Source organism: Camellia sinensis, chromosome 1 (assembly GCF_055761805.1).
Source record: "Camellia sinensis isolate YWXY chromosome 1, ASM5576180v1, whole genome shotgun sequence".
Lineage (NCBI taxonomy): Eukaryota > Viridiplantae > Streptophyta > Magnoliopsida > Ericales > Theaceae > Camellia > Camellia sinensis.
In genome coordinates, this window is record NC_138961.1 from 46429271 (window position 1) to 46501359 (window position 72089).

The following is a 72089-nucleotide window of genomic DNA, read 5'->3' on the forward strand; positions in this document are numbered from 1 at the left end:
AAAAAAGAAGGGAATAGTGGGAGCGGAAAAGAAGATAACGAAAGGGAAGGTTATTTTTGCAGTTTCATAATTTTTCCAACTTTTGATAATTACTTTCAGTCTTTCCATGTGCAGTAGTGATATTAATTTTGATTCTCTATTGTTTTGCAATTAAGTCTTCAGATTTATTGGCCAAGGAAATATTAGCTAACTCAAAATAAGCATAAGACCCTTTCGTCAAAATAGGTGAAAATATTAAAATGAATTTTAAAATCGAACAATTTTTTTTATGAATTTGTGAACAATGTCCCCCCCCCCCCCCCCCCCCATCCCCCAAGGGCATAAAAAAAAATCATAAATTAAAAAATTAAAAATTAAAAAAAACAAAACAAAACAAAACAAAACAAAAAATAAAAAGGACTTAACTATGCATTGATGCAATGTGAAAGGGAAAAATTAACAAAAGCTATTCATTAAAATTTTCAACATTATTTTGACCAAAACAATTTACAACTTATGGGGTTTCACAAAATGAAATAAGAATACAATAATTACACTTGCATACAAATTGTCAAGGCAGAGCACCAAATAGTTTTGTGGAACCTTTGATTGAATTTCACTTCCCAAATGGGCCAAGCAAGCTGCATCAACAAATCCAATCAATTCAAACCAGTGCGAGGAATGCGCTTGGAGCTCAGTGTCAGAGAATTTGCTTAGAAAGTTGAAGGTTCGACCCATGCCACTTGTGCTTCCTATACCCCTTCCCCACAACCCTAAGATTAGATTATATATTTAAAAAAAAAAAAAAAAAAAAAAAGCCCAACATGGACACTTCTATTCATATGTTCCACCACTTGCGCTTTTCCATTGTCTTGGCAAGTTCACTAGCCAATGATGCGAAGTTTTCTGCGCCGCTTTGTAGCTCTTCAGTACGCCTGCTTAGTTTCTGGTAGAAATAGTGAGAGAAACCATGGTCAGGGGAAAATTGTTAGCTCTGTGAAGGAGTTCAGGCACTCTACCAGTTTACAAGACAAAAAGAACCTAAAAAGTTCTTTTCTCGCTAATAATAATAAATAAACCTAAAAAGTCATTTTATATTTGTTTACCAGTGTCATTATCTTCTAACAGCCAAATGACCAATTAATCCACATTATTCTCATCGGAACCTATGATTTATGACTAACATAATAACAAAATGGTTGCATATAGATAGATCATCTAGCACCTCAGATAACTGGGGTTCAGGTAATACAATTATGTGTTGGACTTTGGGCATAGGATAATAGCCCGTTAATTTGGGTCAAAATTCCAATACACGGCACATATTGGTCTATCTTTCAATGACCACAGGCAAAACCAAAGTCATCACGCTGCATTATTTCGTTCCAAATTCCAAAATATATAATTATAACTGTTACTGCTAGTTGTTTAATGGTTTACTCATGAACTTCCCACAAATTAAAGGAATCAAAGTGGGAAGGCCAGAGTTCTTGCCTCTCCAACAAACTTGACCAGCATTCAAGAAAGGAGGAAAAAAAAAAAAAAAAAAAAGCCATATAAAGAGAATATCTTAAGACATAAGATGACAGCTTTAGCCTACCTCAAGTTTTTCCCCACGCTCTAAAAGTTTATCTTTTGCTTGAGCAGCAGCTGCAGAGGCATCCTGAAAACAGAGACCATGTAAGCCAACATGTTTCGTATATCATAAAACATTCACTAATAATTTTTGCATGAAATTACCCCATCCTTTCTATATTTAGCCCTAATTTCCTCAGCTGTTCTCAATCTTGGTTTCGTATCTGTACTACCACCATCAAATAGCTTTTCCCTCTCCTTTTCCTTGTCTGCACAACCAAATCAAAATGCTAAGTCCATTTTAACCTTGAAATACAAACACAATAAGACCAACAAAGAAATTTAGTATTAACCTTTTCTTTCAATCTTGATCTTTTGAGACGTAAATGGAAGAGGTGCAGGTTCATCAATGTCAATATCATCTATACCAAAATAAATATAAAAAGTCAATGGAAGGGAGGAAAAATGGGAACAAAAAAACGGAGGGAGAGAGAACTAGAGAACCTATGCCAAGTTCAAGAACATCTAGGTCATCTGTGATGCTTGTAGAAGGGTCTGAGAATGGGAACCGAGAAAATATGCTCTCTAAATGTGCCACAATAGTTTTATGACCTTCAAGATCCGCATGGTTCTCCTCTGCCTTACCACCTTTGAAGCCCTTTATGATACCACCGAGAATTCGAGGGGCAGTACTCTGTAGTAACAGAAGATAGAACAACTCTTTTAACATTTCAAGAAAAAGGAAAAAAAATAGAGATCCTGAGATCATGTACAACAACCTGTTTCCTCTGATTTTGAGATGAAGTAACAGCAGCATCTGCAGCGGCTTCAAGGACTTTATCATGAAAAGAAGGCAAAGCCTCCGGAATCCTAAAATAAAACGAAGATTTTAATCAGAAATTCTACACATGAGAGAGAGAGAGAGAGAGAGAGAGAGAGAGAGAGAGAGACCTGAAGTCATTTTCAAAGGAAAAAAGAGATATGAAAGCAACTTCATTCCCATTCGCCTGTAAAATTTAACATCATAAATTTGAGATTCATATTGTACAGAGCCATAAATGAGCATAACTACATTGATGAGACTTCAATATTTATAAACTCATAAAATGAAAGAAATCACCCAGACTGGAAATCAAGTATGTGCTGTTAGTACAAAATGAGAAAATACAGCAAGAAGGTCAAGTGATACAAATTCAACTCCTACATAAATATTCTGGAGAGAGAGAATGTAAATGAAGTAGAAATTTTTTCAAAAACTATAATTAGTTGCTGATTGCTAGAACTTAAAAATTCTCATGGATAGATATTTACTTTTCTGCAATTGAGTTCTATTAGAATAAGATGGTCCATGAATTTTATTGTAACACGATAACCCCAACTTTTCGAGGATATCCATTTGGAACCTCTTCCCAAAATAATTATGAACTTCGTGCCTTTATCCCTAAAATCACCATGTCCTTGGTAACCCCTGTTGTTGAAACTTGAAACCTTCAATCTGAACCACACCAACTCTGACATCTTATTTGACAGGCCAATTTTAGCACCTTCCAGAATATACAGTTCAGAATCTTGGCCAGCACCGAGATACATTGCCTTATATCAGAGAGCATCTATTGCATAGTTTTATAGTGATATAGAAGATTCAAGCAGAAACTACATGCCTCATATTAGCCAGGAAATGCATGTAATGAACTTCTGGATCAGGGTGCGCTGCTTACTTTCACTTCACTGCTCTAAAGTATTTTTCCTAATTGCTATTTTTTTTATTTTTTTTATTTTTTTTATTTTTTTATTTTCACGCATCCATTATGCTTATTGATGATATTGCGGGCTCCAGATGGAAAGGGTCGGATTGATCCATGCTTCCCAAACCGTTACCCAAAGGTTGAGCTCACAACAAAACCTGCACAAGAGTTCAGTGGGGAACGGGGAGTCCCCCAGCGAACCCTCAGACGAGCAAGTTAGTGGTGAGTGATCGAATGTCCGGATAGAAATGGTGATAGAGAACTTAACCTTTTTTTGTCTTAGGAGCCGGCTTATATCCTTTGCTCATCGTTTCCTTGTCCACTCTGGGCTGACACATTGGCCGAAAGTCTATGTTTTAGCTTGCCTTGTTCATGGTGAGGCTATTCTGTTTCGACGTGAAGGGTTATCGTAATAAATGCTGCAGGGAAGCTCATTAATGACTGATGTATGGTGCAATAACTCTGCAGGATCTTTGTTTGCTGATATGGCTAGCTCTTTACTTTACTTGCCAAGTGTTTGGATCTCATTGGTGCTTGCTGTAACATTAGGTTTTGAGAATGTTGGGCTTTAGTATTTGAATCATGGATTGAGCCTTCAGTGGTGAGCCATATCCTTTATGGGCTTACCCATGTCAGTAGTCCCCCATTCCCAAGTGCCACTTTAGTCCAACGAAGGGAATAAGGAAGTAAACAAGGGTGGTGAGATATCGACAGAGAGAGGACCGACCGGGAGGGGTGGCCGAGCGGAGGGGCCGACCGTGAGGAGGGCCGACCGCGAAGGGTGGCCGAGGGGACGGGCCGATCGTGAGGAGGGCCGACCGCGAAGGGTGGCTGAGGGGACGGGCCGACCGTGAGGAGGGCCGACCGCGAAGGGTGGCCTAATGGAGGGACCGACCGTGAGGAGGGCCGACCGCGAAGAGTGGCCGAGGAGAGGGGCCGACCGTGAGGATGGCCGACCCCAAAGGGGAAGTGGCGGTGCGTGGGGCGCGAGGAGCGGCGGGGCACGTGGTGAAGTGAAGTGGAATAGACAGGGGAGGGGAAGGGAATAGTGGATCGTGGTCGTACACGTGGCGGAATCCTTGAATGGGGGAGGTGGCGCGTTAGTAAGAAGTGAAGGGACAGGGTGATATAGGGCAGTGAAAAGGCAGGGACGGGAGTTTTTCGAAATTTTTCAAACTGGTGAAATTTAACCTTGACCCTTGGAATATAGGCAAACCGTGGGCGTTTGGGGTTGTCCGCTTTACCTATCTTTTTGCAAAAAAACAACACGTCCCAGAAGTAAACTCATTTATTTCCAGTGATACACCTCTACAACACTTTGTGAACTTCCTTGTGCCCGCGTCCGAATCAATACGCAGACACGTAAGAGAAATGGCCCAAAAGGAAGTGCCAACCGCAAGGCTTGATTCGTTAGGTGATGATGATGCGGCGGAGTTGGCAGAACAGTATCGGGTGGAGCGAAGGGAGGGGAGGGTAGTTAGTCAAGCGGTGCGGGCTCGCCCTATGACAATGATTGCGGCCACGAGGCCCATTAGTCAAGCGGATCCGGACCATTGGCACACCAAGCCAGACAGATCCACACTTACGGCGGAGGAGTTGGAGGGAATAAGGAGGAAGTACCAAATTCCCTCGGAAATAGGGTTGAGGCTGCCCACATCCAAGGAGAGGGCGTTGGATGTGCAACCGGACAAATTCAACCTTTACGAGGAAGTGCTGCGACGGGGTTTGAGGCTACCTCTCTCCCAAATAGTGGTGGACGTGCTAAACAAGTTAGAAGTGGCGCCAGGGCAGCTAATGCCGAACGCTTGGAAGATAGTAGTAGCCTGCGAGTGCCTGGCAGCAGACGACCGGAGGGACGGCAATGACAATGGAGGAGTTCTTCTCCTGCTACAAGGCCTCCGATCAGCAGGAAACGTGGGTGACTCTGCAAGCAGTGGCGGGCCGAGGTCTGGTGGCAGGCCTGCCATCTTCAGTGAAGGGGTGGAGGCCGAGATGGTTCTTCGTGTCGGCAAACGGTGGGACAGGAGTTCGCACAACATGAAAAGTCCCCACGAAATCAGTGGAGCCAAAGTTAGGCGTGGAGGCCGAAGACAGAGTAAAGAAGGTGAGGGAGTGAAGGGAGGAGAAAGGAGTGAGGTGGGACGAGCTGGTCCTTCCTTCAACATTGTTTGCCTTGAACTTGGGATTGCAACCGTTGGAAGAGGATCCGGCGAGGGAGGAAATGGAGGTGCGGAGGAAGGCGGAGGAGGAGGAGAAGAGGTTGTTCGCCAAGGCGGAAAAATGCAAAGAGGCGCAATTGGGGCCTGCCCCGAAGCTGGTGATGAGAGAGTGGATCCGACCGCGTCCCAAGTCGGTGGGCAACAAAGACCTAACTGGCTTCGCCCCTCTGCCGCCCCCAGTAGACCCACTGAAGGTGAGGGGCAAGCAGGAGTTAGAGGCGGTTATAAAGAAACTAAGGAAAAAGAGAAGGGGTGTAGAGAGGGGGAAAGATGCCCCTGTTTTGAAAAAGATGAAGGCTGGGGGGGAGGCTGCCCCTGTTGGGAAGGAGTTGAAGGAGAGGATGGCGGAGGAGGCCCCAGAAAATGAGAAGCTGAAGGAGGAGGGGATCAAAGAGGGCGCAGAAGAAGAGACCACTCAAATGGCTAGGGAAAAGCTGGGCCTAAGTGCCCCCATGGTGCCGATGGTGGCACCTGCACCAGAAATAAGCTCAAGGCCCCGCGAGGGGAAAGCGGGGATCAGCAAGCCAGCGACAAGTGCCGCGCTGGCGACCGCCTTGTACCACGCGCGCGCGCTGGCAGGTCGCTCGGCGGAAGGGGAGGGGGCCAGGGTCGCAACCGACCGCTTTGTTGGTGTGGTGGAAGACGCGGCGGTGAGCTCGACGGCACGTTTGTCGGAGGCCGATCTACTGAGAGGGTTTTACTCAGCCCAAATGGAGGCAGCGACTCTGGCGACCGCCCCGATGAACAAGGCGGCGCGCACTAGGGTGGAAGTGGAACCGCTAAGGGCCCAATTGGAATAGGCGAAATCGGAGCTCCAAAATCTAAAGATGGAGACGGCGGGGTGGAGGAAGACCGCCAGGAGTCCGTGCGCCAAGGGTTTGGAGTATGCGCAGAGGGCGAAGGTCATGGAAGTGTTGGTGGTAGTGCCTAAGAACGCGGCGGAGCGAGCTAGTGCCGAGCTCATCGCAACCAAGTCAGAGCTTGAAGCGAAGCACCACAAGCTGATATCGCTTGAGTTCCAATTGGCGGGCGAGTAAAAGAAACTTGAGGAGGTCCAAAAAGCCTGCACCACCGCCAACGAAAGGTGGGAAGAGGCCATGACCAGCAACGAAGATATGTGGGACCAGGCGATCAAGGACAAGGAAGCGGCCGACGGTCAGATCACTAAGTTAGAGAAGGCTCTGGCGGAGGAAAGGCCTAGATTGGCGTCTGAGAGAGCGGCGTACCCCGACCTGTGCAAGGCGGCGGTGGAGCAATTCAAGGAATCCGCCGAATTCCAGATAGCGATTGATGCCGCAGTCGCCAGGAGCTTGGCGAGAGAGGGTGATGAGGGAGTTGGGCCGTCGGGAGCGGCCGTTGGAAATAGAAGCGAAGAGGAAGTGATCCAGAGTTTCCAGCGGTCGGATTTTTATAAGCATGAAATGGCTGAGTTCTGGGACAGCGGCTGGAAGACCTTCATGCACAGGGCGCGAGAGCTGTTTCCAAACATCGACTTCAGCCTCGTGAAGATAGGTAAGACGACGTCGCCCAGACCCCTCTAGACGAGGGGGTTGAGGAGGAGGACCTGGCCTCTAGTGAGGAGTGATCTATGTAGAAAATTGTACTTTTGTTGTTTTGTTTTGTGTTTGTTCGTTTTTGTTTAATTTCTGCAGCAAGTTGTATGTAACCGTAAATTTTGTAAATAAAATGACGAGTTTTCTTTTGTATCATTGTTGTCCTTATTTCTTCTGAGTTGTAAATTTAAAAATAATGAAAATGGCAGAGCAGAATTTAATGAAGAATGGTTGTAAAAGTAAGACATATGTATGAATTGTGAAACTTGCTAGTAGGTTGTGATGTAAAAAGTTTACAAATAGACAGCCAGTCTGACTTGTGAGAAAACTATGGTGCACAAAATGTCAAAAGTGAGCGTGCATGAGAATGTTAAGGAGTGTTAGAAATGAAAAATAGGCTTGGACGACTATGGGCTTGGATTTTAAATGAATTAGAAATGTAAAGTTAAAATTGTAAAGAATGTTAAAAGACGTCATAGTATGGACCTGGATTTGAACTGAATATGGCAACCATGCTGTAACATGAAATTACGAAAATGGACCCGGCTGAACTCTTCATTCGTGCTCAGTCTGGCTGGGGCTTTTAATTAACTCAGCCTGGCTGAGCCTTTCGTGCTCAGTCTGGCTGAGGCTTTGATTAACTCAGTCTGGCTGAGCCCTTCGTGCTCAGTCTAGCTGAGACGTTAATTCACTCGGTCTGGCTGAGCCCTTCATGCTCAATCTGGCTGAAACTTTAATTAACTCAGTCTGACAGAGGCTTTAATTAACTCTATTGAACAAGTCGTTATTGAAGCACAACGCAGATAACAGAGCCATAAAACCATTGTCATTTAAGGCATAACCTATTGATCATAAGTTTACGCCATGTATGAAGAGGACAAAAATAACCAAATGTGTAGATGGTCAAAAAGCACATACAGCAAATGGTTAATACAAAAATAGGACACGACACTTTACTGGAAATAACGCTTCGAGTGCTCGGCGTTCCACGGGTGGGGGAGGTCTCGGCCTTCCATGTCCTAGAGTCAGTAAGTGTCTGGGCAAGGTCTGGCCTTAACAACGTAATGTCCTTCCCACTTGGCTGCTAGCTTGCCCTTGGCCGGATTTTTGGTGGCAAGAGTTGCTTCGCACAAAACTAGGTCGCCAACTGCGAACTCCCTCGGTCGGACTTTATGGTTGTAGTGTGCTCTCATTTTCTGTTGATATGAGGCTCGCCTGACGGCAGCTGTTTCGCGGAGCTCTTCAATCAGGTCTAAATCAACCTGACGTAGGTCTTCGGTTAGTTCTGGGTCTTGGTGCAGAATCCTCGGGGTTGGCATCCTCGGGGTTGGCAGGCCGATTTCCACTGGGATGACTACCTCAGCGCCGTATGTTAAGCAAAAGGGAGTCTCCCCAGTAGGGGTTCGGGCGGTAGTGCGATAGGCCCAGAGTACGTTTGGCAGTTCCTCAGCCCAGAGTCCCTTGACGGCTTCCAACTTGGTCTTGATGATCTTCAAAAGAGCGCGGTTGGTGACCTCAACTTGCCCATTGGCTTGGGGATGGCCTGGGGAAGAGAAGCACGATTGAATGTGGAGCTATGCACAAAATTTCCTGAATTTGGCGTTGTCGAATTGCTTGCCGTTGTCGGAGACGATGGCTTGGGGGATGCCGAATCGGCATACGATTGACTGCCAAATAAATCTGGTTGTGTTCCGTTCGGTGATTGTGGTGAGGGGTTCCGTTTCCACCCATTTGGTGAAATAATCAATGGCGACCACAGCAAACTTGGTTTGGCCCCTACCGGTGGGCAATGGACCAACTAAATCAATGCCCCACTTGGCGAATGGGTAGGGACTGCTGAGTGTAATAAGTTCTGTCGGCGGAGCATGGGGGATGTTGGCAAAGCGCTGACATTTATTGCATTTAAGCACGAACTCAGTGGCATCTTGATTGAGAGTAGGCCAAAAGTAGCCGATGTGGAGTATTTTATGGGCCAGCGACCTGGCACCCGAGTGATTACCACATACACCCTTGTGGATTTCCCTCATCACATAGGTCGCATGGGAAGGACTGAGGCACCTGAGGTATGGGCGTGAAAATCCGCGTTTGTACAGGAGGCCGCCGATGAGGATGTAATTAGACGACCGGGCTCTGACTTTGGTGGCCTGCTGTGTGTCATCTGGTAACTCCCCACTTGTCAAGAATAGAAGGATGTCTGCCGCCCATGGGATAGGTTCATTTTAGAGGAAGTGAACCTCCAGCTGGATTGGCGACGTGGCCGGGTGGGCCAGGTATTCCAGACGAACTCCATGGCTAAGGTCCGATTGGTCAGCCGAGGCTAATTGGGCCATTTCATCTGCCTTGAAGTTTTCTGTCCGACGATCAACTAGGAATCACTGAATACTCGGATATGACTCACACCAATGTTTCTGGCTAGGCGAAGACTTGCTATCAGAGCCTCATACTCGACCTCATTATTGCTTGCGTCAAACAGAAAGCGCAGAGCGCACTTGAAATAACCACCCTCGGGGGTGGTGAAAATGAGACCAGCTCCACTTCCTTCTTTACGAGATGATCCATTGACATTGAGGGTCCAAGAGTAGGGATCTTCTGCCTCAGTGTTGAATTGCTTGGGCGGGGGGGGGGGGGGCCGTGGTTGGAGTGGGATTAGTGTATTCCAGGATAAAATCGGCGACAGTCTGTCCTTTGATCACTGTTCAAGGTCGGTAGGAGATTTCGAATTGGCTAAGCTCAATTGACCATTGCATAAGTTTGCCAGCAAACTCTGGTTGTTGCATTATCTTCTTCAAAGGTTGGTCAGTGAGGACCACTATGGAGTGACCTTGGAAGTAAGGTCGGAGTCGTCTTGAGACTATGACCAAGGCCAAGGCCATTTTTTCCAGTAATGGGTAGTTCTGTTCCGCTCCCCTGAGAGCCCGGCTAATGTAATAAACCGGATGCTGCACTGAGCCGTCCTCCCTGATGAGGGCCATGCACTGCTTCAATTGTTGGAAAGCTTCTTCGGATTCGGTCGTCCACTCAAAAGCCTGCCGAAGGACTTTAAAAAAGGGGAGGCACTTGTCCGTTGCACGGGAAATGAAGCGGTTGAGGGCGGCGACTCTACCGGTAAGCCTTTGAACCTCCTTAACCGTTCTGGGTGACTACATTTCTATTCAGGGCCTTGATCTTTTCGGGGTTGGCCTCGATACCCCGCTGACTGACCATGAAACCCAAGAACTTCCCAGATCCTACGTCGAAGGCGCATTTCTTCAGATTGAGCTTCATTTGATACTTTCATAGGGTGCCGAAGGTCTCCCGCAGATCTGTCAGATGATCGGAGGAGAGTTTGCTCTTGACTAGCATGTCATCGACGTACACTTCCATGTTCCGACCTATCTAGTGATGAAAAACGGCATTGACTAATCGTTGGTACGTTGCTCCGGCATTTTTCAACCCAAATGGCATGACGCGATAGTGGTAGGTTCCTCGGTCAGTGATGAAGGAGGTATGTTCCTGGTTGAACAGGTGCATCAGAGTTTGATTGTAGCCAGAGAAGGCATCCAAAAAACTGAGCATTTGGTGTCCGGTAGTGGCGTCGACAAACAGATCTATGCGAGGAAGGGGATAACTATCTTTGGGGCACGCTCGATTGAAATCGGAGTAGTCGACACAGAGTCGCCATTTACTGTTGTTCTTACGGACCAAGACCACATTTGACAGCCATCTGGGGTAGTCCACGTTCTTAACAAACTATGCCTTCAGTAGCTTATCTACCTCAAAAGCAATAAGAGCGTTGCGTTCCTGGTAAAAGATGCGCTGCTTCTGGCGGAAGGGCCGAAAATGGGGCTCGATGCTCAAACGATGAGTGATGAAAGAGGGATCGATACCCGGCATGTTGGAATGGGTCCAGGCAAACACATCATTATGCCCGATCAGGAGGGTTGTAAGATCGGCCTTGGCTTGAGGGGATAGTTGGCTGCTGATCTTGGCTGTTTTTGTTGGGTTGGTGGGGTCGATGGGAACTTCAACAAGTCCTTCCACTGGTTCCCCTCTGACTAATTCATCTTCGTCTCTGACGTCAAGTCCTTCGATGATCATAGCCTCCTTCAGCTTGACCTCTTTGAGTGAAACGACGTAGCATTCTCTAGCCACAGTCTGCTTCCCCCTTATGGTGTCGACTCCGAGGTCGGTAGGGAATTTCATGGCCAGATGGTACATGGAAGTGACAGCTTGAAAAGCGTTAAGGGCGGTGTGGCCGAGGATAATGTTATAAACAGAGGGGCAGTCGACGACGAGAAAAGTGAGCAACTTAGTGGTCTGCCGTGGGTATTCTCCAATGGTGATGGGAAGATCAATGGAGCCTATGGAGGTCACCCAATCTCCAGTGAAGCCAACCAGTGGGGTTTGAAGAGGGGATAAACTTTCTTCCCCGACCTTAAGCTGGCGATAGGCGTTTAGGAAGATGATGTCCGAAGAGCTACCATCGTCGACAAGCACCCGTCTGACTTTGTAATTGGACAAGAAGGCAAAGATGACGAGAGGGTCGTCATGGGAATAACGGATGCCTGTGCAATCGGCCTCCGTAAAGGTGATGGGCTCCATCCACTACTTGGGGTGTTTGAGGGGGCGGTCTAATGTTGCGACTTCTTTATCTGAGTCTTGCTTGATTTTTCTAAGTTCTGCCCGTTGGGCCGAACAGGATGGTACTCTACATGCAAGTCCGCCGGCAATAACTCTGATTTCTCTAACCGGGATGGCAGGGTTGCCTTGTGCCCGGGGTTGTTGTGGGGGTCGATCATGGCCTTGGTTAGGTTGTGCGGGTTGTCGAGAAGGGGTGCGCCGGTGGTTGTTTCTGGCAAGTTCGGTCCTTGGCCGTTGCTGAGGGCAGGCTGCCGTGAACCGGCTGAGACGTCCCTGGCGTATCATGCCCTCGACTTGGTCTTTAAGGTCAACACACTCCTCGGTATTATGGTCGTGGTCTTGATAGAAGCGGCAATATTTGGACTGGTCCCGCCAATTGGAAGGAGACTGCGACGGTTGGGGCCATTTCAAGGGATAATCTCGTTGGATCTGGTTCAAGACTTGTTCCATAGGGAAATTGAGGGGTGTGTATCGTTCGAACCGGTCGGACGGTCGGGTAGGTGCCGACCGGTCGACTCGAGCAGGTCGGTCGGTATATTGAAGCGTTTGCTGTGTGTACTGGGTGCTTCTGGTTTCAGAGTCCATTCTCTTCTCTCTGGGGGTCGGGTTTTTGGTTGTGGAGTCTTGTCGGGCAGGTAGAGAATCTTCGGCGTTCATGTATTTTTGGGCTTTAGAGAGGAGGGTTGCCACGGAGGTTGGAGGATTTTTAAAGAGGGAAAAAAGGAAATTAGATGATTGTAGACCGGCCATGAAAGCCGTGAGAATGACCTTGTCATCATTTTTTGCCACCTGCAAGGCCTCGGTGTTGAAGCGAGCGAAGAAGCAGCGCAGCGACTCTCCCTCCGTTTGACGGATGTTGAGGAGTTGAGTTGCCGGACGCCGTTGGCGTTGGGCACCAATGAAGTGGCTGAGAAAGGAGTCACTTAGGTGCTGAAAAGTAGAGACCGAGTCTGTTGGCAGCTAACTAAACCATAGTCGGGCCGACCCCTTAAGCGTTACGGGAAAAGCCCGACATATGATCTCATCAGGGAATGCATGGAGGACCATGAGGGTCCTGTAAGTCTCCAAGTGGTCTACTGGGTCCGTTGTACCATCGAAGGAGTCGATCGAGGGCATTTTGAACTTAGGAGGTAGAGGTTTGTCCCTGATGGAGGCAACGAATAGTGAGTTGGCTGTGGTAGAAGGTTTATTCTGTATGTTTTGCATGACTCCTTGAAGCTAGAGTTTCATGGCTCGGAGTTCTGCATCCCAAAGAGAAGCGTTGTCACCACCGGAGTGTAATGGAGGCTGGACACTACTGGCCTCCCCCTCAGGCAGTTGCTTAGATCGGTGGATGTGGGGCTCAAGGTGGTGGGTTCATATTTTGAGGAGGGGGTCGCAAGGCCTCCAAGTTAGATGGTTCAGGGCTCGTTCCCGGTTGGGTGGTATGTCTTGAGGTGGTGGTGGGGGCATAGGAAGGCTTCTTTGAAGTAAAGCATTGATCAGGGCTTGGTTTTGTTCGGCTAAGTGATTAATGTTGTTGGTGAGTTCTGTGAACTACTGCGGTGGGTTGTTCGGGTTAGGAGGGTCCACTTAGGGGTCGGCAACGTTGTGTTAAGAAGCCATGGATCTAATTGTGACCATCCACCTTGGTGGGTGGCAGGTAGGAGATGTCACGAAGATGGCAGGAATGAGTCTCCGGCGGCAATGAGCACAATTACCACACGGAGCTAAAAAGTTCTCATAGACGGCGCCAACTGATGATACTGCGGGCTCCAGATGGAACGGGTTGGATTGATCCACGCTTCCCAAACCGTTACCCAAGGGTTGAGCTCACAGCAAAACCTACACAAGAGTTCAGCGGGGAACGAGGAGTCCCCCAGCGAACCCTCCGACAAGCAAGTTAGTGGTGAGTGATCGAATGTCGAGATAGAAATGGTGATAGAGAACTTAACCTTTTCTTTGTCTTAGGAGCCTACTTATATCCTTTGCTCATCATTTCCTTGTCCACTCCGGGCTAACACATTGGCCGAAAGTCTATGGTTCTAGTTTGCCTTGTTCATGGTGAGGTTGTTCTGCTCCGACGTGAAAGGTTATCGTAATAAATGCTGCAAGGAAGCTCATTAATGGCTGATGTGTGGTGCAATAACTCTGTAGGATCTTTGTCTGCTGATGTAGCTGGCTCTTTACTTGCCAAGTGTTTAGATGTCATTGGTACTTGGTGTAACGTTAGGTTTTAAGAATGTTGGGCTTTAGTAGTTGAATCATGGATTGGGCCTTAAGTGGTGGGCCATATCCTTTATGGGCTTACCCATGTCACTTATCATTGTGTTGCAGCTAATAGTGAATCATGTTGGAATGTATTCCACATCGCTTGGAGTTGCCCCCATCTGTGTTGGGTACAAGGCTCTAGTTTCCCTCTCCTTAATACTTGGATTTTAAGGAGAAATGTAAGCTGGGCTTTTCAATTTAGTATCAGAGCTTGATTGAGCCTATGATTAGTGTGCCGTTTGTCCGGCTATTGTATATTGTGGTCTAGGAAAGTGTGTTGGAATGTGTTCCATATCACCTAGAGTTGCCCCATCTATGCTGGTTATAAAGCTCCAGTTTCCTTCTCCTTAATACTTGGGTTTTAAGGATAAGTGTGGGCAGGGCCGGCCCTGGGCATAGGCCCACCAGGCCATGGCTTAGAGCCCCTCAAAATAGACCCAAAAAAGGGAGCCCCTCCTATTATAGATTAGTGTAATATATTATGTATGTTTTAAGCCCCAAAAAAGTTTTAAGCCCAAAAAAAATTTAAAAAGGCCCAAACTAACTTAAAATAAATTGACCCATTAAAAAACTAAAAGGCCTATTCAAAATTAAAATGGCACATTCTCTCTCCCTATCTAATTCCTAATCCTAACTCTTAATTCAATTTTCCTTAAAATTTGAGAGAAGTGGCACAATAGAACACTAACGAATTTCTCAAGAATTCAGAAGAGCAGCACAGTATAAGTAGGTCTTTTTTCCTATTCAATTAATTAAATATTTGTCTTGTCTTTTGCTCAATTGCTATTAAAATATTGGTATTTATACAAATCTGCATCATCAAGACGAATTAATCTTTTGCTACCAATGCTATTATGACATTAGAAGTATAATAGTTCACATCATCAAAAATTACTTTTGATCAACCATGTCACAAGAAAGGTTGAATGGATCAGCATTGTTATCCATTGAAAATGATTTTGCAAAAAAACTAGATTATGCAAGTACGATTGATTTATTTGCTTCTAAAAATCCAAGAAGAGCAAGAATCAAGTAATACTTATTAGTTGTTGTAATATAATGCTAGGTATTTTTTGTGATTTTGACACAAATCTTTTATCCTTTACCTTCAAAAAAAAATTGCGTTGAATGAAAAAATATATATGTTAAAATTCAATGTATTATTGATTGTTGTATTTTGATATATTCTGTCTATTACAAATGGTTCCTTATATAGATGTAGGTGTAGTGGGTTAGGTTTAGTGGAGTAGGTGAGGTGGTAGTGGTGTAGTGGGTTAGGTTTAGTGGAGTAGGTGAGGTGGTAGTGGTGGTAGGTTTATTGATAAATTTTAACAGCCTCCCGCAAACTCAAGGAGGATAGAAACTAACCAACTTGAGTTTGGAGAGAGGAACAAAACAAGAAAATACATAAAAATAAAAAAGGATAGGAGACACTGTATGGTCGTGTCAGACCATTGGTGAAGACACTGGATGGTGGTGCCATAACGTTATAGAGGACACTGTATGGGGGTGTCATAACGTTGTAGAGGACACTGTATGGTGGTGTCATAACGGTGTAGAGGACACTGGATGGCGGTGTCATAACGGTGTAGAGGACACTGGATGGCGGTGTCAGAACGATATAGAAGACAGTTTATGGGGTCATGTCGGACCGTTGTAGCAGACAATGTTGTGACAGTTGTGGTGACAGTTTACGGAGTCTTGCTGGACCCTTGTAGAAACTAACCGGAATCAATGTCGGGACAGTTTACAGAGTCTTGTCGGACCCATAAAGGAGCTAACCGGAATCAATGTCGGGACAGTTTACAAAGTCTTGTCGGACCCATGAAGGAGCTAACCGGAATCAATGTCGGGACAGTTTACAGAGTCTTGTCGGACCCTTGTAAAGTCGCACCCTCAAAAGGTGTGCCCAATCTTTCAAAAGGCGTGCCATCAAAAGGCGTGCCCAATCCATAAAAAGGCGTGCCATCAAAAGGCGTGCCCAATTCATAAAAAGGTGTGCCGGACATGATGGCGAGGCACGTGGGCGCCTTGGCTTGCGCGCCCGTTTTGTCGTCTGGTGGCAAGAGGCGCGCGATGCGCGTGGCTGCCTCGGCTATTTAATCAAGACGAAGGCTGAGGCTGAGGCTGAGGCAGAAGCTGAGACAAAAAAACTGAGAGAAACCTCTGAAAAAACTCTTCCTTTGCTGAGAGAGAAACGCTGTAATACGTTGGAACACTCTGTTGCCCAGAAAATGGCTTCGTCTTCCCGTGGGCTGCTCACTCTCTTTCCTGACCTCAATGAGTCAACAAGAGAGAGAACTGGTGCGGTGGCCAGTGAACCTCAACCAAACACCTCTATGTTTGCTCCGTTGAACTTTCCGATGCGGTCGGTGGAGCAAAAAATGGCGGTGCAAACTGATATTGAGGCCAATCAGTATACTCTGAAGTCATGTGTGGAAACCATGACTGCGGTCACAAACTTGTCGCACCGGCTGCAGAGCAGGACAAATGAGGTGCAACAGTTAAACTCCCAGCTGGCTCTGCTCCAACGCATGTATAAGGATGCGCGAGCAGAGATAAGTGTGCTAAAGGCAGAAAACAAGGAGCTGAAGCGGAAGGCCACCGTTATGTTCCGATTTGGAGGGCCGCCATATGCTGCAGGGGAGGAGCAGGGAGTAGTGATCATGCCCAGTGGAGTGGGAAACACGGAAGCAACAACGGCAAGGGCCGTCCAGGACGGAGGCAAAAAGAAGAGACCTGCGGCAGAGTAGAGAAGAAAAATCCCACTGTGGGTGTGGTTGTTTTGTTGTGGTTGTGTTTGTTTGTTTTTTTTTTTTTTTTTTTTTTTTGGTGTAGAATGGTGATCAGGGCGAAGTCCCGATAGAAATAAAATGAGTGTATTGTGCAAATCTAAATGGTTTGAAGGTACAAGACTGAGCAGAAAAATGAGATGTAATTAATAGAAGTTTGTTTTTTTTTTTTTTTTTTTTTTGAGACAATAAAATAAAGAAAGAAAAAAATAATAATTAAATTTGAAAGCAAACGTAGGAGAGAGAGGGACAAACTCAGGTGGATGGCATGATAAAAAAAAAAGGCAAAAGAAATAAAAAAAGAGAAAAATGCAAAGTGGAGACAAATTGAGTGGAATTCGGTGGAAAGAAGTGAGAAATCAGGATTATAAATTGCTTTGGCTAGTGGTAGGGCCCACCAGCACTATTCACTTCAAAAATGTGGAATGGTGAGCATGTGTATGCATGTGCTCTCTCTTGTCACGATAGCTTCTCCTTTAGTTGGAAAAAGGGGTCCACACACAGAAGATACTGACAGGGAGAACAACTCACACACAGCACTAGTCTCTCTGTCGATGGTGTTCATGGGCAGGGGTGAAAAATAGATTTCAAAAGGGAGAGCTTTTCTGAGGGAGGAGAACAACTCACAGGCAACACACACTCACACACAAAAAAAAAACACACACATACAGCAGCAGCTGAGAAGAAGAACCAAGAACCATCACCATTGCAACTGCACAGCCAAGCCACTGCAGCCCATAGCTCTGACCACCACGACTCACTGGAACAGCAGAGGACCAAGCAGCATTCATGAAGCAGCTGGATCTGCTGGGCTGTTGCAGGGGTGACAAACTTGAAGAGCCGAGCACGGATGATTAGCACATCTGAAGAAATAGCCCAGGTTGGCACAACATCAGCAAATAAGGAGGAGAAGGGATGACCCAGATGAAGATTTGGATGCCCGGAACTGGAATGTGGATAAATCAAAGAAAATGTTGGAAGAGACACTGAAGTGGAGATCAACCTATGGCGGACCGTCTCCGCCTTGGGAGCTTGACCGACGACGGCCTCTCCTATAAGGAGAAGTTCATTGTCAGGTGTTATGAGGTTGGGATTAACAAAACTGCTACTGTTGAAACCAGTGCTAATCGTTTGCAGGAGGTATGTAATCATGCTCAGAGAAAGTGAGGTGCCGAGAGGGAGAGGGAGGGTTGAATTGGTTGAGATCCGGCGGGCGGTCAAGGCAAGGTCGCCGCCCGCCGGAAGGCGAAGAACACCAAGATCTTTAACCTTGCTCTGATACCATGTTAAAATTCAATGTATTATTGATTGTTGTATTTTGATATATTTTGTCTATTACAAATGGTTCCTTATATAGATGTAGGTGTAGTGGGTTAGGTTTAGTGGAGTAGGTGAGGTGGTAGTGGTGTAGTGGGTTAGGTTTAGTGGAGTAGGTGAGGTGGTAGTGGTGGTAGGTTTATTGATAAATTTTAACAATATATATATGTAAAGGACTCCAAATGATCTAGTGATATTTATTAGTTGATTATCAGCTTTGGGCCCCGGAAATCTCAGGGCCGGGCCTGAGTGTAGGCTGGGCTTTTCAATTAATCATACCCCCTTTTTCCCAATTTGTATCATTCAAGAGTAACTAATACCTGATTGCAACTAGCTTTGAAAATTATTTTTGTTTTTATTTTCACAATCTCTGTTCTCTTTCCTGCCTTATTTGTCCATCATATTTTTCATTCATCCTAATATTCAGGTCTGGTTTCCATCTTCATAGACCTCAGACTTCAGTGTTCAACAGCTCAATCCTGACCAAGTATTTAATAGAACAAATCTCACCATCCAAATTCATCTGAAGCAGTGCGTGCAGCAATCTGATTCTGAAAGTACAGGTGTAGACTGTTGAAACTTCACTCTTTAAACTTAGCAGAACACTAAAAATGTGTAGATACTAAGAAGACAAGAACACATATCTTCTAATGACTCTCATTATGGTTCTAAGACATGAGATTGACCAATTTCATAAGCTGAAAAATAGGGACAAAGAAAACACTAACCATCATAATCTGCCCTGTATCAGAAGAGCTTATTGTCTTGCTCATGCTAATCTTGAAGTTCCATCTAAGAATTGACATTAAAGAACTTTCTCCCACCAATTCAAGATGTGGAAGGGACCTGTCCAAACGTTTAGAAGAAAAAAAAAGAGAAGTAAGATAATTCTGTAAAATTAACTACCAAAAAGAAGATAAACCTTATTACAGACTTGCTGAATCAAGAAATTGACAGAATTACTATGAAAAGCATTTGAATGTCATCATACCACTAAGCAGTATAGCAGTAAAAGTCATTCAGTCATAATATGTTGTATTTAACATCAGCATAATTTTAAAAGAAAAAAATAAGCCACAAATAAAGCAATTCACCTTATCTCAATCAATCCAGTCTGGTAGACTAGAATCAACCCACTTTCTTTTCCATCTTTCTTGAAGATTGTAGTCCAACAACATGGTTTTTCAAGGTTCACTTCATGGATGGACTTACTCTCCCCCTAAATAGAACAGCTTTCCTTAATTTGTGAAAGGAATTACAGAGCTTTTTCACAGAAAATAGATGGCAAAATAGGCACCTTAATCAGAGACTTTAAAGAGTACAAACGCAATGCATCCTCACAACAAAGTAAAACAAGTGAGTCCATAAAATTTGGTCCTAAATATGTGGCTTGAGCAGAAGTGTCAGATTCGGTATCGATTGAATCATGTTCAGGGTGAGATTTGGTTTGTGTAGGTTCAGTTTTTGCTTCAGGATCCTGAGACGAGTTTAATGAAAGCTTTTCACTGGACACTTCAGAGAAAACATTGCCCTCTGCATACAGAAGGTTCGTAAGAAACTCTAACAGTAACTGTAAAGTAAAGCCATCAGCTATGTTCCATTCAAGATTATTTCACTTGCCTAAAATATAAATAGAAATCGCAGTCAACTCCATTGGGTGCATCAACTGAGAGCTGAGCATATTGCCCGTGGTGCTATCCGTAACAACAATGTGTGCATCTCTGGTCAAGATGAAAATTACTTCTTTTGCAGATTCATTTGAACTGTTTTCAGAGTGATCCAAATTGCTATGAATATTTGGGAAAGTTTTCATAGCTAGAGAGATGGCTGGGGAACTTGAACTGGATAGACAATCTGTAAGAAACAAAACTGAAAACAAACTGATATCAAGCACCGCAACCTGAAATGGCATAAAAGGTGAATCCCTGTCAGTGACATAGCTGACCATGCCAATCAATAACTCAAACTGAGATGAACAAGTGCAATAGATTTATCAATTAACCACTATGTGTATGTTGCTTACACGTCCACATTCAAATCCTACTGCTAGTCTGTCTCCAGAATTTACATACTGCAGGATGCGCACAGGAGAACTAAGGACGGAAAATATAGCCGTACATGGAGCTCCATTCTCACCACGCAAATTGCAAACTGCAAAAAAAGCTATGCAATGCTCATCATGTTAACAACAAAGAGAGCAAGACAGTTAAAAAGAGTGAGCATATGTCATTGACATTAACATCCTAGAAGACAAAAACAGGTAACTTGCATTCAAATTGAAAGGACTAGTTTAATAAGTAGACATTGTAAGTCCACTAAAACATTTTTTAATGCTTGGAGGGTGGCGTACCTGATTTTCTCTCTTTATTTGGCTTTTAGGATTGTTGAGATACTGTGTAAAGGAACAATAGCATGTCACCCAAGACAGTGCGAAACAGATTTTCATGTAACCAACTTTAAACAATTTAGCAATGCTTTGTGGGGCTGAGTTTAGTTTCTTTGGGTTTTACGGATTCGTTCTTTCACTCTACTCATACCTGTATCTTCTAGCATCTAGCAAATTTTCCACCAGCAGTTTGAGGTTTGTTTCTACATCTCTAGAGGGGTCCAAATTTTTTTTTTTTGTTTTGTCTTTCTCCAGCTTGTCTGTCATGTAGAAGAAAATACTTACGCAAGTTCGAGGTGAGCATTGGAACAATTATACACCCAGAAAATTATCTGACCAAACACAATTTTATACCATTCTTGTCTCATGTGACAGAAAACCAGGCTGCGTAGGATCGACCCGAAAGCTCAGACATTGTTGGACTCATAATTAGTAAATAAAAAGAAATTAAAAGATGTAAATGGAACCCATGTTGAGTTGAGAGATCCCAAAAGAAACCCATTTTGTTTTGTTCTCCCTTTCTGTTCACTATCTGCTCATGTTTCAAGCAATATACACAACAATAAGGATTTGACACTCCTCTCATTTGATTAATAACTATAAATTCCAAAATCTAATCTCAAACTTGCACCTTCTGTCTAGCTTTGTTTGTGCAACCATGTTTCAAGAAATTCTTTCTCTAAACCCTTCAATGGCGTGATAATAAGTAGTAAAACACAAGGGAAACAACATCCAAATAATTGACATTTACAAAATCAAACCTTCACGTTTGCCTTCTGTCACTAAGTGAAAACTCATTTCATCCGAATTCCCAATTAGCCTATACAGGCGAACCTACATATACCCAAAAAGAAAGTAAGGCAATCAAAAATGTGTATCAGCATTAACGACACTCGTTGTCCATGGAAATGTAGCCACATTTATACACACAGCACACCACACGTGCGCACACAAACAGAAAAAGAAAAAGAAACTTACCAGACCATACTCATTGCCGACTGCCAAACTTAAAGTGGAGGAGAAAAAGTCCAATGCTGATACCGATGCATTTGTTCCAGCAACTTCAATGCCTTCAACCTGTGAATAACGTGGCGTACGTGATATTTAAGTAACAGTGGCCCAATTAAACTAACCTGTGTAATTAAAATTATGCAAGATGCCTACAGCATCATTAATATTTGACAATTGCAACACTGTACTAACCTCAGATCCTATGACAAAAGTGCAGGACAGAACAGGAAATGTAGCATCCCATATTCGAACAGAACCATCTTGATAGCCTGCTATATATACTCTCTTAATGGCATTGTCTTCAGCAAAGGACAGTTGACTGGGAACACCACCAGTCAGAGGCCAATTGCTACACGGTGCAGTCACAGTATGTTTTGCTTCCAAAATTGTCTAATTAATCAAATACATAAATGCATTAAAAAAATTAAAAGGACACATGCAAATCAAATAATTTGTATTGAACATACTGAACCATTCCAAAGTGGCTCACATTTGGAAGGCATTCAGTACCTCAGAAACAGCCCTCGAAAAACTCCCTTCTGCCTGGATCAACTTGAGCTTTGCTACAGTAATGTATGGGTCAACAGTAGGTATAACCTCAGGATATTGAACTGCAGGAATAGAATACTTCTTCTCTGGCTGAGACATCAAGGCAGACAAGCAAGAATCATCATAAAAATGTAATTGTCCAGGGTTGCTCAACACAAAGAGTGAAGAGGTGTCAGATCTCTCTATTGCACCGGCATTTGGCACTAAAATCATATCCGCAAAAGAGCCATTAAGTGTGAGGTCTACACGGCCAATGCATTTTAAACTTTCAATACCAGAAGACCAATCAAGAGTGAGGATCTGAAAAGACATAAAAATATTAGTGCAAGACTCATATAATCCATAAAACATACGCAATCACACCTACACAAATCAAAACAGAAAGTAACAACTCATACTTTCACCATACATTAAGGATTAAAATTTCATTTTGGTTTGTTGTTTCGGTTAGCTTGGAAATAGAACCACTTCAAAAACATAAGAGAAGTCACAAAATCATTCGGAAACGTCTGGAAATGTTTAGAAACAAAAACTAAAACCTACAGAAATTTTTATACATTCCCAATAAATAAATAATAGAACATGTTGAGGTATAAACATCTCTTTACATAAAGGGCACAAGTGTACAATCCAAAAGTAAACCCAGCACAAACCAAGAATTGTTAATTTTATGTCAAACAAATCAATCTTATCAAGAACGTGTGTATAAAATTTCAAATGTGCATATAAGGATCCAAGTAAGTTTTTACAAAATTATTAATAAATAATGATATTAATAATAGATAAAGGTCAAAAGGTTTATAAGGTATGGGAGTCCTTCTGGAAAACAAGGTCACAACAAAATTAGGTTCCTCTGATAATGCTGAAGAGACTGCACCTTCTATTTGGATGAAGGGAAACTAAATTAAGCACTGGAGTTGCTTCGTAACGGTGCAATGCATTTAATGGAATTAAAAGTGGTACTTAACAAAGGGGGAAAATGTATGAAGCAACACTGGTTGAAGAGAAGAGGAGAGCAAGTTGTATAAAAAGGTTCAACCATGTGCAACCTAGACTATTGATTGTACTAGAAAAAAAATGGAAGAGAATCTTGATTGAACTTGGAGATGCCAAAAAGGACATGGGAAAGGTAAAAAATAAGTTGTGACGGAGGACATGATTGAAGTCAACTGAGGAAATGATCTTACAAACAGTCAACCTGAGAATATAATTAAGGCTTATTTTTCTTTAGGTCAGATTAAAAGTGAGCCGCAACGAAAAACTTAAGGTAGATCCAATATTTGATTGAAGGATTAAAATATATGATTGTTGCAACATGATTAACTGCAATCAGCATCAGCTATGGGACAAACATAAACTAGTGAGTAGCAAATCTACAGCAAGGAAAGAGGTCCAAAGACAACACCATGGGAATAGTGAAAAGGGATCCTTCAAACTCTTTTCAAAAGATCCATTCCCACAGGGTTAGAACTGCAGAGCAAAGTTGCATGTTGCTAAAACCCTAATAGCTGAGTTTAAGGCAACGCATACCACCATTATATTATCAAGCATAATATTACAATCTATCAAAATACATGGAAATTATAGAGGCAAGAATGTGTAAAATGCTAAATCAGGTTTAGAGCACACCGTTAGAACTTCTTCAGATCCAATTTCATCGCCACCGTAGACAAAGAGTTGGCCCCCCCGATCAGTATGAAATTTGTTTCCAGACCAATGTAAAACAATGACTGGGAGTCTCCTGTCGACAGATGATAACTGTAGCTTAACATTATTAGATGCCCTTTGACCTCGCTGATCTTTGCTAGAAGCAGAAGTCAATAAGTTCCATAACAAAATATCTCCATCAACATAACCGACAGCAAGAATCGATCCATCAGAAGATGCCCAACAGAGAGAACTTATCTCTTTTTCTTCTTGTTCAGGGTCTGAAGTATTAGTAAACTGATCATAGTTCACTTCATTTGGAGAATCAACCACTTTATCATTCTTCAGTTGGAGATCTGTATTGCCTCTAACAAGAACAGCCCGATCCTCGGTAACATCCCAGAGAATGATCAATCCACTCTCATACACAATCAGCACTCTGCCAATGAATTAAACTGTTGTAAACACTGATAAAACAAAGCAACAAAACTGAATGTCTAATGTAAAATAATAGATAAAGAACATGAAGTAAAATTGCTACCAGAAAAGACGGAACTCTATGTTAGAAAGCTTCTATTAGGCAACAATATGTTGAGTATAATTAGTACACATGCATACTATGAAGGACACAAACGCAATAATACATGTCAACACATACAAACTTCAAGAGACAAAGAGAGATTAGATAGTTAGTGGCCTTCGGCAATGGATCAAGGAGGAGACAATTTGTGAAAGTAGAATGGCCAACATACAAGGATTGCAAGGTTACCCTAGCGAGCCTGACCACACAATAGAGCTAAATAAGACCAGATGTGATTATCAAGAGAGGTAAATAAAGAAAACCAGAACAAGAAGACAAATATTAGGTGATAGAAAGAAAATGTGGCACAAGTTACCTCACTCAAAGATTCTCCTTCTATCCTAAATAGTCAGTCCTTTTTAATTTGGAATGACCCAAACTGTAGGACCTTCCAATTCTATACCATTGTGTTCCACATGCGAGGCTAGCAGTAAGCTACTTTCTTTCCTTGCTGTCCTCAGTTGAAATCTCCAGGAAGATTGTTCTTCCTTATCTTGGTGTTTTCTGCTATTATATGTGGAATATAGCCTTACTATTTGTTGTCTAAAGCTTATTATGACTATGTTGTCAGGATAATTTGTTTTAATCCTGGAGATTTTTATTCTTATAGCTACTCCTAATTGGAATATCATACTTATCAGCTACTTGGACTTCGTTAGCGTAAAGTTCTCAACAGAAGCCACCCTATAATTGTTGTTGTTTGCAACAAAATTGGTACTAAAGCCTATCGGATTGCGTCACATCAAAAAGCAGATAAATACATATGTAATGTAAAGAGGTCAGCATATAGTCACAGTTGAATTTTGTAATTTGACAATAAGGTTGAATATGGAGAGATAATAAAGACAGAAAAGAGAAAAGAAAGAACACAAAGGGTTAATGTGGTTCAACCAATCTTGGCCTACATTCACATGCACAAAACCCTATGGGTTGCATCTTTCATTCACTCAACTTGATACTCTTGTTTACATGATACACCATATATATAGAGTGGGAAATACAATCAAATCCTTTTAGTTAAGGGATTGAAATAAATCAAAGATACAAACAATATGATAAACACAAATCATGAGATCTCCCTATATTTTGATATCTTTAACAATATAATCTTATTTTAACAGTCACTTGCCTATGAAGTGGAAGGGAAAACTATATAGAATAACTATAAAACTCAATATGCCCGTATGGATTAGAGTGTTGGCTATCACAACCCAATTTCTTTCTAAAATGAATGTGTTTAAATGCACCATTGAGATGGGCAAGCATGCTTTGAAAAACAAAGAATGATCGAATTATAAATAAATGCATTCACAAGAGATTATGGAAGCACCAATTGGAGAACAGTTGAAGAAAATAGATTAAGATGGTTTAGCCATGTAGAAAACATGAGTGAGGCAACCAAGGAGAAGAGAATTCCATATTTTGAAGTTGTTGCAGTTATTAGTGAAGACGAAAACAATGCATCTGAAGGTCATGAAAAAAGACATGTTGGCATGTGGATGGACCCAGATAAAGCGAAGGGGCAGAATCGGACTGCTACGCTTGGCCCCATATAGCTGAGACAAGCTTTATGGAGTTGAGTTGAACGATGTCCTCATTAATAAGGCTATTGCTGGAATAGGATATCTTCAAATGACATTATATATGAGGATAACAGAAAAAATGCGAGGAAGAAAGGGGAAAAGAGAGTAATCACGAAAAGAAAATTAAAAAGTACGCATAAATAAGGGTGTTCGTAGTTCGGTTTTGGACGGTTTGCAGATCGGTTTGGACTAGCCCGCATGTATGCGGTTTGAGAAAAATTCAACCTGCAACCGCCCACAGTGCGGGTTGCGATTTGTGCAGATAGGGTTCGCAAATGTGCGGGCGGTTTGCAGATTGGACTTTTTTCAATTTCCAGATTCAATATAATATAAGATTGATTTCAATTTAAAAGTAATTAACAGATTCAATTTCCCTCCATGAAGGAGTAGATTCAATTTCCTACAATGTTCACAGAGCAAACAAAAACATTCAAAAACAATGGTCTCTACAATATTTCTTTTAGAATCATGAAATTAGGGTTTGATAGGTTGGCCAAAAATATCTAGGATAGGATGAATGAAATCAACCGTCTTAGGTTTTTTTTATTAAAAATAAAAAAATAAAAAAAATTCTAAGTGCAGGCAGGTTCTTGCGGGTGCAGGTTAAACCCGCAACCCGCAATTATGTCATATTCCAAACCGCATCCACCTGCATTGTGTCTGCGAAACCACCCATTTGTATGCGGATTGGTTCGGATTGGACGGGTTGTGCGGTTCGGATAACCCTATGCCCAGCCCTACCCATAAATGACTTCTAGCATGTAAATTTTGTTTAGTGGTTAACTAATTACACCACAATTCAATTTGATCAAGTGTGAATTATCTTCACAAGTTTCAAGTGTTCTATGATGATGAGCCATGTCAGAAAGATGACAAGCAAAGGAGAGAAGCCAAATTCTCATGATTACCCTTTCATAAATGCTTCATCAAGGGGGATTTAAAAGAGTTCAGAATTGCTTTCATTCTTTTTGTTGGAGGGTTGCCCACAAGTAGCTTGAGGGAAACTTGGGATGTGCCTCTTCATAAAGGGATAGAATAAACATTAAACAAAAGTAAGATCCCAGTTCATAACTTGAAAGGAGTTGTTTTCAGCTCTTTGCCTTATTTTTGGAAGCTTTCCGTCTTATTCAGATCCTTTGCTTGAGTTCTCAAGGGATTCTACTCTTACTAATTGTCAGGAGTTTTCCTTTTGTACATGTCTTGTTGCACCCTCATATCCAACCAATGAGGGGTCCCATTTTCCTGCGCTTTTCTTGTATACAATACTTGTAAAAACAAAAAAAATTGGCATCCATGTCCTTGTTAGGCACTCAGTTCATGCAAAGACATGAACCTAAATGGAAAGGCTAGTGAATATTCAAGAACTGCCAGCATATACATGGAAGTTGCCATCTAGCGGGTTCTTATTGGAGTGCAGTACAAGAGTTTTCAAACATATTTCGAAAGTCAAATCAAGGTTATCCAAAAGATAAATGCAAAGTCATACTTTGCAAGGCTGATGTCTACTTCTTAATGGCCAAATTCTAACCTAAAGATGAACACACCAGTGGTAATGAGAAAACTAAGAATAAGTAGAAGTATTTCTTGGTTGGAGAGGCAGCTGTTTATGGTGTTATATAATTGGGTTACGGGGTTGGTTGATCCAGATGTTTTAGCTTATGTAGATTTTGTGGAGGATTTAATAGCTTAGTATTTTTTCCTTGGGGATTTGAATTTTGTATTCTTTGCATCATCTTGATGCTTTTCTAATAAATTTGCTTATTTATCAACAAAAAAAAAATAGAAGTAGGCTATGCATATAGCAAGAAAACTTCTATTTCAATTTTGTTTTGTCTCGCAGATAAATCAGATTGAAACTGCGGGTATGGCTATTTGACCTGTTTCTTTGACTTTTTCTTATTTATGTCTCCTCTGTTTAGTATCCATCTTTTCCTAACCTATAGCAGACTAGCAGTTCTTTTCTTTAACCAAATATTTCAAGAATGGTATTCCTCCACATATAGAGTATCATAAACTCATGGTAACAAAACTTGATGCATGGTGTAAAAAATCAAAACCAGAAAACTGAACAGAGAAAGTTCAAGTATTCCTTGTCTTGCCTATTTCCAAGGGAACAAGGTTGTGGGAGCACACCAACAACAGATTGATGATTGGGCAATGAAATCCCTACTGTTTCTGCAGAATGAACAAAATATGGTATTTATTATATTAAAAAAAATAAACACAAAATTGAAGGAAGAAAGAGAGACGATCGGCAAAAAGAAATAATTCAAAACATCTGAAAATTTAGTTATTTTTGTTGTTAATGCAGAATAATGAATTATCCATTCTACATACCACCCACCAGGAAATTTTTTATTATTATTATTACACCTTAAAATGTCCTTCCATACTTAATGCTAATTTTACATTTTTTTTTTCAATTTCTTGTTTGCATCATGTTGGATTAAAGGCTTTATTGCAATATGGGGTTGCATTTGAAGGAGACTGTTAGAGAGGTCAATATTCATTGTTGGGCCCCTTTTCTAATTGTTTAAACAATTGCTAGTATAGCTCAGATACCAATTCAAAAAATAAAGGGGCAATGCACACACACATAACTTGGATTTGAGGTGTGTGCTTGGAATATGGAGACAACAAATTTGTTAATGTAAGATTTCAATAATATAAGAAGTCATGACCTGGCACAATGGCAAGTGTTATCTGCCCCTAACCTCGAGGTTATGGGTTCAAGTTATGGGAACTACCCTCTCCACACAAAATTAAAATAAAAAATAAAAAGTGGGGTAAGGCTACCTACCGAGTATCTCTCCCAACCTCTACTGTAAGAGCCTTTTGTACTAGCTACAAGTTTTTTTAAGATTTCAATAATATCACATTACCAGGAATGGAAGAATGAGTCAGTACCAGTTATAAGATTTGCAGGAATGTGATACGGCAATTGTAGAATTTTTCCTTCTTCAGCATCATACTTCAATACAGACAAAAAACCATACTCATCTCCAACATACCTGAACGTAACAACAAAGAAACAATATTTTAGGCTATAACCAAGTTAAGCTCTCATTTTCAGCCAATTACTACTGAATTGAGCGGCAAAACAATTTTGGCAGTATTTTACATGTAATGGGTGCCATAGATAACTGAAAAAGCAGTTATGTTTGACTCCCACTTTAAATTAGAAGCTATACACCTGCGTTCTAGATCCCAAACCTGCCAAAATCAAAGGTGTGTCAGCAATTAAAAGGGAGAAAAACAAAAGACTGTATGCAAAGATAAAGACAGATTATAAGTCATAATTGCTTCACAAGATCAACTTGCCTACAGAAAATCAGTACCTGAAGTTCATTTTCATTTGAGACACTGGCTAGAAACCCTTGGTTTTCTAGGAACTGTAAGAGAATAAAAAAACAAAAAGATTATAAAAAAAAAAAAACAACTAGTATCATTAAACAAATTGTGGCCGTTTCATATTTTTCTGTTCTCAAAAATGTTTCAATGGCATCCTCCAATTCATATTTCAACAATCAACATTTGACATCACAAGGGCATACATTGGACACATAAATAAACTAAATGTAAACAAATCACTTGCATCTCAGAAAACAAATATTCCCTCCATCCCAAATTAATTGTCCCCAGAACATCAGTTCTTAAGGAGACATCATTTAATGCATGCACATTCAACTACATGCATAAAAAGTACGAATTTTCAAAACTACCCTCCATCCATGTTTAAGTCGGTGTTTGAAATTATTATTTTTTTATTTTAATATATAAAAGGGGGCATGTAGGAAAGATAGGAATTTCCTACATTGATTTTCCAAAGTAGAATAAGTGGACATCCAAAGAAAGACAAAGAAAAAACAATTTCGATGAATGGACTATCATTCAAGGATTTAGATGCATTAAAAAAAATGTGAGTAAGATATATCAAGCAATCGCAAAGAACCAGCAAAACATTTTTTTTTTTTGATAAATCCAACCACAGCAAAATGTGTGAAACAAATCCAATGCAAATGAAGGAAATTGCACTATGCGGAGTAAGTTAAGAAAAACCAGATCAAATTCAACTATGTTGATGAAGGACTACAACGAAATTTGAAATGTAAACAAGAAAGAAAAGGAAAAAAGGAAAGATGATCATTTTGTGCATCTAGCTCCCAGACCTGTAAGTTTTTGAAGGGCAATGGCTTGGAAGATAAGAGAAGTCCTTCAATATTATCACCACCAATCACTTTAATCCTACCATCACTGCAATGAGCATGAAAGAAGAAAGTCATTAAGCAAAGGAAACCAGAGAAAATTAACATTCAAAAAACCATAATCAGTGCCTCATAATGCTGGATGCCCATCTGTTGGTTCCAACAGCTACTACATGATGTAGAACTGCTCTAATTGACAAAATTTCAAATATTGTTCAGATATTTGTCTTTGGAAAACTCGTAACCATAAAACTTATGTGATTCATTAAATGAGGTCCCAGAGAGAGAGAGAGAATTACTAATAGATAGAATCATGAAGTTTGGTTAATTGTTCCCAAATGGGAACTTAAATTCAACATACAGAAGTTCAAATGGGGTCAACATGCAAAGGTCATCTTTTCCTTCTTCCCCCAAACATTAATTAAAATATTGGTGGTGATATCATTTCAAACGTGCAATCAAGGTTAAGTTACATTTTGGGGAGGGTCTAGAGTAAGTCAATCCCTTATGTTTTTGTTTTACTTCTCTTTGATTGCATAGGGCTGACACTCCTTTGGTGTTCTTTTAATAAAATCTTATTTATATAATAAAAAAATTACAAAAAGTAATTAAGGTTGACAACTATGTTTTGAATTGCCTTCTTATGCCATACAGATTGTGATTACCCACCCAATTTTAGCTAATAATTGTGATACGTTGACATCACAATACATAAACTGGGCCAGACTTGCTAGCGACAAAGCAAATTATGAAGTTAAAAGAATCACATGCACAGTTGATGCAACCAAGTATTCTCTTAATAAATTAACGATCTCTTTTTCTTTAGATTATTTGGTAAATATTTTGCCTCAAACTTATTCAAATTTAAAAGCATTTGAATTGACCACTGAACGAGGAAAATGTTCATGTACTATTGTCAACTAATGATGCAGAGAGCATGCAAACAAGGACATAGATTAAGTTAGATGACGGAGGACAGCTTTAGAAAACTTAACCTAAGGCAGCCCAAAAGTAGACTTGTGGTGGGTTTAGGGTAAGCAGGGATTCTAAGTTTAAGATTTTAAATGGTAGAAGAAGGTTTATAGAGTATATGGACAGAAAGGACTTCTCAAAAATTACAGGTTGCAGGATTTTCAGAAATCATATGATTAGTGGGCCTAGAAAACAACTATTTTAGAGTACAACAGTTACATTGATGGCCAATGTGTAGGATAAAATATTAGGGTTCGTTAGGCTTGATTTGGTAGTGTTTCAAGGCTGAAAAGGGCACTATTTGGGGATTGTAAACAGTAACCCAAGAACAACAAATGAGGAATAAATTATAGGAATTCAACCTAGAACTCCAAAGGAATGTATCACACAAGTTCCAAAAGCTTCTTATAATTCTTTAAAACTCAACTCCATAGAATGAAAGATTTACATAAATAGTTATAGGTTGTTGGCTCTCCTAATTACATTAATGGTTATAGGTGGTTGGCTCTCCTAATTCTACTATGACTAGGACTTAAAATTCTAGGAAATTTTGACTCTTTGACAACTAGACTATTCTAGACTTAACAAAAACTTCATATTTGACCCAATGGTTGGCGGCTGCTTTTTCCAAATTAACGTTCCCAAGTTACTGTTCAAAACCTATATTTAAAACCCAAAACCCCACCCAATCAAGCCTAAATCAAATCCAACCCTTTTGCCTATCTTTTGGTCTTCAATGTAACAACTAAACCTCTAATTGGTTTTTGTCTAAAGGCCTCCAAAAGTTAATTTTCTGAAATTAACTATTTAATTTTGGAAACTAAGCACATTGCAACCCTTTTCAATCTCCAAAACCTATAAGACTTCTTTAACATGTAAAAACCTTTAAAGCATAGATTTCTGTATCCAAAACCACCACAAAACCAATAGTAAGCAGCCTTAGTCTAAGCATCCTAACATAGTCCCACATCAACTGAACTTAATGTCATTTAATAATTAAAAAAGAAAAACATTACTCACAGTGTCCCTATTGCCAGAAGGCGTTGAATGGGATCAAAAGCAAGAATTGATGCAGTGGACGGGATCCCAAAGTGAACAGAAACACGTGGATCCAAGTCTTTCAATGTTACACTTCCCTTTGGCACACTATGCTGAAGAACAAAAAATGGATGTAAGTATTACAATATATTAAATTATAGACATATAGCAAAAGTTAAAAAATTTGCAACCCACATTGCATATCTACATTCACATTATAGGATGTGGGTGAGTAATTAAAAGCATAAAAATAATAAAAAATTGTAAAGAGGGTGTCTTTGACTTGGATATTTTGTTTTCCCTAATTTAATTATTAGAAAAGGTCACAGGTCGTAATGCATTTAGGAAGTGTTGGATGCGATTACATGTTCCAATATATTTACTTCTGGCTGGAAAATTGGGTACAAGTTAAGTTCAATTATTCTCAGCACCGAGTAAATAAAAGAAGTTCTTAGCGTATGCTTACTATTTCCTTTTGTTTTTTCCTACTCCCAAGTCCTAAGTGCTTGATAACTAGCAACCTCAGCGATATATGATCCAGAGGGCTTTTTTTTTTTTTTTTTTAATTTCAAATCCTTCATTTGTATTAATTTAATTATAGAAGCTTCAGTTATGAGGCTGCTTTTAATTTTCTAATTGATTTACTCTCAATCCATTGATCATCCTTTTCCTTCTCCCCTTCTTCCTTCATAAATTTAATGAAGTGAATATAAGTTGATCTGTTCCCCCCAGTAATACAAATACAAATAACCTGATCAGATATCAAAAATTTCAGTTATCAATCTTTTTACCAACAAGAATCACAAAGAATCAAGCATCCTTTTTTTCTTCTTTTTATTGGAATCATAGCAGCAAAATCTAAAATGCCCCAAAAATATTTCTCTCTTAATTTTATTTTCCCTGTGATTTCTCAGCAACCAAACAAAAGAGAACGAAAGCAATTGCGCACACAATTAGGTATTGACAAACAAATGACAATTTTGCAATCACTATCGAAGAGGAATTTGAGAGATATACCTGAGGAGAGTGAGTGACCTTGTTGAATAATTTGGCCAACGTAGCCATATATACGAGAATCGACGAGCTCAGCGTTTGTTGTTGTGATCTTCTTCGATTGCTTGGCCTCTGAGAATCTCAGGTGGCTTGTGGATACATCCCTAGGCTGAATAAGTCTTCATTTGGCAAAAACATTTTTAGTTGTCTTTTTTAAGTTGATTTTTGTCTCGTCTACCAACGGGTTTTTTTTTAGTAATTTTTTGGGTTTTTTAATTAAAATATAATGTAAAAAAATTAGTAGGTTTAAAATGATTTTTTAATTTTTTTTATAAAAAAAAGTGTAAAAAGTAGGGAGAAAATAATTTTTTTGACTTTTTTATATAATTTGTTAATTTTTTGATTTTTTAATAATTTTTTGACTTTTTAACTAAAATCACCACTTGCCAATAGGGATGGCAATCTGAAACCGGCCCGATGGGGACCCGACCCCCCGATCCCGAATATAACGGTTATTCCCCGAAAAATACCCCCGACGGGCCGGGGATGGTGATAAAAAAAAATTCCCCGATAATTTTCGGGCCGGGGACGGGGATACATGTTTCAGTCCCGGCCCGGCCCCGGCTCCAGCCCCGAACCCCGGCCCGAGCATGCCCCGATCAGTCCCCGTGTGTATATGTCTCAGTCCCGTGTGTATATAGATATATATGTTTAGAAATTAGTGGTTATGTTATTATTTTATCTCAACCACTCTCTCTCTCTCTCTCTCGTTCTTCTCTCCCCCTTTACTCTCTGTGTGACTGAGAGATGAGAAAGAAGCGAAGGTCCAACCCTCCGTCGCCTCCTCCCCTCCTCGCCTTCACCACTGTCCTTCATCGCCTCTTCTCCTCCTCCCCGTAGTCCACTTCGCCCATCCGTGACTGCAACGTACACAGACTTCGATCTACCTCCGATCACAGACTTCGATCAACTCGCTGTGTTGATCTGCCAAGACTTCGATCTACCTCCGACCACAGACCACAAACCACAGACTTCGATCAGTTTCTACAGCGGTGGATCTACCTCCGATATGTTTCTACGGGGGTAGATCTGCCTCCGATCTGTTGCTATGTTGATTTGTTGATGAAGATGAAGATGTTGATCTGTTCATATATATATATATGTATGTATGTTTATGTATATATAGATTCATATATACAGGTTTAGATTTTTTAATTTTTTTTTAAGTTGATGATGATTGATGATGATACTGGCAGTGACGGGTTGGGTGTATATATAGATTCATATATGTTTATGTTTATGTATATATATATTTTTTTAAGTTGCTGATTGAAATTCATATATATATATATATATATATGTTTATGTATATACAGAGTGTTGTTTTTGTGTTTTAAAAAAAAAAAACAAACAGGTCGGGGATTTTCGGGGTCGGGGAAACCCGAACCCCGATCGGGGGCGGGGGTGGGGGGCCGATAGGGTCCCCGTCGGGGATCGGGGCCGGGGCCGGGGAATTTCTCACTATCGGGGATCGGGGACAGGGAGGGTGGTCCCCGGCCCCACCCCGCCCCGTTGCCATTCCTACTTGCCAAACGAGTCAGTTTGGAATTAAAAAAAAAATTAATTGGTTTTTTTTTTTTGAAAAGAAAAAGTAAAAAAAATGTAATTTGAACCTGATATTTTATTTTATTTTATTAAATTTTTAATTAATTTTATCTTTTAGTAGCTGTTTTAAGGATAAAACACCAACAAATCCCAAATTGTGAACTTATACACTACCTGTCTTTTTTCTATTAAACCGAAAGGTCCTGAAACATGCAAAATATCAAGGTTATCCTCGAGCATGTGCGTTTTCAATGTTTTAATTGGGGGCAAAATGGGTTTTGGGTACTGGTAAAATTACTAATTTGGACATAGAGCACACTATAGGCTTTTTTGGTTTCTCTCGTTTTTTATCGAATCTCTCAACCTCTAGAAGGAAAACATTGAAGATTAACATTTCCACATTTTAACATTTTCATTATGATATATTGAAACTCTAAATGTGTTTTTGGATATTTCGAAAGTATATTTGAACAATTCCACATTGTGTTTCGGTAGGAGCCCTAGACCCAAACATTGTAAAAGGTTGTGTACATTGCGCAAGTCAAAATACGAGCGCCGTGCACTGCGCTAGAGCAAGGTTACTGTCGATTTCATAGAAGATTGGTTTACAGAACAGGAGGTCGGTGATTTGTATCCCTTACATCGATATGAACGTTGTCAAAGCTGTTGACGATGACAATGAACCGCGAATGTGTGATTCATTTGCCATTGTAATTGTCGATGTTATAGAAGTTTGTAGCTATGATTTGTGATTGTTTTGTGTTGTATTTGTGTATTTATTTTGAATGTATACATTGTGCTAGATGTTTATCACAGTTTGCGATTAAGGCATAGGTCACAATCATTAGAAATGAAAATCACGTTTTCCGATAGATTACAGCGTAGTGTACATTGTCATTGGAATTCCGCACCGATGGGTTGGGATTTCAAATTTCATTTGTGTGGGTGTTTGATGTGCATATTGGATGTTAATATTACCTTTGAAATGGTAAATAAACACATTCGTGGGTGATATTTTGGATGTGTTCGTCTGGGAACATCAATGTGGATGGTGATGGTTTGATGTGAATATGTTAATTTAGCTTTATCATCAAATGATTAAATAGGCAATTGAAATGTTTGTTATGTATGGTATGATGCAATGCAATGCGTTATGTTACGTAAAATTTAAGTGCATGTGTATTTTTGTTGCATCTGCAAATATGGTAGGCTAATTACTGGATGTGGGTTGATGTTAATATGGTAATCAAGATTTCGATGTGGCGTTAAATGGTCGGACAAAACACGTAGAAGTTGGGTGGTGGTAGTTTTATGAGCACAATGCATTGTGGTACATTTAGACATGAATATGTGTGATTTATTAGTGTTTCAATTACAAACTGTGTTGTATTTTTTATTGCGCACTGAATGACGTTATGTAATGTAAATCCGGTCTGTATGGTAACATATGTAAAGATTTACACCTTTCTGTGCTATGGTGGTTTGGATTTTTATGCTTAGTTTGTCAGTTAATATTGGAAAACAGAGACATTGTTAACATTGGAGGTTGGTAGTGTTGTGTATCTAATATGACAACAGTAACGTTGTTGTTAATGTGAATTAAATTTGTTTGTGAAATTCACCATCACCACTGCGGCAGAGTTCCGAAAGGAACAAATACAAAAAAGGTAATACATCAACAACAATGAAACCACCTCACCTGTAAATCAATGCAGCAAATCTACATAAAAAGGTAATGTAAACATACGGTATCCCAATCAAACAAACTCACATAAGTATACAGAATCCACCAAATCCCATAACAAAGGGTACAAATGTAAACTCCAAACATACCAAATCAAATAAAAATATTCCTTCCCAATCAAATAGGACTAAATGGTTTATAAGAAAATACACAAGACTAAATGGAATAACATTTCTTGAATTGGGATTTATCAGTAATTTTTCCTTTCAACTCTATTAGCTTTTGCCAAATGAAGTCTAAAGCCTCGTTTGGCAACATTACTTTTTAGCATAAAAGTAAAAAAGCCAATAACTTATACCAAAAAGTCAAACATTTTATTTTCTCTCTACTTTTTACACATTTTTTCGTAAAAAAATAAAAAAATCATCACAAACATACTATTTTTTTTTTACATCATATTTTTACAAAAAAATCAAAAAATTACTAAAAAAACCTGTTTCCAAACTAGGCCTAAATATCCTTGGCATATGCATGTTTATAAGCCGTTAATGCCCTTGTTAGGCATCTCAGTTGGGAGTTATTGGGCTAAAATTGTCACAAGAAAATAAAATATATTAAAAAGTTAGTTTTTTAAAAATTAAGTTTTTTGTTTCTTGTATTTTTTTTTTTTACTGAATATTTTTTAAATTTTAAATAATTTTTTTACTTTTTTAGGTGCACCTTATTTAGATGTATCTAAATAGTAAAATATTTATGAAAAAATGTTTTGAAAAATTAATAAATACACAAAAATAAGAAAAATGCATTGAATTTTTGTTTTTTTTTTTTTGTATTTTTGGATTCACTGAATTTTTTAAAGATTTTTTTCACAAATATTATACTTTTTAAGTATATTTATATTAGGTGTGTCTAAAAATTTTTAAAAATTTGTTTAAAATATTTTTAAAAATGCAATGAAAACAAAAAAATAGAATTTTTTGAAAAGTGTTTTCTGAAAATCAAAACCAAACAAACTAATCATTTTATTTTTTCTCTCACAAAAATTTAAAAAGTCAAAAGAGTCACAAGAAACTCAACTTAAACGAGACATTTTAGCCCTCAGTTTTGGTTATTTTAAGAAGTAAGTTAAAAGCTAAAATTTTGATTTTTTATGACTATTTTTAAAAAAATATGTAAAAAAGTAGAGGGATGATATGAAAAAATAATTAAAAATCAAAAAATTGACTTAACCTCTAATTAAAATAGGCCAAAATAATTTTAAAAACAATTAAAATTAAGAAGGTGTTTGGCCTGCACTAAAAAGAGAAGTGATTGGCAGCTCAAATTTGAGCACCCGAATCCCCCCGAATTAAAAAACGACGTCGTTTTCGTCGTTTTTGATTTATTTTTTTTCAGAAGAAGAAAATCAGAAGAAAATCATAAGAAGAGAAGGAAGAAGGAGGAAGAGGAAGAAGAAGAAGAAGAAGAAGAACTGGACTGGAGGGACCAGCAAAAGCGGGCTGGAGGCGGAGGCGGAGGCAAAGGGCAGAGGCAGGGGGCGGAGGCGACAGCGGGGCTGCGATGAGGGGACGGCGGGGCGACGATCGGGCGGTGGCGACGGCTGGCGGAAGGGCTGCCATCTCTTCCTCTCTCTTCCTCCTCTTCCCTCTCTTCTCTTTCTCTCTTCTCTTCTATCTGATTCGGGAGATTCGGGAAAAAAAACATTTTCCCACTAAAAAAGTGCATTTTTTTTAACACATACACTTATTTAGATCACATCAATTAATATCTATCAACATTTTTTCTTTATTTTTATATCCATTTTCTTTACTTTTTTACATAATTTTTATAAAAAAAATTAAAAAATACACTTATTTAACTAATGCATCACAAATCACTCATAAATAAACCAAACCCACCTCCTAAGATTAATGCTTGGGAGCACTAAAAAGGAAACACTAGGGGAGCACTAATGAGGTGGCTCTCCCTTTGATGTGATGGTTGTCTCTTGTGTTTTTCTTTTTTCTTTTATTTTTTACATTTTTCAACTCATTAGAGCTATTAGTGATGGAATTTTTTAATGGTCTCTATCATTGCTGCACCTCCTAAAGGAAGCCAATGATTTTGAATGTGTCATGTCACACACAAGCACCAAACCCAATAAAGCATACGTGACGATTTGGTAAGAAAAATGGTAATGACGTGGAATGAAACCCACTCCAACTCTACGGAGTTCGGATCCTCGGCCGCCATACCCAGCGGCCCTTTCCAGCAACGCCCCAAAACGACGTCGTTTTGGGGCCAATTTTCCAAAAAAAAATAATAATAAAAATAAAAAAGAAGAACGGGGTCTGCTACTGGTTCATCCATATATATATATATATATATCTTTATATCTATAGATGAAGAAAAAGAAGAAGAAGAAGAGAAGAAGAGGAAGAAGGAGCTGCTGGGTTCTGTTGGGTTCATCATCAACAAAAAAAAAAAAAAAAAAAAAAATTGTTCAAAATCTAGATTTGATTGTTGATGAAGCTGATGATGAAGCTGATGATGATGTTGAGCTGCTGGGTTCTGCTGGGTTCATCATCAACAAAAAAAAAAAAAATTGTTCAAAATGGATTTGATTGTTGATGAAGATGATGAAGCTGATGATGATGTTGAACATGATGATGATGTTCAAAAAAAATTTTGATCGCCGATGGCCTCTGCTTTCTCTACCTTTTTTTTTTCTAATTGATTTGAATCTGGATCTAAAGGGGGAAAAAAATTGATTCCTGTGTTGAAGACCTCTGTGTTTTTTTTTTTTTGACCACCGATCTGTTTTTTTATGCATTCAAAAATTGATTTGGTCACCAATCTTTTTTTTTTTTGATCTGAAAATGATGAAGACCTCTGTGTTGTTGTTGATGAAGGTGCGTTTTTTATGATGAAGATGAACTGAATGTTGGTAGATGATGAAGACCTCGGGTGTGTTTGGATCATTCTTCAAGAACTAAATGCTTCCCCAAATTTTCCAAGAATGCTTCCCAGATTTGGATCATTCTTCATTTCTTTTTGAAAATTTACAAAGGAAATATATATATATATATATATATATATATATATATATATATATATGGATGAACCAGTAGCAGACCCCGTTCTTCTTTTTTCTTTTTTTCTTTTTTTTTTCTTTTTTGTTTGGAAAATTGGCCCCAAAACGACGTCGTTTTGGGGCGCTGCTGGAAAGGGCCGCTGGGTATGGCGGCCGAGGATCCGGACTCCAACTCTACGAGGATGATGATGATGATGATGATGATGATGATTAAGCTTCGTTTGGATATTAATATTTTAATTAAAAAAATTAAAAAATTATTAATTATTATATATATATATTTTTATTTTTTTACATACTTTTTATAAAAAAATATTAAAATAATTTATTCCTAAATGAGACCTAACTCTTAACTAATTAAAAATAAGGGCACACCATTGTTAGTTTTTTCTTTTTTTTTAATTTCCATATCTCTATCATTTTAATACACAAGATAAGATAGGTGTCAACTTTTTAATTTTGCACCATCATATAAGGTTCATTTTCTTGGCATGTTGAAAAATTTATATTTACCATGTTATATCATTATAGATAAATTAATAGTTAACTCGTGTGATATACAGGTTAATTTTTTTTAAATAATATTTTTATATTACAACGTATGTGTTACACAAATCTTAATTTTAATTTAAAATTAAAGTGTAATTTTAATTATTTATTTTAATAATCTTAACTTTATCATTGTATAAAAATATTACTTGAATACTTATATATAATAATTTTAGTTAAAATATTTATATATTTTGATAATTTTAATCTTATCATACTATAAAAGTTAATTATCATATAATAATTTATATAGTACTAGTAGAGTAGCATGTGCATTGCACATGATAAATTTTTTTATCTCTTTTTTTTTAGTTATTAGTTTTTATAATAGTTTTTAGTTTTTTGTGTTTTACTTTTTTATAATAATTGCAGTGGCCAGACCGCATGAGTGGATATTAAATGTACGATAAAAGAATAAAAATTAGCATAAACATTTCATATATTATCCTATATTTTTATGTTAATGTTTATGTATTAAAATTTTGAAAGTAAATCGAAACCAATAGCATAAATTAATTGTAGTCCATATCATATTATTGGACTAAATACTATTAAATATATAATTTATCAGATTGTTTCACTTTTGTTATATGTATGTATGTGGAAATCAACTTGGTAATTAAAAAGTGAAAAAATAAAACATCCAACTAACAACGTAGTTCTATTATTATTATTAAAGGTGAAGAAATAAAACATCAAACTAATATTGTAATATTATTATTATTATTTTGAAATAAAATAAGTAAAGGAAATTGAAAACTAAAGTTTTTTTTATAAAATTCATTTATTTTCTAATTTAATCCTCTTTGAAGTTAAACTTTGGGAATTTGTCATATTGCTATTTTTCATTCCATATTGATTTTCATTATTTTGAACTTTTTCTGCTACAATCTTCCTAGATGTGCGAACCTTGTCATTTATCTGGTCTAACCTTGTGAAAAATATGTATGTATGCTTAAAAGCAAGTTTTAGCGCCTCATAATAGGTAATGTTGATTGTACAATCTATTTTAGATTGCAAAATAGAGTTGTTTTGATCCATCTGGAACAGAGTCAATTATTATTTGTGAAAGTGTTGCAGTGGATTGTGACTGACAATTGTTTCAAACCCTCCGAAACAAAATTTATGATTAATACACAAAACCTAATTGAAAAAAACAAACCAGGGGCTATTAGTTTATGAGTAAGATCACTTTGAATCATTATTACTCATTCAAAGTAGATCAATTGCAAAAATATTTATTTTTTTTACATATTTTCATGATTTTTCTTGATTTGAATCTCATAAAATTTCTCTCATTGTTCATGAGAAGGTAATGGAGAAGACAAATATTGAACAGAGCACAATAGTGAAATTATTAAAAAAATAATCATATTATGATATTTGATGGTATTGATGTTTGAATGCTCACCATTCATAAGAAGATAGTGGATGAGACAAATATTGGATAGACCACAGTAGTAAAATTATTAAAAAAATAATCATATTATAATGTTTGAAAGTGTTTGATATTTGAAGGTATTTGAATTCCAGAATGTGTTTGGTTGTTTGGTAGATGTAGGTTGATGTTTGATATTTAATAAGTTTGGAAGGGTATTTTCGGGAAACATAAAGAGTAGAAAATATTAGGAGTGCAACTCGGCCGGGTTCGGCCGGGTTAGGAGGTTATCCAAGCTCAGCCTAAGTTATGCTGAGATTTGCCCAGGGCCACCCAAGTCCGAATTGTAACTTGAGATTGTCTGCCTAAGCCTAACCCAAGTTCAACCCGCAAGTTGCACCCCTAGAAAATATAGCAATTATTCACACTTTTATAATAGTAGTAGATAGTAGATATATTAAATTATAAGGTAATAAAATAAATACTCATTTTGACATTAAAATAATAGTTAAATTGAAAGAAGAATTAGCAATATAAATACATTGTAGTTGAATTAAAAAGAAAATACATAGATCTGATGATACAGTTTGTCCCAGTGAATGAATCGGACTAGTCCAAGCTCCTCAAGCCCAGGTCCAAATGATCAAGCCCACCGGATAACCTGCAAACAAGTTCAACGGGGAACGGGGTAGTCCCCCAATGAACCCTCCGACGAGCAAGTTAGGAAGAAAAGTAGAGTGTAGAGGGAGAGATTAGAGGTATGAAAGCTTAACCTTCTTCTTGTCTTCAACGTTTGCTTATATCCTTTGGTAATCATTTCGCTGTCCCTTCCGACTTGCCTTCCTCGCCGAAAGTCTATGCTGTAGCTTACCTTGTTCAGGGTAAGGGGGTCCTGTTCCGACGGAGAGGTGTTGTCGTAATAAATGCTGTGATGGGCTGCATTAATGGTGATGTGCAGTGGCAATAACTTTGCAGATCTTTGTCTGCTGATGTGGCTTGTTCTTCACCTGCCGTGTGTCTGAATGTCATTGGCTCTTTATGCCATGTTAGACTCCAACTGTCCTGGACCTCACCAGCTGGGTTATGCATTAGGCTCCAAGTGATGGGCTTGGATTGTTCATAGTGATTCGTGGCCTTTATAGGCTTATACACGTCAGTAGTCCCCCATTCCCGAGTGTAGCTTTAGTCCAACGAAGGGAATATTAATAAAGTAGATGAGGGTGTTAGGGATTGACAGGATGGAGGTCGACCGGCAGGGGTGACCAAGGGGGTGAACCGACCGGGAGGTGGTCCGACCATGCAGGGCGACCGAGTGGAAGGACCGATCACGGGGAGGACCGACCGCGAAGGTTGGCCAATTGGGAGGGTCGAATACGAGGAGGGCCGACCGCGAGGGGGCCAACCGCGGTGGTTGGCCGAGTGGGAGGGTCGACCACAAGGGGGCCGACCGCGAAGGGTGAGGTGGAGGGGCGTGGGGCTCGAGAGGCGGCGTGTCACATGGTGATTTGAAGTGGAAAAGACAGGGTGAGAGGAGGAGACAGTGGATCGTGGTCGTACACGTGGCAACATCCTGCGAGGGGGAAGAGATTAGGCGCTAGATCAGAAATGAAACGATAGGTCATTATGGGTGTTGAAAAGACAGTTTTGGCGGATGATTTGAAAAGTTTTCAAACTGGCGAAAATTAATTGGGATCCTTGGAATACGGGCAAACCGTGGGCTTTTGGCATCATTCGATTCACCTACTTGTATACAAAAAATCAAAACATTCTAAGTGTTAATTCCTTTGTTGCTCACGATACACCTCTGCAACACTTTTTCAATTTCCTTGCACCTGCATCCGAAGCGATTTGCAGACATATCATAGAGATGACCCAAGAAGGAACTGCGAGTGTCAGGGTGGATCCACTTGGTGATGATGATGCAGTGGAGTTGGCGCAGCAATATAGGGTGGAGAGGGGAAGGGAGTTGGTGGTACGATCCCATGGTTCCACCATGATAGCAGCGCCGAAGCCAATCAGCCAGGCAGAGCCAGATCACTGGCATACAAAGGCAGATAGATCAACGGTTAGTGCAACGGATTTGGAGGTTATGCGAGAAAAATACCAGGTGCTTGCTGAAATAGAGTTATTGTTGCCGACGTCGACGGAGAGGCCATCTGACGCCAGGCCAGGGGAGTTTACCCTTTATGAGGAAGTATTGAAGGGAGGACTGAGGCTGCCCCTACCGCAAGTGGTGGTAGATGTCCTGAATCGTTTGGAGGTAGCACCGGGCCAACTAATGCCCAATGCGTGGAAGATCTTACTGGCCTATGCAAGTGCGTGGCCGAAGGCGAACGAAGGGGTGGCCATGACAGTAGACGAATTCTTCGTATGTTACAAGGCGTCAGGGCAGCAAGAGACTTGGGTTACTCTACAGGCAGCAGCAGGGAAATGGCTAGTGGTAGGGCTGCCGTCGTCGATCAAGGGGTGGAGACCACGGTGGTTCTATGTGTCTTCCAGTGGAGGGGTTGGAGTGCGCACCATTTGGAAAGTGCCCACCAAGTCCGTGGAGCCAAAGCTGGGGGCAGCAGCAGATGAGAGGGTGGGGAGGGTAAATGAATGGAGGGAGAAGGAAGGGGTCAGATGGGATGAGCTCGTTCAGCCGTTGGCTTTGTTTGAGGCGGGGTTGGGTCCACAGCCGAGCGGTGGGGACCTCGACCGAGCGGAGTTGGAGGCTAGGAGGAAGGCTCAAGAGGCGGAGGATCAGACCATTCTTGCCAAAGCTCAAAAATTCAAAGAATCTCAGGAAGGCCGACCGCCAAGGCCAGTTCCAAGGGAGCGGATCCGTCCTCGCCCTAAACCCTTGGGGGAAAAAAACTTAGGTGAATTTGTACCACGACTGTAATAACCCTCGTCACTGTTTACCGAATAACCACTGATTACCGTTAAACTGAACTGATTATGACTGATAAGTGAACTGAATAAACTACTGAACTGACTGACTGAAATTGAAACTGAATTGACTGAGTATATCTGTTCAATTGTATGTCTATCTGTTTGATTGATTGATTATCTGTTCAAGTCTTTGTGTTAAACTGCTAATTGAAGGCCTTATCGGCGGCTGAACTGGAAACCGATTAGTGTTTTATGATCATCGTAATTTACGTGATTTTATGGTATAATTATCTGAAAACTGGTTAGGTATGATTAAATTAGATTAAAATGAGTTAAATTGCATAGTTGGCCTTATTTACCATTTTGCCACTTGAGTGGCCCACTACTTGAACCCTTTGTGATCTTCTTATACACTCAAACAAAACATTTCTTCTTCCATTTCTTACACACAATCGACCTTAGAGAGAGAGAGGAGCTAGAAGAGTTGATTTCAACTTGTTTCATTGTAAATTGGCTTGAATCTTGGTAGAATTGAAGGTTGATAGCAACATTAACCCATAATCCAAGACCTAAGGTAGATCATTGACCTTCTTTATTGTGTATTTGAACTTATTCTTGCATAATTCTTGAGCCTTTAGTGATTTAAGGCATGAATTGGTTCATTAATGTTGAATTGGAACTCATTCCATGCATGCATGTTTGAATTGTTGAATTTGAGTTGATTCTATGGAGAATTGTCTCATGCATGCTCATGGTTATGTCAAGTCCATGTTTTCATCTTGTTTTTGGAACAATTGGCTCCTTAGAGAGCATCAAATTGAAGCTTTGAAATGGTTTTAACCTATGCATGTCTGCATGTTCTCCATATTCATGAAATTGGTTTGAATTGGATTTAGTTGAAACACTCTTGGGCTTTGATTTTACAATTGAGCTTTAGAACCATGTTAAAGTATGAGTTTTGATGTGTTTTCTGGAAAATTGGCCCAAGATGATCGAAATTATTGTTTAAAAACTTGGTTTTGAGCTTGAGGTTCAAATCTGGAATTTCTAGAATTTTGACTCACGCTCGAGCGGGGTGACTGGCGCTCGAGCGTGGAAATCGTGCTCCCAGCATTTTATTCTATTTTAAAGTCCGCTCGAGCGGAATAATTGACGCTCGAGCGGGACCTTGTGTCTCATGCTCGAGCGGGTGTCGAGCGCGCCAATCGAGCGTGATTTTCGCCTATCCAGCACTTTTGACTGTTTTGCATAACGCTCGAGCAGGTGAGTCTACACTCGAGCGGAAACCTTTGTCTGCATGTCCGCTCGAGCGGTTTAACCTACGCTCGAGCGTGACCCCTGTTTTCTGAAAAGTCTGAAAATGCTTTTAAAGTGCATCATTGCATCTTCATCTCATCCTAGGCATTCTTAGACCTAGTTTAAGACATCTTTTTGAGGATGTAGATGTAGAACACACCGAGGCAAATTAGGGGTTAAGTTATTATCTTTCCCAACTGTGTAGCTTAACGCGTGTTCAATCTGTTAACTGTGTAGGGTTGGCGACTGGGGAAACGCGCTCTAGCTTATCGTAGCCCAGAACTCTGTGAGTAACAACTGTGTAAAGATATGTTCAAAATGATTATCTTCTGAACAACTGAACTGTACTACTTTCTGAACTGATTACTGTTAACTGAATGAATGTATGTCATATATTCTGAACTATATTGTGGCATCCTTAGCACCTATTGTTTACTGATACTGTTACAGAGATCTCTGTCGGTTCCCTTGTTGGAACCACTACTGTTACTGACTGATGGCCATCATTTACTGCTCGGTCTTTTAAGACCTACTGTTTACTGTACTGTTATGCTAATGGATGTACCACATATGACTGCACTGACTGAACGACTGAAATACTGATTTAATGAACTGTTTTCATTACTGTAAGGACATTCATTCTTAACCCCTTTACGCATTTGTGTTATTCACTGGGCTTTAGCTCACTGTTCATATATATATGTAGGTGTGCAGGCACCAGACCGCAGCTAGGAGCATCGGGGTAAACTTCCATTTTGTCATGCCAACCGTTGTGCCTCACTGCGAGATTCCGAGCCTGCCAAGTTATGGCTTAGGGGTGTTTTTAGCTTCCCCTTCATCTCTGTAACCGTTTTGTTTACTGTACTGTTTAATAGGGATTAAGTCCCTGACTGAATGATTTTACATATGTACATACTGTTTTGTCTAACTGTATATATTTGAATGAAAAGTCTTTTTGCATACAGACTGTCACAGCTCATTGGACATTGTTTATTTACTGTATTGGCTTCCGCCAGCCCCTGTGCTCTGTATTACTGTTAAGCAGGCCTTCGGTAATCTTGGATTACTGGCCGGTTACGGTGTTAAACCTATATGGGCGGGTTTGGGTCGTGACAACGACCGCCCCCAACAGATCCTTTGAAGGAGAGGTCTTTGAAGAAGATGGAGGTGTTGGGTGTAGTGAAGAAGAAGAGGAGAGTGAGGAGGAGTGAAGAAGAAGAGCCTGCCCAGAAGAGGAAGAGGGAAGTGAGGGCAGAAGAGACCAGTATGGCGAAGGGGACAGAGGGGGGGGGAGGTGAAGGAGACCCCAGGAAGAGTAATTGTCCCAGAAGTGGTGGACATTGCCTCAGAGGGTATGGAAGTCATTCTAGTAGTGGCGGCGATCGCCGCGGGGGTCGCAAGGGTCGCCCCTAAAGTGCAAGTAGAAGGTGGGGCGACTGGCCCTGAGCCAAGGGGAGAAGAACAGCCCCAGGGGGCTCCTGCACCCCAAGGAGGGGGAGTCAGTCTGGCTACTGTGATCTACCATGCTCGTGCGATGGCTGGGCGGCTGGAGGGAGAAGAAGGCCTAGCCAGGGCAGCGGCAGACCGCCTTGTGGGGATCGTAGAAGAGGCAGCCTTGCGCTCAGCAGCCAGATTCAATGAGGCTGAACTGCTGAGGGGGTTATGCTCTGCTCAAATTGAGGTAACCACCTTAGCAGGGGCTCTACTAAAGAAGGCTGGGGCTGCAAAGCTCAAGGCAGATGAGGCCAAGGCTCAACTTGGAAGGTTGAAGAAGGAGAGCGCAAACTGGGAGAGTGCCCACGCTGAGTTGCAAACGGTCAAGGTGGAGCTGGAGAACACACGCCGCCAGGTTGTGTTGCTCGAGTTCTAACTGGCTGGCGAGCAGAAGAGGTTGGATGAGGCACAAAAAGCCTGCGCGGTCGCGGTCGAGCGGCATGAAGAGGCGATGAGCAGTAATGAAGAGCTGGTCAGGCAGAAGGATGAGGCATACGTGAAGATTAACGATCTGCAGAAGGAGTTGGAGGGCAAACGTACAAAGGCACTGGAAGAGAGGAAAAGCCTTCAGAAGGAGTTGGACGTAGACAGAGCCAAGGCAACTGCTGAAAGGACATCCCTGAAGAAGGAGTGGAAGGAAGAGAGGGCAAAGGTAGCCTCTGAAACGGCGACCCTGCAGAAGGAGCTGGACGAAGAGAGAGCGAAGGCAGCCTCTGAAAGGGTGGCTTACCTCGATCTGTATGTGGCAGCAGTGGATCAATTCAAGGGGCCTGCTGAGTTTCAGATGGCAGTGGATGCCGCGGTCGCCAGCAGCTTGGCGAGGGAGGAGTCTGGGGGGGGCGGGCCCATCGAGGACAACCGCTGGGGGTAGAACTGAAGCGAAAGTGATTGAGAGCTTTCAGCAGTCAAACTTCTATAAACACGAAATGGCTGAGTTCTGGGACAGTGGCTGGAAAATGTTCAAACGTAGTGCTGAAGAACTGTTCCCAGACTTAGACCCCAGTAGTGTAACAATTGATGAAGATGATGTGGCCCAGACCCCCCTGGATGAGGGTATTGAAGAAGAAGACAAATGAGTGAAGTGAAGAAAGTTTGTACTTAAGAGAGTTTTTTTTTTTGAATGGCTGTAATAAACTCATGTACAAATTTCTGAATAAATAAAATTGCAATTATGTTTTCGTTTGATTGTCTGTGCTTGTACAGCTGAAATGAATGAGGCGTGGGCGAAGCGGGTGTATAACTCATTGTGAAGTGCAAAGTGAAGTTAAACTTGTAATAAGAACTAAATGTAAGAACTCTTCAGTGTAAAGTGGAGTTGAAGTTGTAATAAAAACTCAATGCGGAGTGAAGTTAAGAACTCCTTAATGCAGAGTAAAATTGAACTTGTAATAAAGACTCAATGCAGAGTAAAGTTAGGAACTCCTCAATGCACAGTGAAATTGAACTTGTAATAAAGACTTAATGCAGAGTAAAGTTAAGAACTCCTCAATGCAGAGTGAAATTGAACTTGTAATAAAGACTCAATGCAGAGTAAAGTTAAGAACTCCTCAATGCAGAGTGAAATTTAAAATGTAATAAAATTATAAGTTTGTGTTTGCCACACTGCTGAAGTAGATTAGTGGTTTATTGGAGTGAGGCTTGGCTTGTAAGGAAACAGGCTGACTTGTAATAGTTTGATTGAGAAGAAAATAACCTGACTTGTAAAGAAAACGTGTAAGAACGTCTTTGGAATTTGACTAAGCAAAGAGTGGTGTAAAGACTTGAATCTGGAATTGTGATCAAGTGTGTTTACTAATTCCACAAGCATGAAGTTTGCATAGATGGCTTTGACCGAGCCCTGCATGCGTGCTCTGTTGGGGCTAAGCTATGATTCACAGATCCTGAACCTGAAATTGTGGTGCTCGGTCCGGCTAAGATTTGTTATGCTTAGGCTGGCTGAGGCTTGGTCTGGCCGAGTGCTTCATGCTCAGTCTGGCTGAGGCTTTTTGATGCTCAGTCTGGCTGAGGCTTTATGATGCTCAGTCTGGCTGAGGCTTTATGATGCTCAGTCTGGCTGAGGCTTTATTAGAGATGGCAATTTAAACCCGGCCCGACGGGGACCCGACCCCCCGACCCCGATTAACACGAGGATTCCCCGAAAAATACCCCCGACGGGCCGGGGACGGTATTCAAAAAAAAATCCCCGATCATTTTCGGGCCGGGGACGGTGATAAGTTGTTCCGCCCCGGCCCCGGCCCCGGTCCCGATTCTGCTCCGCCTCTCTCTCCTCTCTCACTCACCAACCCACTATATAATATATACTCTTCTCTCTCTCTCTCTTATCACAGATTAATCTAACAAAACTCCTCTCATCTCTCATTTCGGATCTCTCTCTCTCTCTCATCTCAGACCCCCTCTTCCTCTGCCGCTCTCTGTCTCTCGTCTCTACGCCACCGTGGCCGCACTCCGCAGCTTGATACCAGCGGCGCAACCAGTCTCCATCTTCTCTCCTCTCTCAACCGATCGAGACCTCTCTTCTCTCCCTGTGTCTGTGTGTGTGTGTGATGATGATGGCGACTCAGATCTCAGTCTCAGATCTGCAGATGTCTGTGTGTGTGTGTGATGATGATGGCGACTCAGATCTCAGTCTCAAATCTGCAGATGTGTGTGTGTGTGAGATGATGACGATGAGGGGTTCTGTAACTCAGTTGGTTGAAGATTGGTTATGAGGATGATGACTGGTAATGAGGATGATGAGGGGTTCTATTATGAAGATGTGTGTGCGTCTGTGTGTGTGTGTGATGATGATGATGATGAGGGGTTCTCAGTTACCGTCGGGGATGTTTCGGGGTCGGGGAAACCCGATCCCCGTTAGGGGACGGGGGTGGGGGGAGTGAGGGGTTCCCCGTCGGGGATCGGGGGCGGGGACGGGGGGGTTCCATACTTTCGGGGATCGGGGACGGGGAGGGCAATCCCCGGCCCCGCCCCGCCCCGTTGCCATTCCTAGGCTTTATGATGCTCAGTCTGGCTGAGGCTTTTTGATGCTCAGTCTAGCTGAGGCTTTTTATGATGCTTAGTCTGGCTGAGGCTTTTTGATGCTCAGTCTGGCTAAGGCTTTATGATGCTCAGTCTGGCTGAGGCTTTTTAGTGCTCGGTCTAGACGAAGCTTTTTAATGCTCATTCTGGCTGAGGCTTTATGATGCTCAGTCTAGCTGAGGCTTTTCATGAGTACTGCAATCAAAACGTCATTAAGACATCATATAGATAACTGAGATACATAATTGATGGCAGGGGAAGTGTAACCCAGTTAATTAAAAAGTTACATTGCGTAAGGAGATATCAAGAATGTGTAAATTTGCCGAAAAGAAAATACAATAACTGAGCGATACAAAAGTAGGAGCTTATTGGAAGTAATGTTTCAGGTGTTCGGCGTTCCATGGGTGGGGGAGGTCTCGACCTTCCATGTCCTGAAGTCGGTAGGTGTCCGGACGTGGTCTGGCTTTCACAACGTAAGGTCCCTTCCATTTGGCTGCCAGTTTACCCTCAGTCGGATTTTTGGTGGCAAGAGTTGCTTCTCTCAAGACAAGATCCCCTACAGCGAACTCCCTTGGTCGGACTTTCCGATTGTAGTGTGTTCTTATTTTCTGTTGGTATGAGGCCAGTCTGACAGCTGTGGTCTCTCTGAGTTCTTCGATTAGGTCTAGGTCTGCCCGACGGAGCTCTTTGATTTGTGCTGGATCCGGATGTAAAACCCTGGGAGTAGGCAGACCGACTTCTACTGGAATAACCGCCTTAGCGCCGTATGTTAAGCGGAAAGGGGTTTCCCCAGTGGGAGTCTGAGTTGTAGTTCAGTAAGCCCAGAGTACATTTGGTAGTTCCTCAGCTCAAAGTCCCTTAGCAGCTTCGAGCTTAGTTTTAATGATCTTCAGGAGAGAACGGTTTGTGACCTCGACTTGGCCATTGGCCTGGGGATGACCGGGGGAAGAGAAACCTGGTTGATTCTGGAGGTCGGCACATAACTTCCTGTACTTGGCGTTGTCAAATTGTTTGTCGTTGTCGGAGACGATGGCCTGAAGGATGCCAAATTTGCAAACGATTGACTACCAGATGAACTTGTTTGTGTTCCGCTCGGTAATGGTAGCAAGGGGTTCTGCCTCTACCCACTTGGTGAAGTAATCAATGGCGACGAGCGCGAACTTAGTCTGACCTCGGCCGGTGGGGAGTGGACCGACCAAGTCGATCCCCCATTTGGCGAACGGATAAGGGCTGCAAAGTGTGATCAACTCTGTAGAAGGAGCATGGGGGATGTTGGCAAAATGTTGACACTTATCACATTTGAGCACGAAATCAGTCGTATCTTGATTGAGAGTTGGCCAGAAATAACCAGTACAGAGTATTTTGTGGGCCAGAGACTTGCCGCCTGAATAATTACCACAAATTCCCTCATGGATTTCCCGCATTACATAGGTTGCTTGAGCCGAATTAAGGCATCGCAGGTATGGGCGTGAAAAACCACGTTTGTACAAGACGCCACTAACCAGGATGTAATTGGACGACCGGGCCTTAACTTTGACGGCCTGCTATTGGTCATCTGGGAGTTCCCCCGTTGTCAAAAATAGGAAGATGTCAGACGCCCAAGGGATAGGTTCGTTTTGGAGGAACTGCACTTATTGTAAGTCGGGTGAGATGGCCGGGTGGGCTAGGTATTCGAGGCGGACACCGTGGCTGAGGTCGGACTGGTCTGCAGAGGCCAACTGAGCCATCTCATCTGCCTTGGAGTTTTTCGCCCGAGGTATGTGCTTGATGTGAAAGGTATTGAAGAGGCGAATAAGGGGGAGGGCCATATCCCTGTAAGCTCGCATTGTGTCCTCCTTGGCATCGAATTCCCCCGTAATCTGGCCGACGATGAGCTGGGAGTCGCTGAACACTCGGATGTGGCTGACTCCAATGTCCTTGGCGAGGCGAAGTCCTGCTATCAATGCCTCATATTTGGCCTCATTGTTACTGGCATTAAACAAGAAACGGAGAGCACATTTGAAATAGCCACCCTCAAGGGCGGTGAGAATGAGGCCAGCCCCACTACCTTCCTTGCAAGATGATCCGTCTACGTTGAGAGTCCATGAATGCAGGTCTTCTGGCTCAGTAGGGGTTGGTGGGGGTAGGGGCGCAGCGGTTGGGATAGGATTAGTGAATTCCAGGATAAAATCCGCGACAGCCTGTCCCTTAATTGCTGTTCGAGGCTGGTAGGAGATGTCAAACTGGATGAGTTCCACTAACCACTACATGAGTTTGCCGGAAAGTTCTGGTTGCTGCATGACCTTCTTCAAGGGTTGGTCGGTGAGAACCACTACGGAATGGGCCTGGAAGTAAGGGCGGAGCCGTCTGGAGGCGGTGACCAAGGCCAAGGACAATTTTTCTAGCAACGGGTAATTCTGTTCTGCTCCCCGGAGAGCCCGACTAATGTAGTAGACCGGCCGTTAGACAGAGTCGTCCTCCCTGATAAGAGCTGCACTGACTGCGGTGCTTGAGACGGCTAAATAAAGGAAAAGGGGCTCGCCCGTAATTGCTTGTGAAAGGAGGGGGGATTTGACATGAACTGCTTCAACTGTTGAAAAGCTTCTTCAGATTCAGTTGTCCGTTCAAAAGTTTGTCGAAGAACTTTGAAGAATGGTAGGCACTTATCTGTTGCGCGGGAAATGAAGCGGTTGAGGGCCGTAACTCGGCCAGTGAGCCTTTGAACCTCCTTAACCGTTCTGGGTGACTGCATCTCAATCAAGGCCTTGATCTTTTCAGGGTTAGCTTCAATGCCCCGCTGACTGACCATAAAACCCAGAAACTTCTCAGTTCCTACGCCGAAGGCGCACTTCTCTGGGTTGAGCTTCATTTGGTACTTACGTAGGGTGGCGAAGGTCTCTCGCAGGTCGGACAGATGATCAATAGAGAGTTTGCTCTTGACTAGCATGTCGTCGACATAGACTTCCATATTCTAACCTATCTGATGATGGAAAATGGCATTGACCAACCGTTGGTAGGTGGCCCCAGCATTCTTCAGTCCGAATGGCATCACGCGGTAGTGGTAGGTACCTCGGTCTGTAATGAATGATGTATGTTCCCGATTGGACGGGTACGTTAGGATTTGATTGTACCCAGAGAAAGCATCCATGAAGCTGAGCATTTGATGACCGACTGTGGCGTCGACCAGCAAATCTATGCGGGGAAGAGGATAGCTGTCTTTAGGATAAGCTCAGTTTAGGTCAGAGTAATCGACACAGAGTCGCCATTTTTCATTGTTCTTGCGGACTAGGACCACGTTTGACAACCATTTAGGGTAATCCACGTTTTTGATGAATTGGGCCTCAAGGAGCTTGTCAACCTCTGCGGCTATAAGTGTATTGTGCTCTAGATGGAAGATGCGCTGCTTCTGGTGGTAAGGTCGGAAATGGGGTTCGATGCTGAGGCGGTGAGTTATGAAAGAGGGGTCGATGCTCGACATGTCTGAATGGGTCCACGCAAATACATCATTGTGCTCGATCAGAAGGACGGTACGGTCGGCCTTAGCTTGGGGGGATAGTTGGCTGCTGATCTTGGCAGTTTTCATAGGGTTGGTGGGATCGATGGGAACCTCAACGAGCTCCTCAACTGGTTCTCCTCTGACCAGCTTGTCCTCATCTCGGACGTCAAGTCCTTCAATGATCATGGCCTCCTTCAACTTGACTTCCTTGAGTGAGGCGACATAACATTCCCTGGCTACAGTCTGCTCTCCCTTTACTGTCCCGACGCCTAGGTCGGTAGGGAACTTTATGGCGAGGTGGTAGGTTAGAGTGATAGCTTGGAAAGCGTTGAGGGCGGTGCGACCAATGATGATGTTGTAGGTAGAGGGACAGTCGACCACAAGGAAAGTGACCAACTTGGTAGTTTGCCGTGGGTATTCGCCGATGGTGAGGGGGAGATCGATGGAGCCGATGGAGGTCACCCGGTCGCCAGTGAAACCGACCAAAGGGGTTTGGAGGGGAGACAGGCTTTCCTCCCCGATCTTAAGCTGGCGGAAACAGTTGAGGAATATGATGTCTAAAGAACTGCCGTTGTCGATGAGGACCCGTCTGACCTTATAGTTGGAGAGGAGGGCAGAAATGACGAGAGGGTCATCATGACGATAACAGATGCCTGTACAGTCGGCACCCGTGAAGGTGATGGGCTCTGTCCACTGCTTGGGCTGTTTGGAGGGTCGGTCTACCGTGACAACTGCTCTGTCTGAGCCTTGCCTTATCTTCTTGAGTTCTGCCCTCTGAGCGGAACAGGATGGTCTGCCACAAGCAAGGCCACCTGAAATGACTCGGATTTCACCAACTAGCGGAGGGGGATTACTTGGCGACCGAGGCTGTTGTGGGGAGCGATCATGGCCTTGGTTAGGTTGGGCTGGTTGCTGGGGTGGGGTACACCGGCGGTTGTTTCTGAGGGGCTCGGTTCTTTGCCTCTGCTGTGGGCGGGTGTCCGTGAACTGACCGAGACACCCTTGACGAATGAGGGTCTCGACCTGATCCTTGAGGTTGATGCAGTCATCAGTGTTATGGCCATGGTCTTGGTGGAAACGACAATATTTGGACTGGTCTTTCCGGTTGGAAGGGGTCCATGAGGGTAGGGGCCATTTGAGGGGGTAGTCCCGTTGGATCTGGTGGAGGATTTGATCCATGGGAGAATTAAGGGGCGTGTACCACTCGAACCGACCGGGCGGTCGGGCTAGTGCCGACCGGTCAACGCGAGGAGGTCGGTCGGTATAGTGGGGTGTTTGGCTGTTATACTAGGTGTTTCTGGGTTTTGAGTCTTTTCTCTTTTCTCTGGGGGTTGGGCATTAGATATTGGATCCTGCCGAGCGGCTAGTGAATCTTCGGCATTCATGTATTTTTGGGCTTTAGAGAGTAGGGCGGCCATGGAGGTCGGGGGGTTTTTGGAGAGGGAGAAGAGGAAATCGGATGATCGTAGCCCGGCCATAAAAGCCGTGAGGATGACCTTGCCATCGTTTTCCGCTACCTGCAGGGCTTCGGTGTTGAAGCGGGTAACGAAACTGCGCAGCGACTCCCCCTCGGTCTGATGGATGTTGAGGAGTTGGGTTGTAGGGCGGCGTTGGCGCTGGGCTCTAATGAAATGGCTAAGGAAGGAGTCGCTGAGATGCTAGAAAGTGGAGACAGAGTCTGCTGGTAACTGGCTGAACCACAGTCGGGCTGACCCCTTCAGTGTCACGGGGAAAGCCCAACACATGATCTCGTCAGGGAAGGCATGGAGGATCATGAGGGTATGGTAGGTCTCCAGATGGTCGACTGGGTCCGTTGTACCATCAAAAGAGTCAATGGTGGGCATCTTGAGATGCTAGAAAGTGGAGACAGAGTCTGCTGGTAACTGGCTGAACCACAGTCGGGCTGACCCCTTCAGTGTCACGGGGAAAGCCCAACACATGATCTCGTCAGGGAAGGCATGGAGGATCATGAGGGTATGGTAGGTCTCCAGATGGTCGACTGGGTCCGTTGTACCATCAAAAGAGTCAATGGTGGGCATCTTGAACTTGGTGGGCAGAGGTTTGTCCTGGATGGAGGCAACAAATGGTGAGCTTGCCGTGGTAGAGGGTTTATGCTGAATATTCTGCATGACCCCTTGGAGCTGGAGCTTCATTGCTCGGAGTTCAGTGTCCCAGAGGAGAATGTGGTCACCATTGTCAGTTAATGGGGGCTGGATGCTGCTAGCTTCCCCTTCAGGGGCTGGTGCCACGACCGAAGGGTGTGGGGGTGGAGGTGGTAGATTTACATGCCGGGGGGGGGGGGGGAGGTTGTAAACCTTCCAAGTTGGGTGGATAGGGTTGCGGAACAGTATGGCTCGGGGCTCTTTCTTGGTTGGGTGGGATATCTAGAGGTGGTGGAGAAGGCATCGGAAGGTTTCTTTGGAGTAAAGCATTTATCAAGGCCTGGTTTTGTTCGGCCATACGGTTAATGCTGTTGGTAAGCTCAATGATATACTGTGGTGGGTTGTTTGGATTGGGAGGGTCGGTTTGATGGTCGGCAGCATTATGGTGAGAAGCCATGGATCTAGTTGTGACCATACACTTGGATGGGTAAGAGGAAAAGGTTGTTAGGACAGGGTCTCCGGCGACAATGAGCACAACTGGCGTCCGGATAAGAACTGTTTCCCACAGACGGCGCCAACTGATGATACAGTTTGTCCCAGTGAATGGATCGGACTGGTCCAAGCTCCTCAAGCCCAGGTCCAAATGATCAAGCCCACCGGATAACCTGCAAACAAGTTCAACGGGGAACGGGGTAGTCCCCCAGTGAACTCTCCGACGAGCAAGTTAGGAAGAAAGGTAGAGTGTAGAGGGAGAGATTAGAGGTAAGAAAGCTTAACCTTCTTTTTGTCTTCAACGTTTGCTTATATCCTTTGGTAATCATTTCGCTGTCCCTTCCGACCTGCCCTCCTTGCCTAAAGTCTATGCTGTAGCTTACCTTGTTCAAGGTAAGGGGGTCCTGTTCCGACGGAGAGGTGTTGTCGTAATAAATGCTGTGATGGGCTGCATTAATGGTGATGCGCAGTGACAATAACTTTGCAGATCTTTGTTTGCTGATGTGGCTCGTCCTTCACCTGCCGTCTGTCTGAATGTCATTGGCTCTTTATGCCATGTTGGACTCCAGTTGTCCTGGACCTCACCAGCTGGGTTATGCATTGGGCTCCAAGTGATGGCCTTGGATTGTTCATAGTGATTCGTGGCCTTTATGGGCTTATACACGTCAAGATCAATTATGTAAAGTATTGATTTTTTCTTTAATATTATTTTTGAATTATAAATGCATATTGTATATAAGTATATAAAATTTAAATTAAATATAAATGTTTCATAAGAAAAAATTTCTTGTTAAATAAAGAAATAGAACAACTTGTCTACAGTGTAGACCATTCTGATTGGTCCAATGTGGCCACTAAAGGTCTCATCTCAATGATTCCAATAGTTCATTTTCAAAAGAGTAAAGTACAAATACATCCCTTGAAGTTTGATTAAAATACGAATCGCCTCCTGTGGTTTTGAAAATTACATTCCACCTCTCAAGGTTTTTAATTTCATAATGAATCACCCCTTTTATTAATAAATCATCAAGTCAATTAATAATTTTTAATGATATTAAAAATATGTTTCAATTAATAATTTAGGTAATTTTATTATTTTATAGGAGAGCAATTATGAATTTCATTTTTTTGGTTAATTCTGTTAAATAAAAAATTCTAATAAGGGGTATTTGTAATTTTTCAAACCACAGAGGGCAATCTATATTTTAAGCAAACCTCATGGAGTGTATTTGTAATTTACCCTTTTCTAAGCCACAACATGTAGATCATCCATTAAAAAACAGGTCAATGTAATAACTGTAAGTACGTTCGTTCATGACATTTATTTGCAAAAAAATAAAAGACAAATATTGTTTGAAAACTAGACCATCTATTTTTTGAGAAACAAATGTAATAAACTAACGTGACTATAGTTATTAGATTGACCTGATCTTTTTCATGGATGTCCTGCATGCTGTGATCTAAAAATTAAATAATTCATATCATTAAGACAGAACTCATAGTAAACCTCATGGCCCAAATAATATGGTCCAATCCATCGAACTAGAGACAAGCAGTTCCGTGAAGAAACTTGAAAATTGACAAACTCCAAATAAACCAAGTTTTTTAATAATTTACTATTATTTTTCGACTCAATTATATAGGCTATAAAAAATTGAACTACTCAAACTCTAACTTGTTTATTGATTTGATTAAAACTAATTTGAAATCAACCAGATACATAAACAAACTAAGCATACACATTTTGAAAACTTGATAAATTTTTTAAGCTAAACTCTATTTCAACATGACTTATTTATAACTATAATAAGACATTGGCTAATAAAATATTACGAGTTTTTTCTTTTTTTTGGTTCTAGGTTATACACAATTCTTGTTTATAATTTTTATAAAAACTTTAAAAATTATATTTATAAAAAAAACAATATAAATAATTTATTATATTCTAAAAATAAAAAAGTATTTTCACTTGTTTTCGAAAAACAAATGTCCATTTCTTCTCTCTCCCTACCTCTTCTTGCCATCACAAACTGTTGCCATTGAACTCTTTAATTCATTGAGTTTGTTTCCCCCATTCAGGTCGAGCCATCATCCATATCTACTGATTAACCACCTTCATCCAGTCTCTCATTTTTTATAGTTAGCAACTAAGTGTCATTGTAAATCAAAGATCACAAAACTTGCAGCGGAATAAAATGTTTAGATCATACCTGATTCGATCTAAAACCTCATGGATAAATCACGTGCTTCCAGAATCTAATCAATCAATCCAGTAGTGGGGTGATATTACAATGGTGATGTTAACACCATAAATCTGCAATTTTTATTATTATTTATTATTTATATAATTGCAGGACACGTGGCATCCTCTTATTCATTTGGAAGTTAAAAGACGTTATAGAGATAATGGAGAATATGGAGGACAAAGTGGATGAGTGGGAGGACAAAGTGGATGAGTGGAAGGACACGTGGCAAGACAAGAATGAAGATGGAAGAAATGGGTAGTTACTAAGTAGTTATTGCTGTATTTTTTCTTCTATAAATAGCCATTAATGGCTACATTGTAAGGATCCAGAATTCATAATCAAAGACACTTGATTTCAATATTTCTTGTTATTTTCCTTATCTTAGGAGTAGTTTAACATAGATTTATATTTCGAAGCATTTATTTTCAGCATTTCCATTTCGAAGCATTTTATGCACTTTCTTTTCGAAGCATTAGGAGTAGAGGTAAGTAATTATTACTTTGATTGTTCACTCAATCATCTTTCTCCGTTCCCCATTCTTCTTTTAATTTTTCTTTTCTTTACACTTGGCAATCTTGAAGTCCTCTTCGTTGAGGCAAAAGAACCGTCAACACAATCGCTTGATAATTGGCTTGAATTTAATCTGTAAGGATTTTTCAATCCTTGCTGGCACGCTCGCATTTATGATATTTTCCTTCGTAGGAAAAATAAGCCAACATTTTAGCCAACATTTTTTGGCACGCCCGGTGGGACGTCAAGTGTAATAAATGGAAAATGAATTGGATTTGTCCATTTCAAATAGTCTAGATGAAATTTATTGGCGTAAACAAGAAATTTTGGATCTTCAAGAAGAGATCCATTTTCTTGATGAAATAAATTTTCATCCCTTACAATATTATTTGGTGGAAGAACAAAGACACCATTTAATTGGAGAAATTCATCAACTTGATATGGAAATTCGCCAATGGAATGATGAGTTATCAACTCTCACTACCAAGTCTTTAACTGAGGCCTTAATGGCCGGAATTGGTGAATTTTTTCAGAATTTTTCCATGGTTAAAAATAGCAAAAGCAAAGAGTTGATTTCATCAATGGCTCGGGGGGTTCAAGAATCCGTTTTTAAAGAGCCAAATTATGAAATTAACACAACGAAAGAGCATGTTCTTGAACCAAATTTGGCTAAGAATGATGTTCCATGTATGACTCGGGGGGTCCAAAAACCAAATTTTAGAGAGTCAAGTCATGAAAATAATATATCTATGGGTGATTTTCATAAGCCATTAATGGCTAACATGGAAAAACAACCCATTTTGCCAAATAATTATGAAAACCTATTCGGCAAAAGTCATGTTTTTAAAACAAACATGGTCAAGAATAATGAACAAGCCACTGTTCATGAATTCAAAATTTTTGACATTTTTCAAAATGTCAAAAAGTATAAATTTTCATGGTCACACTATACCATGACTTTTGGTGTTCAAAATCCTTTTTGGATTTGTGGTTCACATCAAAATATAATTATGATGATGTGGTTAATAAAATTAACAAATTGTTCTTATGAGTTCGAAGCACTAAGAACAAGGGATGACCATTTAAAATGCATGAACTTGGCTAGAAAAAGCCTGTGCATTTAAATAAATGGTTGAGAATGGCTTATCTTTTCAAATTGATGGCCAGTTGTTTGTATGTACACAATCAAAGCATCGAAGATACATTCGAAGCATCAAGAATTGTTTCGAAGGTTGATTACTTCACATTCGAAGCTGTATAAAGCTTTGAAGATACATTCGAAACATCAAGAGTTGTTTCGAAGATTGATTACTTCACCTTCGAAACTGTATAAAACTTTGAAAACTTTCGAAATGTGTACATCTGTAAAATGACAATTAATTAGTTGTCGAATAATGCCTGTTTTTGGCATCATAAGTTGGCTCGAAGAACAACAGTTTTGGTGTCTTCGAAGAATTAATAATTGGTTCGAAACACAAAATTAATATTTCCATTAATTATGTGTGAACCAGAACATATAAGTTTTGAATAAACCACAATGGTTGGCCAAAAAACAGCTTCGAAAGCCGTTTTGCCATAAGTTGCTTCGAAAGCTGTTTTGCCATAATTTTGTAAGCTTCGAAGCTCTCTATCTTGCATCAACAACAGCTTCGAAGAATTTATAATGGTGGTTGTGAACCTTCGAAGCTTTGTCGAGTATTTTTGAGGATGTAATTCGTCTTTGGTCGGCTCCATCGACCTTCGAAGAATGATTTTGGTCCTTTATATCACTTTCGAAGCTTGTTACTAGTCATAATTCGAGTCATCTAGTCATAATTTCATACTCATTCGAAGCACTTTATTGGTGTTATTACATCATTCGAAGCACTTTGCTGCTTAGGTTAGTCATGTGCGTGGTTCGGCCCTTCAAAAATTCAAATAAACATCATTTTTAAGGGCCGCGGGGGGTAATGTTAACACCATAAATCTGCAATTTTTATTATTATTTATTATTTATATAATTACAGGACACGTGGCATCCTCTTATTCATTTGGAAGTTAAAAGACGTTATAGAGATAATGGAGAATATGGAGGACAAAGTGGATGAGTGGGAGGACAAAGTGGATGAGTGGAAGGACACGTGGCAAGACAAGAATGAAGATGGAAGAAATGGGTAGTTACTAAGTAGTTATTGCTGTATTTTTTCTTCTATAAATAGCCATTAATGGCTACATTGTAAGGATCCAGAATTCATAATCAAAGACACTTGATTTCAATATTTCTTGTTATTTTCCTTATCTTAGGAGTAGTTTAACATAGATTTATATTTCGAAGCATTTATTTTCAGCATTTCCATTTCGAAGCATTTTATGCACTTTCTTTTCGAAGCATAGGAGTAGAGGTAAGTAATTATTACTTTGATTGTTCACTCAATCATCTTTCTCCGTTCCCCATTCTTCTTTTAATTTTTCTTTTCTTTACACTTGGCAATCTTGAAGTCCTCTTCGTTGAGGCAAAAGAACCGTCAACACAATCGCTTGATAATTGGCTTGAATTTAATCTGTAAGGATTTTTCAATCCTTGCTGGCACGCTCGCATTTATGATATTTTCCTTCGTAGGAAAAATAAGCCAACATTTTAGCCAACAGGTGAATATCACCCACACAAACCACAGTGCAAAATGACTTGATCGTTGTTTCTTGGGAGAGAGTCAGTTTATGGGTTGAAAAACAAAAACTACGTTGTTGCTTTCTTAGGTTACCCATAACCATATATCAGATATATATTATATTATTATTATTTATCCATATCAGTTAAAACTGATAATATCTATATCCTGAGTGGTTATCCTAAATAGGTTTGAATTTAATTCAAAACCTATTTGGATAAGATCCAAATTATGTTCAAATGGTCATGCCACATGGGCGCCCATTACTAACATCTCCCACTCGCACATGAGTTGGCATGACACTGCCACATCTCTGTCTCAATCTCCCAAAAATAAACAATCTCATACTAGCCACTGCACCGTGCGACTGCTGAGAACACCTGCATGTGGGAGCTCTATACTAGAAACTCAAAATGAGCCAGCATAGAGACATCAACCCAAAAAGAACAGAAATAGTGTCTCATATACCCCAGACCCATCTAATTACACCGGTCTAAAAAACATCTCTAATCCCTCAAAAAAGAGCATGTTTGACCCTCTCAATTCTTGCAATATATTCACACTCAATTCGCCTCTCATACAGAGCGATGTGAGTTGCCGGCAGTGAATATACAACAGTGGTGTAATACTAGATGATCTTCCCTTTGCACTCATGTCATTTAGTTTAGGATTGACCGCTTTCCCAGTGATGTCCCTTAAGGCCGAATCATGCATGACCGCAGGCAACATACCAAAGTAGCAGAACATCAACCCCTTACCTTATGACATAGTCAAAAGTCACAAAAGGGTACATAAATGAAAGTCATATCAATAATGACACGTAAGACTCACACGGTGAGGAAGCAGGGATCCATTCTCTCACCTCATTACTCGGTCGCCAAGCACATATAGTATGAATACATGTTACGGTGGAGTAACTCTTCCATAAAGAGTGATGTCATACTCGATACACCGTACAGATATTAGTCTAGTCGCTTTCTAGCGCCTAACCCGAATTCTCTATTTGCTCGCCTTCTAGGCGCCTGTAGACACCCCATTTTTGACCGACCTTAAGACTCAGATGTCACTGATTGAGCGCTTGGTGATGTTGCATAATGTGCTCGTTCAGAAGTTTCAGAGTCGCGGCCGTGAGCCCTGCCTCCGGGCTTCCGAACCCTCTTCTGTGCCTTGTCTCGGTTTGCGAACCAGACTCGGTTTTCTCTGTTTCTTTCCCTGAGGGAAGGGAGAGGTCCCGTAGACCATCTCTCAATGTCTGTAGGCTACGTTTGGTGGCCGTAGGCCATTTTGCCCATTTCGGAGCTCGATTTCCGGTTTTCCAGGACCGTCAGGCCGTGTGCCTCGGTTCGGGACCGCCTAACCATCTCCGTTTGCTCTGATTTTTGGCATACTTCCTATTTGCTCCCTTTTGAGGGACACTGGGGTCCCGGAAACCCACTTCGTGGCCGAACGCCACTTTCGGTGCTTAACAGCCCATTTTCGGGATCCCGAACTGCGTGTTTTGGCCCCCGAACATTCGTTTTGCATCGGTTTTTGCTCATTTTTGGCAGGTACCTCTGTTTTATCACTAGGAAGGTCATGGAAGGGTGGAAGGCTAGTAATTTTTGCAGCAACCAGTTATATCTCCTCCGGAGCCTCCCGGCGCCCGTTTTTCCAACTTTCGGGCTAATGTTGAACACCCTAGGGTTAGTGTTGCCAACTTTCAACCACATACCTGTGATCTACACACCTTGGAGAACCCAAGAAAGTCATGGCCGGCCACTAATTGTTCTTTCCATTTTTGCCCCTCCTCTTTGAGGCTAATGTTGAATACCTTGGGGCTATTTTCTCCAACTTTGAACCACATATTTGTGATGTACACACATGGGAGGCCCCTAAAAGTTGGTGGTCGGCTACTAATGTTGCTTGACCCTTTTGAACCCCTCCTTCCGGGCTAATGTTGAACACCCTGGGGCCATTTTCTTGAACTTTTAACTACATATTTGTGATGTACACACATGGGGGAACCCTAAAAATTGGTGGTCGGCTACTAATTCTCATTGACCCTTTTGACCCTTGGCCGGCCGGCCATAATAGGTGGCCGGCCGGCCACCTGCAGCTCCAAAACTGGCCGGCCATGATCCTCATGATTGGTACTTTACAGCTGTGCACTTTTTTCCCCCAAAATATCTGTATCCGAAGGAAATATCTTGTGGGGGAAAGATTACCTCCTTTTGGCCCCACCTTTACACCCTCTTTTTTGTCCATATAACCAGCTGCAAGCATGCATTTTAGAGGTTAGAAAAATTACTCTTCAAGTCTCCATAGCCAACTCCATCTTCTTCCTTCTCAATTCTTCAAAAAACCCTAACTCCCTAACCATCATTCCTTCTACACCACCAAGCTCCACCACCACCATCTCATTTCCAGCAACAAGGAAGGATTCTTGAAGGCTAGAGAAGCTGCAAATCCATCCAAAAAGCAACAAAAGTTTGAATCTTCAAGGGTAAGTAACACTTTTACCCTTTTGAACCTTTTTCTTGATCTATTTCTAAACCCCACTTCTTTTTGGTTTCAAGCTCCGGCCCTAACTGAAAAGGGCCATCTTTTGAGCTCATCTTCACTTCTCATTAAGGGCTCAACCCTGTTTGAGCCCTCCATAATACACTTGCTTCATTGATCATCTTGTATGTCATAGTTTTGCATGCTATTTTTGACCCATGAGCAATTTATTTTCGAGCATGTTGTAAACTGATATTAGGCTTATTTTGAGCCCCTATTCAACATTGAGGAAGGGCTCAACCTTGTTTGGTGTCTCCATGTGTCACTTGTAGTTCAATCCCTTATTTGGCCCCATTTTTGCATAAATTAGTAGCCCTCTTTGCTTCTGTTTTTGGACCTTGGTCCGAACTGAAAGTGGTCTTGTTTTGGCCTATACTTCATGTTTCATTCACACTTTTTTCCTGTTTGGTGATTATTTTATATACTTCATGTTATAGCACCTTTTGAGCCTTGTTTTGCATCACATTTTTAGCATATTTTTATACTGATTTTGAGGCTGCCATTTACTGTAAATGTTCATATTTTTGGTCCATCTTCAGTGTTGTAGAAGGAAATTTTTCAGTTTGGGTTTAGCTTATACCACTTGCTTCATTACCCCTCTTTTGGCCCCTATTCTTGCATGCTATTTTTCCTTTATCTATGCTTGCTGTTTGGTCTTGTTTATAACTGTAAAAGTGCATCTTTTGGGACTGTCTAGCTTCTGTCTTTGCATTGCATGTCCATATTGTGCATATTTGGCATGGCTGTAGGCCATTTCGGATGCCTAATGTTGCATTTCGGGACATTTCCTTGCATTTCATGTCATTTCGCTTCATTTTGGGACTGTTTTCCCCCCTTATTTTGTTGCTGAAATCCCATTGGCATGCTTGCATATCATTTTTGCCATGTTTCATCACTTTTTTGCATCGCCTCGGTTTGCGTGCCCGTGTGCACGCATTTCGAGGCACTCCGTTTTTATCCGCTGGCATCCCATGTGAGTGTGGCTGAGGCTCACTCATGTTGGTATAAGCCCATTTGTCATTTCCATGCCATTTCATCACTTTTTTGCATCGCCTCGGTTTGCGTGCCCGTGTGCACGCATTTCGAGGCACTCCGTTTTTATCCGCTGGCATCCCATGTGAGTGTGGCTGAGGCTCACTCATGTTGGTATAAGCCCATTTGTCATTTCCATGCCATTTCATCACTTTTTTTGCATCGCCTCGGTTTGCGTGCCCGTGTGCACGCATTTCGAGGCACTCCTTTTTTTATCCGCCGGCATCCCATGTGAGTGTGGCTGAGGCTCACTCATGTTGGTATAAGCCCATTTGTCATTTCCATGTCATTTCATCATATCTTGCCATTGCCTCGGTTTGCATGCCCGTGTGCACGCATTTCGAGGCACCTTCTTTTTATCCGCCGGCATCCTATGTGAGTGTGGCTGAGGCTCACTCATGTTGGTATAAGCCCATATCATGTTTCCATGTCATTTGCATTGCGTATGCCATTGCCTCGGTTTGCGTGCCCGTGTGCACGCATTTCGAGGCACTTCATTTTCATCAACCAGCTTCTTATGTAAGTCTGGCTGAGGCTCTCTCATGTTAGTTTAAGTCCATGTTACATTTTCCATGCCATTTTAGCTATATTGCATTGCGTATATCATCGCCTCGGTTTGCATGCCCGCGTGCACGTATTTCGAGACACATATTATCGCCTCGGTTTGCGTGCCCGTGTGCACGCACTTCGAGGCACCTCATTTTCATTGTTTCTGTCATCACCTCGGTTTGCGTGCCCGTGTACACGCACTTCGAGGCACCTCATTTTCATAGCATTCTGCCATTTTCTCGGTTTGCGTGCCCGCGTGTACGCATTTCGAGGCATCTCATTTCATAGCATTCTGTATGTTAGGATTATATCTTAGTTGCATTTCATGCATATCATGCATATTGCATTGTGTCCGGAGTAGGAGTTAGCCCGGGCACGGGAAACGAGGTACATTTCGTACTCCGAGTGACGGAATGTGTCTCAATTCCCCAGTCACCGACACTCCGGATTATCCATGATGGAGTTAGGTTTTAGCTGTAGTTTCATGTGCATTCATCCTATATCGAGTTGTGCATTTCGACTCCTCGGCCATCATGCCTCGGTATGCGTGATTGGTGGCACGAGGATCGAGACATGCATATATCTGTGCAAATACATTGCTATGCCCCTTTCCTGCTCTCTGTTGCAGCAAAATCAGGAATCAGCAACTTTCCGGGACTTGGCACGCATTTCAAGAACAGGTGTAAACAGAGGCTAATTGGGGCATTCCGGTGGATCTCTGCGTAAGACAATCCGGACATGCATCATCCATCAGAAGCAAGGAAGTCCCTGGCCTACACGCCAGTTTTATTTGCTTTCTTAGTTAATTCTTTAATTAATTAGGATTTTGTAATATTTTGGACTGTAATATTCTTTTATTTGGGACTGTAATATTTGGACTGTATATTTATTCGGACCCTCCGAGTGAGGGCACAACTGTAATAAGTGTGGGTGAGTGTGATGTATGTCTTCCAACCCCACGTCTTTCTCCCTTTTATTTATCCGCTTTTGATGGTTAGATTAGGGCATGTTTAAATTAGCATACAGTATGACAGCATGTTTGCATCATTCATCTGTATTACATGCACCGGGCTCGGCGCATCATACTAACTGCATCGTACTTTCAATTCCAAATTGAATACATGGTATTTGTAGCATTTCATATACCATCTTAGAATAGCCGAGCCTGCTATAATTGCATTTTGCATGTGTTGCATTAGGCATTTCTGTATACTTAGGATCATGCATGATTTCTAATATAGCTTTTGTTTTGGCTTGGAGTACTTGGTAAGTTTTTATGCTTTAGCATCCTTGCATGCGTGTGAGTGTTGCCATGAATAGCATGTTTACCATGAGGCTATGCGCTTATATGATATAACTGCCTGAATGCCTGTGGGTGGAGGCTGTGTTATCTGAATTGGAGTAAATCATCAAATGTTTCAAGCCTACCTGCGGGTAGCAAAACCTCTTTCAAAAAAGACAAGCATGAAATGTTTTGTTCCAATTCGGGCGACCCGGTCTATACTTGTACGCTGTGCGCGTCACATAATAACCTAGGCTAATAACCGGTATAAGAACTCACAATGTTTTCAAAAATTGATATCATGGTTAGTAGAGGCCGGTCTATGACCGGGCGAGCGGGGGTGCTCACGAAGTGACCTTCCCCAATCGTACCCAAGTTCCCGAGCCGAGGCAACTTTGGTGATGACGGACACGTGGCCTTTTGGCACCGAGTTAGGGTTTCCTAAATTTCCCAAAATAAAATATTTAGGTGGCGACTCTGTATCTGGCAAAGCAGTCCATGTTTGGCACTTCTTTCAAAAATCTGTTTTCTCAAAAACGATTTGCCGGATTTGGACTCTTTGGTTCAGACTTAGAACCGTGACTACGAAAAGTCGAGTCCGAGCTGTGGCGAGGTCCCCCGCGGGCTTGTTACAGCGCCAAATGAGATCTCGTATCTGGCTAATCATAACAGGCACAACATGGAAAGTGGGTACTAACATCCATGTTTGGTCCTTAACACGACCTCATCTTGGTTATAACCAAGGCGACATACATAGTGGATGATTTAAGCCTCTCTTGGCTCCAAATAAAATAAACCACCAGTCTCATCCTTGCTCGCTCCCAAGCGTCAATGGCGATTGCTCGTGTGAGTGAGCCAATCTTGCCTGCTGACATCATCATTTGCTAATCATTATGACACAAACCGTAATAGTGTCAACATCCCATCATCTCAAAATAAGTGACCGATTTTTAAAAAAAAAATTGACCACAACTTGCGCAATTATAGATTCCAAACATAAGCCTTATCAGCACCTCTTGCGATAAGTATATACAACGGAATCCACCATGTGCGCCTCACATGAAATGATTTAAGATCACTACCTCTTGCGCAATAACCTCTCTAAAGATATTTTTGGTGACCAATTTGCGTTCATTCTTAATGCGCCCAACTAGCGCAGATGCGCCCAACTAGCGCATTGAATTTTACAAGGAGCAAATTAATATGCTTCTAATAAAGCATTTTATCCACAGTCTAATGAGCAAGGTCAATGTCTAAACAACTCAGTTAACCATTTATCAAAGATAAAACTTATCATGCCGAATACGCCCACATAGCGTACTTTAGTGTAACAACCCTCATACTGTTTACTGATTAATGACTGAATGATTACCGTTAATCATTGATTACTGCGAAATGGAACTGATAACTGACTGAAATTGAAACTGAATTGACTGAGTATATGTTAGTTAATTGCATTCTATCTGTTTAATTGTCTGATTATCTGTTCATGTTTATATGTTTAAACTGCTAATTGAAGGCCTTACCGACGGCCGAATCCGAAAACGATTAGTGTTCTATGATCCTTAGAATTAAGGTGATTTTATAGTATAATTATCTGAAAATTGATTGGGTATGATTAAATTAGATTAAAATAAGCCAATTAAAGAGTTTGCCATATTTACCATTTTGCCACTATCTCATATACACACACTTGAGCCTTTTACACTCCACGTATGTGATCAAACTAAACATTTCTTCTCCTCTTCTTGCCTCAACCGACCCAAGCTAGAGAGTGAGAGAGAGTTGAGTTGTTCTTGAGAGATTTGCTTGATCTTGCTTGGAATTGAAGTGTATTTGCATATTTGAGCTCCCTTCTTGAACTACAAGACTAAAGGTAGCTCCATTGTCTTCTTGTCCATGTTTTGAGTTGATTGTTGCATGGTCCATGTTAGATTGTAGAGCTAAGTCATGATTTGGGTCATTAATGGTGAATTGAAGCTTAAGTGTTGCATGCATGTACATATATTGAAGTTTTGAGGTTGTGGTTCATCATACCTCACATGCATGTCCATCTTTTGGTCATACTCCATGAGTTCATCTTGTTTTTGAAGGCTTGAGCTCTCTTGAAACAGCATTAAAGCTTTGAAAATGATTTAAGATCATGCATGTCATGTTTGAAGATTGTTCTTGGAAAATGATTTGAAATTGGTTTGAAATTGGGTTTGAATTAAACACCCTTGGGCTTTGATTTCTCAAATTGGGCTTTAAAACATGTTATTCTATACGTTTATAGATGTTTTCTGGAAATTTAGCCCAAGAGGTCGAGTTTTGATGCTTTTGAACTTGAGTTTGAGCTTGGAGGTGCAATCTGGGTTTTCCAGATTTCGCACTTCCGCTCGAGCGGGGAAATTTACGCTCGAGCGTGGAATCCGAGCAACCAGCATCTCTCTGCACTGTTTTGCAGTCCGCTCGAGCGGAGTATTGGGCGCTCGAGCGGAGTCATGTCTCAAGCTCGAGCGGGCGTCGAGCGGAGATTTCACCCATCCAGTACTTTTACAGTACGCTCGAGCGGGAAAGTTTGCGCTCGAGCGTGTACCTTTGTTTGCCTGTACGCTCGAGCGGGGAAACCTGAGCTCGAGCGGGACTCTGTTTTTCTGAAAATCCTGAACATGCTTTTAAATGTACATCTGTGCATCCTCATCCCATTCTAGGCATTCTTAGGCCTAGTTTAAGGCATCTTGTTGAGGATATAGATGTAGAACACACCGAGGAATTAGGGATTAAGTTATTATATTTCCCAACTGTATAGCTTAGTGTGTGTTCAACCTGTGAACTGTGTAGGGTTGGCAACTGGGGAGACACGCTCTAGCATACTGTAGCCCAGAACTCTGTGAGTAACGATTGTGTAAAGATATGTTCAACTGATATCTTTTGAATACTGAACTGAACTGTTTACTGAACTGGTATTACTGAATGAATGTATGTCCTTTATTTCTGAACTGTACTGTGGCATCCTTAGTACCTACGGTTTACTGTTACTGTTACTGTTACAGAGATCTCTGTCGGTTCCCTCGTGGAACCACTACTGTTTACTGACTGATGGCCATCATTACTGTTCGGTCTTTTAAGACCTACTGTTACTGTTATGCTAATGGATGTACCACATATGACTGTTTACTGTACTGAACAACTGAAATACTGATTGAATTGAACTGTTTTCATTACTGTAAGGACATTCATTCTAAACCCCTTTACGCTTTATGTTATTCACTGGGCTTTAGCTCACTGCTCATATATATATGTAGGTGTACAGGCACCAGAACGGAGCTAGGAGCGTCAGGGTAACTCCAGTTTTGTCAAGCCAGCCTTTGTGCCTCACTGCGAGGTTCCGAGTTGCCATGCTATGGCATGGGGGTGTTTTGTTTGTTTTCCCCCGCCTGTCTTCTGTACTGTCTAACTGCTCTGTATAGACTGACTGTTTACCGTACTGTTACCAAGGGATTAGGTCCCTGTACTGTGTGACTGTAAACTTTGTATAGACCGTACTGTTTTGTACAGACGGAATGTTTTCTGTACCGCTATCTAGGGTTGAGTCCCTAGATTGAATGAATGTCAATATTGTACATACTGTTCTGTACTGTTTATGTATAAATGCATGGAAAATCTTTTGCATACAGACTGTCACAGCTCATTGGACATTGTTTAATTACTGTATTGGCTTCCGCCAGGCCCTGTACTCTGTTTTACTGTATTACTGTTAAGCAGGCCTTCGGTAATCTCGGATTACTGGCCGGTTACGGTGCTAAACCCATAGGGCCGGGTTTGGGTCGTGACAGAGTGGTATCAGAGCGATACTTATCACGAGTTATACCGCACACACGTGTCCAAATGAGCTATAGGGTGTCCTAGAAAAGTTATTAGGGCATCTCATGAACTTGAAAAGTGTGTGGTTATGTTATGACTGAAGATCTGCTAATGTGTTAAACTGGTAAACAAATGACTGCTTATGTTTAAAACTGTTATAACTGCTTATAGTGAAATGGACAATGCAAATGAACCTGAGTCCTCATCTACTGAGGCAAGAATGGAAAGAATGGAAAGAATGATGGAACTGATAACTGCTAGACTTGAACAACAACAGAACCAACCGCCCCCACCTCCTCCTCCGGTTCGGCCGGAACCTAATGCGAATGTGGATGATGGGGATATTATTGCTCTCACCCATAAATTCAGCAAGATGAAACCGCCATCCTTTCAGGGAGGCCTCGAACCGTTAAAGGCTGAAGCTTGGGTGCTTGAAACAGAAAAACTATTTGAAGTGTTTCCGTGCTCAGAAGCAAATAAAGTATTGTTAGCTACCTTCACCCTACAAGAAGAGGCTAGAAGGTGGTGGATGTTGATCCGTGACTCAAATACTGTTATGACATGGGCTCAGTTCAAGGAGTCCTTCTTTGAAAAGTATTTCCCTCAGTGTGTTAGGGATAGGAAAGTGACTGAATTTGAACAGTTGAAGCAGGGCACAATGTCCGTTGCAGAATATGAAACCAAATTTACTGAACTTGCCCGTTATGCACCGCATATGGTGGATACTGAGTATAAGAAGGCCAGAAAATTTGAAGGTGGCCTTAATGTGGCAATACTTGACCGGATAAATGTTTTGAAGTTACCGACTTTTGTGGGTGTTCTCGACCGGGCATTGATGGCCGAGTCGAACATTGCAGCGGTGAAACAATCTGAAACACCAACAACTGAATGGCATGGAAAAAGGCAGGGTTTCAAATTCAAGAAAGGCAAGCACAACCCAGCCAACAAGAAACAGAATACGGGGACAACAACTAGCCCCAGTCAAGGGAGTGGATTCATACCACCCTGTCCTGAGTGTGGCAAGAAGCACAAGGGGGTCTGCTATAGAATATCTGGAGCCTGTTACAGGTGTGGCAAGGTGGGCCACATGGTTAAAGACTGCCCCTCTACTCCTCAAGGCAATAGCAAAGCTGCAGCCAGCGGCGCAGCATCAAATGCTCCACCAAAGCCTAACCCTAAAGCTGCCGGGAAAGAGCCTGTGAGGCAAGGCCGAGTGTTCGCACTAGTACCGGGAGATGTGCAGAATACCGAGACCGTTGTGTCAGGTATTCTCTCTATCTGTACTCAAAATGCATATGTACTGATTGATTCGGGGTCTACACATTCTTATGTATCGCATGCTTTCTCACGGAAATTGAATAGACCCTTAGAACCTATGAACTATCTG

At 41.5% G+C, this 72089-nt stretch overlaps 1 protein-coding gene across 5 annotated transcripts; it reads right to left on the minus strand.

The window, feature by feature from the left end:
* Positions 1-422: 422 nt before the first annotated feature.
* Positions 423-33456, minus strand: LOC114291999 (transducin family protein / WD-40 repeat family protein). Of its 5 annotated transcripts, XR_014333936.1 has the most exons (25): positions 33039-33238; positions 32004-32134; positions 29976-30060; positions 29145-29198; positions 28928-29019; positions 28714-28817; positions 27906-27981; positions 23626-24082; positions 21958-22296; positions 21640-21837; positions 21415-21513; positions 21198-21270; positions 20074-20201; positions 19671-19950; positions 19348-19583; positions 19145-19269; positions 18779-18896; positions 18561-18601; positions 2506-2561; positions 2334-2424; positions 2059-2248; positions 1908-1976; positions 1720-1823; positions 1580-1642; positions 423-925 (listed from the first exon to the last, which is right to left on the minus strand). XR_014333936.1 is itself a non-coding variant. In XM_028235903.2 (24 exons), exons 1-24 carry the CDS (start codon positions 33084-33086, stop codon positions 818-820), a joined length of 3324 nt encoding a protein of 1107 aa, XP_028091704.2. In that variant the 5' UTR covers positions 33087-33238; the 3' UTR covers positions 423-817. The 5 variants fall into 5 exon arrangements, 4 of the variants coding, with proteins under 4 accessions (XP_028091704.2, XP_082732870.1, XP_082732873.1 ...); XM_028235903.2 differs by lacking the exon at positions 18561-18601; XM_082876744.1 differs by lacking the exon at positions 18561-18601 and having other exon boundaries at positions 33057-33199.
* Positions 33457-72089: the final 38633 nt, after the last annotated feature.

What these genes read in the sequence shown, in the direction of transcription:
- LOC114291999 (XM_028235903.2), bottom strand. Translation starts at nt 33,086, where the DNA reads ATGGCTACGTTGGCCAAATTATTCAACAAGGTCACTCACTCTCCTCAG. An exon ending in TCCTTTGAAAATGACTTCAG is followed by an intron (nt 2,425 to 2,505) that starts GTCTCTCTCTCT and finishes GTTTTATTTTAG; the next exon opens with GATTCCGGAGGCTTTGCCTT. An exon ending in AGCGTGGGGAAAAACTTGAG is followed by an intron (nt 926 to 1,579) that starts GTAGGCTAAAGC and finishes TATTTCTACCAG; the next exon opens with AAACTAAGCAGGCGTACTGA.